This window comes from Anabrus simplex, chromosome X, assembly GCF_040414725.1.
Source record: "Anabrus simplex isolate iqAnaSimp1 chromosome X, ASM4041472v1, whole genome shotgun sequence".
Taxonomy (NCBI): Eukaryota; Metazoa; Arthropoda; class Insecta; order Orthoptera; family Tettigoniidae; genus Anabrus; species Anabrus simplex.
In genome coordinates this window covers 173,965,151-174,037,239 of record NC_090279.1, presented here as the reverse complement: position 1 = coordinate 174,037,239, position 72,089 = coordinate 173,965,151, and the positions used below count along the sequence as shown (strand labels likewise).

The 72,089-nt window shown below is 40.0% G+C and overlaps 1 protein-coding gene across 3 annotated transcripts; it reads right to left on the bottom strand.

Annotated features, from left to right (window-relative positions):
- Positions 1-16,559: 16,559 nt before the first annotated feature.
- On the bottom strand, positions 16,560-67,509 carry LOC137503097 (hemocyanin subunit D-like). 3 transcript variants are annotated; one of them, XR_011019046.1, is made up of 4 exons: positions 67,388-67,509; positions 62,475-62,507; positions 37,723-37,851; positions 16,560-16,773 (listed from the first exon to the last, which is right to left on the bottom strand). XR_011019046.1 is itself a non-coding variant. In XM_068230546.1 (4 exons), exons 1-4 carry the CDS (start codon positions 67,487-67,489, stop codon positions 29,634-29,636), a joined length of 348 nt encoding a protein of 115 aa, XP_068086647.1. In that variant the 5' UTR covers positions 67,490-67,509; the 3' UTR covers positions 29,506-29,633. The 3 variants fall into 3 exon arrangements, 1 of the variants encoding a protein (XP_068086647.1); XR_011019047.1 differs by lacking the exon at positions 67,388-67,509 and adding an exon at positions 67,184-67,373; XM_068230546.1 differs by lacking the exon at positions 16,560-16,773 and adding an exon at positions 29,506-29,717.
- Between the last annotated feature and the right edge of the window lie 4,580 nt (positions 67,510-72,089).

The following is a 72,089-nucleotide window of genomic DNA, read 5'->3' as shown; positions in this document are numbered from 1 at the left end:
GGTTATTTGTAGCTAATTTTACATGCTCGTAAGGGAGACGTGCAGTCTAATGAAAATAGGTCACCTACCTTCGTTGTTCAAAGGTAGTTACCATAACTTTCGAGTCATTTATCTCTCTAGCTGATGAGACTCAATACTCTTCCCTAAAAAGATGGCGGTCTGTCGATGGATCCACATTTACAACCAGTAAGACTCATTGTCGTCCCATGCAAACCGGTGACCACAAATGGAGCCACAATCAATGCAGAGTCCTTGAAGACACGTTGCAGAAGCTGAGGCGCACCATAAAGTGAAAACGTCCGGGGCAACTTATCGAACAACTTGACAATGCCCGCCCTCACACTCTGTGTGATGAATAATCTTAAGACAATTGGGTGGAAAACTCGGTACAGCCTAGATTCCATGAGTTTTTAACGGCTTTATGGAGCTGAAGGGAGATATTTATAGATATCGGTTTGCATCTGATGACAAACGTGTGCGGGTGGACAGAGCTGTGTTTCTACTGACAGCGCTCCACCGACCATCTCGTCACGCTGTGGCACAAACGTCCTAAACTATGAGGTACAAAGTATTCTCCTCTATTATTGGGCGGAGGACTGGCTCTTGTACATTTAACCAAGACCGACTACAATATATCAGACCGTAATATCAAAACCAAGATGGTGGACGTCGTGGGCGCAGTAGCTGCCGACTGATGAAGGTTAGGGTAGCACGCAATAACTTCATTTCGACGATAAACCAACTCACGATTTTCGGAGATGTCGGAATTTAGTCCCAAAGGAGTTCTTTTACCTGCCAGTAAATTTACCGACACGAGGCTGACGTATTTGAGCACCTTCAAATACTACCGGACTGAGCCGGGATCAAACCCGCCAAGTTGGGGTCAGAAGGCCAGAGCTTCACCCACCTGAGCCACTCAGCCCGGCGTCACATAAATCTTTTTTTTGCTAAGGGCTTTACGTCGCGCCGACACAGATAGGACTTATGGCGACGATGAGATAGGAAAGGCCTAGGAGTTGGAAGGAAGCGGCCGTGGCCTTAATTAAGGTACAGCCGCAGCATTTGCCTGATGTGAAAATGGGAAACCACGGAAAACCATTTTCAGGGCTGCCGATAGTGGGATTCGAACCTACTATCTCCCGGATGCAAGCTCACAGCTCACATTAAATTACTTGTGTTGATACCACTGAAAGAGCTACACAATATCTGGTTCAATCCGCCAGAAATTAAGAAAAGATCACGTACATATTTTGAAAACGGTGGTAGGTAATTTAACATGATAAATGTAACATAAGGAAAATCACTGTTGCACCTATGAAAACGCTTCGCGAACAAGTACTCGTCACATATAATCAACTAGAATTACGCATATTCTGCTAGAATATATGGACAGCCTCACAGCAAAAGAGAACAACAAGCTGATTATTTCGAAATTTCACTTAGTCAAATAACGTTTTCTCTTAGATTACACTTCGCTGGATAGATGGAAATACATTATAGAACTGTTAAAATGATATTTATAACATCATTTTGAATGTTTAAAAATAATTTAAGGTGCGAAATTCCTCAATTTATTCACTCTCATAAGAACTATGAAACATAACGTGTTGTCTTAGTTTCGCAGTGAACAATTTCTAATGTTCAGCACTCGATGAAAATGAAGTACACCCGAAATGATTATGCCAGCCCAATGAACAGCCCCGGTGATGTTAAGGCTTCCTTACTGGAAACTCTTACATCATATGTTGACATATGATATAGTAGCACCTCCAACCATGGTGGTAAACTTTGCAATGAAGCGTTCAGACACTAAATATATAATAGGATTTTCGCCATTGAAGAACATGAGTAAAACAACTCTATTGGCTCTAAACAACGATGTCTTTAACCTACATGGACGAGCTACAATTTGGTGTAGAATGCTTGATAACAGATATCCACAGCATGAATCGGAAGGTATTGGTACAATAAGATTCCTGAGTTACAAACAAAGCTAATCCCTGCAAATCCTCCCACTGTATCCCCTGCCTGTCGTAAGAGGCGACTAAAAGGGGCCCCAGGGGCTCTGAACGTTGGAGCGACCACGGGGCCCTCAGCTGAGTCCTGGCATTGCTTCCACCTACTTGTGCCAGGCTCCTCACTTTCATCTATCATATCCGGCCTCCCTTGGCCAACTGTTGTTCTTTTCAGACCCCGATGGTATTACGTAAGGATGCCCAGGGAGTCTTTCATTTTCATGCCCTTCGTGGCCCTTGTCTTCCTTCGGCCGATACCTTCATTTTTCGAAGTGCCGGACCCCTTTCATTATTTCTCTGCGATTAGTGTTATATAGAGGATGCTTGCCTAGTTGTATTTCCTCTTAAAACAATAATCACCATCACCATCATCCCTGCAAGTCACCATTTCTTCTGTGTAACAGTGTTCAGATTGCTCCATCTGTCACACTATAAGTTTTGTCATACACCAAGATCTAGCCAAATGTTCCCGCAGGCAAGCACAGATTCTTTCAAAATACAATTGCATCTAAATCACACGACACTTTGAAGCACATAGACACTGAAGGAACATCACCATATCAATTATCACTATCTAAATGAATTGTTTTTTCGAGGAATACGAATAGGTCAACCATTTAGAATTAGAAAAAATAGTCTTCCCTAATCTCAGACTTACTCTCAGATGACATATGCACACTACTGTTTTGTAGAAATGTATGTATGTATGTATGTTGTATGTATGTATGTTCCTAATCCACTTCTCTCTTAATGTTTTATTCCTTAGAGAACTTAAGAATAGATGTATGAGAGGCATTGCCATAGTTCGATTTAAATCCGGTTCATAACACGATCAAAACTAATATATTCTCACATGACTGCGTATAATTCCAGATCCTAGTGACCAGTGACCGATATACGTACACTCACACACTTATATTCTACATAGAAACTAATACTTATCGTCAACTTATATGAAATTACTCCAACTGAATGAGAAAACTAAAACGAATAGGCTCGCCGTTATCGGTTGGAAAGAGATCTTCCCTAACCACAAATTTTGGTTACACACATAGCCTACGATAGTTTGGTCTTTGATTTCCAAATTTTCCCAGTGAATATTCCTTATCCATTTCTCCTGTAGAGATCTATCTTCAGGGAATTTAAAAGCTTCAGCAACGGTTATAATTAGATCTACAACCACGAACGCAGCAGGAACGACCCATTTTGTGCTATGTTACAGCACGACAATATAAACACTATTATACATCAAAAATACCATCATATAAATTTCTAACAAAACACCATACTGATAAACCGTTATAGATTACTATTTTACCAAACATATACTTTATACTTCAATAACTCGATCAAAATAACACTCTTTAACAGAATGTAAACACAGATGTGAACCAACTACATGTCTCAAACGCTCGCCCACGAAGTCGCCATTTTCCTCCTAATCGATAGTAAGATTAAGGTCTGATATATTGTAGTCGATCTTGATTTAACTTTTACATTATTAAAATGAAGGCCAGGTAGTAACCTCGACATGATTATAGATAGCATATTTATTTGCGTGAAAAGTCTTCTTTTCTGTCGGAGGAAAAATACACGGAAAAAATTAAATGTATATCTTCATTGTTCATAATTTATAAAGTGCTTACGTATTTGTAGAATCTTGTTGAACATAGCGCAGTGGTACGAAAAGGAGGTAATTAATTATTTATTATTTATTTATTTAGCGTATGGTACTTCATTTGACAATCGTTTGAAATGTATTTTACATATAAATGTTATTAGAAAAATATAAATATATTTAAATACACGGATATAGAGCAGGGCTGGCCATAAGGAGGCTCGCGAGCCGCATGCGGCTCTTGACACCAAGCTCGCGGTCGGCGGCAGTCAGTAGCAGCGATGTGCGGCTCAACGTTATTTAATGATTTGAGATCAATTAAACCTTCATTTTCATTCCTGGAAAATCCTTTTGCTGTTGATTTTGTGGGCGATGGCTGACCTGTTTCATCACAAATAAGAAAGGATACAGCAGCTGTAGAGTTGGAGCTACTAGAAATGCAAGAGGACGAAGGAGTAAAAGGACTCAAACAAAGTGACATTTCTACCATAGACTTTTGGAAGAATGCTCCAGAAGAAAAATACCCACTGACAAAAGAGTGTGCTAAGAGACTTATCTCAATCCTTGGGACTACATGTGTGTGTGAATCACTGTACTCAACGCTTAAATTCATTAAATCTAAATATCGATCTTAACTAACTGATGAACATTTAAGTTAACTTGTGCGAACTGGGCTTACCAATTATCAGCCAGATTTCAAAAAACTAACAGCATAAATGAATACTCAAAAACGCACTTCTCGAAAGTAAAATTTCATTCCTTGATGTGTACCTTTAACAATAATGTTCTGTGTAGTGTAGAAAATAAAGGTTCCTTCATTTGTTACAAAACGAAAAACGCCTCTTCATTTTATAAATCATTTTCTAAACATGCTCGCTGTTTTGTCTCCTAAATTTGCTCCTAAATTTGCGGCTCCCAAAATTAAGGTTAGTGGCCACCCCTGATATAGAGTATTTACAGACCAACTAGGAGGTAAATACACACATGCACACATACACATACACACACATACACACACAACTGCAGGTTTTGAGATTTCATCACAAGCTGATGTCAAGTCCTTCCAGCCAAGTGAGTGCCGTAGAGGTTACTTGATGTAGCTCCTCCACAGGTCCAGTGAATGCTCGGAGAGGACATTCTTTCACGATGTGGCTGATGGTTTGCACTTCAGCGCCACAGTTGCAGGAAGGAGACTCCAACCACCCCCATTGGTGTAGTGCAGAAGCAGTTCTTCCAACACCGCAGCGTATCCTGTTTTATCTAGTCCAGATGGTGCTTGGGAGGTTAAACCCAGGAGGTTTTGCTGTTGGGTCATCAATGTTGATTAGAACATGTGGGTGTAATCTGGCCCATTCTTGCTTCCATGCTTCGTCAAGTCTAAAAGGTATGTCAGTTAGTTCCCTGGCCGTCTTCAAGGCAGGTTTCCGGGATTTCAGTCTCGCAACGGCGTTTTCTTTTGCATCCTGGTGGATGGGAAGCGAGCTGTTCATCATCACCTTAGTCCATAATGATTTACAATAAACATACATGATTCTAGAGAATGTGAGGTCGATATTTATTAGCGTGGTTCAGTGTTCTTGCGGGTTAGTGGAATGGTTGTAGCCGCTTTGAGTTTCCATCATTCCCTAATCTTTCTGGAACGTTCCATGGAAGACATTCCGGGCTACTTAGATTAAATTCCATGATTACTGTTAAACTTATGGTATCCAACCTATGGTCACATTATTTAAAAACAAGTGTATATGAAAATGTTAACTCCATTTAATATTGTGCGAAATATTATGAAGTGGTGTCATTATCCAAGGGTGTTGGCTGCTGGCATAGTACACGCAGCTCATCCGAGAATATGTCCTAAATGGATTCAAGCACATGTGAATTATGAAATTCCAGACAAACAAAGCTGGGTAAGATATAATCACAATAATTCAGTAATTCAACTCCCATTGAGTCATATTTTGTTCAAGACGACGGGCCAAATTATTCGAGAATTCGGAGACCACTGTATTTAGTTTTTTAAAATGACCAAACTGTTCGACTATTTAAACATAAATTCAGTGTTAAATCAATAAGAAAACTTAGTACATATCTTTTAAACAATTCAGGAAGTATTAAAACGACGGGATTAGTCTCGATAAAAATCACAAGGACAGTTCTATAGTAGCCTCAAAGTCAACGGTGGACATTTCAGAAATTTTGCCAGAATGATGCGGTATTTATGTGTTGAAAAAATTAATGAAAATTCACAGCCTGCTTCCAGTCATTTGACCTGGTCAGGAATGGAATGAATGAAGCCCCCCATCTACCGCCAAGGATAGGAATTGTGCCTGCTGCCGAAGCCTGTGCACTCCTCTGGGGCAATGATTAATGAATGACAGATGAAATGAAATGATATTGGAGAATGTTGCTGGAATGAAATATGACAGGGAGTATTACCTGATTCGAGAATTGGAAAAAATCCAAAGAAAAGCAGCTCGATTTGTTCTGGGTGATTTCCGACAAAAGAGTAGCGTTACAAAAATGTTGCAAAGTTTGGGTTGGGAAGAACTCAGAGAAATAAGAAGAGCTGCTCGACTAAGTGGTATGTTACGAGCTGTCAGCGGAGAGATGGCGTGGAATGCCATTAGTAGACGAATAAGTTTGAGTGGCGTTTATAAAAGTAGGAAAGATAAAGATGAAGATAAAGTTGGAATTCAAGAGGACAAACTGGGGCAAATATTCATTTATAGGAAGGGAAGTTAAGGATTGGAATAACTTACCAAGGGAGACATTGAATAAATTTCCAATTTCTTTGAAATCATTTAGGAAAAGGCTAGGAAAACAACAGATAGGGAATCTGCCACCTGGGCGACTGCCCTAAATGCAGATCAGTATTGATTGATTGAACCGGAGTACTCGGAGTAAAACTTGTCTTGCCTCCTTTTTATCCAGTACAAATCTCACATGGAGTGACCAGGATTTGAACCACTGAACCCAGTGGTGAGAGGACGGCGCACTGCCGCCTGAGCCACGAAGGCTAATAATATGTCTTGTCTGTGAAATTTATCTAAGATAATATAGACAGGATTCTTTAGAAATTTCAGTTCACTGGGTACCAACATTGTGGTATTCTGAAACTGAAAAACAAAAGAATGAGGATAAACGTCACATTATCCAGCGTGTTGGCTGCATTGATCGAGTTTTGAAACTGTTAGCTTATATTCGGCAGATACTTGGTTCGATCCCCAGTGTAAGCAGCTCTGTAGGTGATTTCCTCCGTTTTCCCATTTTTGTACCTATCATTTCCTACAAAGATCTAGCCCCGTCCTATGTCTACTTCGCCGTAAGAACTATCTGAATAGGCGTGACGTAAACCAGATACTAAAAAGAAACTTACATTACTTTCCACAACTTCAAAAATGTTTCTCGAGCTTATGAATTCTTGTTACAAACAGATAAATCCAAGAGTAAAATCGACAGTTATTTTTCATGGAAACTGTGATAAAACACTTAAACATACTGCATGGCGGAAATAGATGTGACCATACCGACTCATTAGTCGCATGAGACAGGTTCATAAATTGTTTCTAAAGATAATACATTTCAGAATTCATAAAAATATGAACTGGACACAGATTATGAAATATTTGGTTTCCGTAAGTGCTTTGGTACGCGTGAGGCCTTGTTCTGCCTGTTGACACTTTTAACAAATTTGAAAAAACATTCTGAAGATGTACAACCTGTGACAATAAAGTTCGGTGAATGAAGTCAGAACGGTCGATCCGGCAACACTGGCGACACACAACGCTGCACCTGCGTAGCAGCAGATTTTGACCACCTGCTCCCAACGATGTTCGGTTGAGCATCGTGTGTGTGCCGTGTAAGACCTGTTTGACACAGTGCGTGTTTAGTGCGTTGGTCCGGAACTGCGAACAGGAACATGAACGACCAAAAGATCAATGTTCAGTTTTGTTTTAAGCTTGGGAAGACACAGAAAGAAACGCATGCGATGCTGGTACTTGTTTATGAAGATCAAGCACTGTCCTTGAAGTGTGTGTACGAGTGGTTCGCCCGTTGTCGAGGAGGCCGGGAAAGTATTTCTGACAACCCCCGTAGCGGAAGACCGGTGACCGCCGTTAGTGAGGTAAACACTGAGAAGGTGAGGACATTAATCACGAACGATTGGCAATTAACTGTGCGCATGATAGCGGATGAACTGCACATTAACCGTGAATCTGTGCGACAAATTGTTACCCTGAAGTTAGGGAAGAGGAAAACGTGCTTTTGTCTTGTGCCACATCACTTGACTGACGATCGGAAGCAGGCAAGATGCGACACCAAATTTCTTGAACTGTATTGTCACTGAGGATGAAACCTGGTGTCTCAGATACGACCCTGAAACGAAACGGCAAAACATGGAATGGCGTTCTCCGGGAACCCCTCGTCGGAGAAAGGTCAGAGCCGAAATGTCACGAATCAAACTCGCTTTGAAAGTAAAGAGATTTGACGATATTCCTGACATCCAACGAAACGCGACGAGGCTTTTGAACACCATCCCAAAGGAAGCCTTCTTTCAATGTTTCCAGGACATGTATCGTCGATCTCAGCAGTTCATAGTTATGGGAGGGGACTATTTCGAAGGAGAGTAAAGTCACTGTCGTGCATTGTTCATCTATGTTGATAATACAGGACTATTCACCGAACTTTATTGAAACATGTTGTATATATCCACTTCATTGATTACGCCTGAGCATTCGACTGTGTCAGACTTTCCGAAATCCTGCAAATTCTGAACACAATAATAAATGGTGAAGACTTTAAGTTTGTCAAGAAGCTGTATGCCATCAAGAAGCCTCCAGAAGAATTGGAAACTCCGAAACCCGCGCCAATAGGTCAAGAAGAGAGTGTATTATCTCCCCTACTGTGTAATCTGTACTCTGAGCGGATCTTCCGAGCTGCTGTTCGAGTAGCGTAAGATGGAGTAAAAGTTAACGGTAGGCTAATCTGCAATCTGAGCTATGAAGACAACACTGTCATCTTGGCTGAGTGTACTGAATATCGTCAACATCATTCTGGCAGATAGAATCGTAGCAGAAGGTGATAAACTTGGAAGCTGGCGCCGGAGCAAGAGGGCAAGATGGCGGCTATACATAGGCTCTTATGGAGAAAGCTGGTCCAGGGGATACACAGGACTTAAGAAGACGGCCTAGGGGCGAATGTGCAAGATGGTGTCCGCGTATAACCTCCTAGTGCTAGTGCCCTCGAGGCAAGATGGTTGCTAAACATTGGTTACATCAGACTAACTTTAAGGAGATGTACCAGGAGCTAATGGCGATACATTGTTCTAATAGGCCTAACTCTACAGAGCTGCCTCAGGGGCTCACAACTTGAACTCATGACCTATTAGTTTTACCAGCCTAACTTTCGATAACTGAGGCAAGGACTACTATGGAAGATGACTGCTATACTCTATTCGTTTAGACTTAACTAGAGGGCTCCCTCCGGGGCTTACAACTTGTAACTTATAACCTATTAGTTTTATCAGCATGACGTTCGAGAACTGAAGCAAGGGCTACTACGCATGATGGCTGCTATGCTCTATTCGTTTAGACTTAACTAGAGAGCTGCCCATGGGCTCACAATTTGTAACTTATGACCTATTAGTTTTACCAACTGACATTCGAGAACTGAGGCAAGGGCTGCTCTGCAAGATGGCTGCTATACTGTATTTTCATAGACCGAGCTCTAGAGAGCTACATCAGAGGCTTACAGCTTGTAAGTTATTCCCCATTAGTTTTATCGCTTCCTTTTGGGGTTACATGTGATAAATTTCATATTTTAGCTCGTGTTGTCAAAAAGTATCAACTTTTGAAAATTTAAATTTATAATTCCACCTTTACAATACTGTAATCGTCTTTATTAATAAGACTACATTAAACTATATTAGTGATGCATGTTCCGTCCTCTAATGGGACACCTTCAGTCACACATAAAATTATTGTAATATAGTAAGGACATATTAAGTGGCCGTGTTGAAACACCGGATCCCGTAATATCTCCGAAGTTAAGCAACGTTGGGCGTGGTCAAGATTTGGATGGGTTGCCACGCGCTGTTGCGGGGTTAAGGAAATGGAGGAGCGGAAAGGAACTGGCCACCCTACCATACGTAAACTCCGGCTCAGGTACACATCTGCGGAGGTTCGGACCTGACTTCAGGCAAACTACACTCTTACCTTACCCTTACATTAAAATGAGTGAATAAAAAGTCTTGTGACGCAGCGTATTGGCGTTTTGTCTATCTTGAATCCTAAAATAGCTCAACATGAACATGATGTGAATCATTAAGTCCACTCATTGCGCAGGTTAAAATGTCGTTACATGTGTGGAATTGCACCAGTATAATACAACACGAGTGGCTATGCGAATAAAATTAACCATGTAGTTATCCTGACATCATGGAATGACGCAATTTGAACTTGCTTGTGTTGTTGACAATATGAGCCTCTTTGCCCGTCCTGCATCGTCGACTTCACACCGAGTGTTGAAGCTAACTCTTGGGAACTGAGGCAGGGGTTACTAGGCAAGATAGCTGCTGTACACTGGTTATATTAGACTAACTTTAATGATCTGGGCTATCGTTCATCCTTCTAACCAGCTGCCTTTCATTACTTTAGTCTTACAGAAGGATTTTAAACAATTTAGGAATTAAGTAAAAGAAACCGCGTTTTATTATGCTAAGTTTGGTTTTGTTAAACATGCGGCGGTGGTACATATTGAGCATTGAATATTCATATTTAATATTCTCGATTATAATTTTTAAATATTCGTATATTTCATGGGGATACAGCTGCTTGATGTTAAGTATATTTGCTTTACCATATAATTGACGAATTGTGTGTAACATTTCTTTGTGGTACATTATTCGTAATATAAAATTTTGATGAACTTGTATTTTATTGATTACGTCTTCGTAAGCCCCTCCCCATGCCAATATTGCTTAGCTATGGATAGAGTGAACCAAAGCGTAATAGACCTCTCTTAATAATTATTACTGGATATCTATTTTAAACTGTGAAATATATACACAGTTCTGTTAAGTTTATTTCTTAAATCGATAATGTGATCTTTTCATTTCATGTTCGTGTAATTTAATAATTCCAAATACTTAACATAACTTACCTTGTAGCAGTTAAAGTAAAATTTACAATTGATGTTTGTGTACAGTCAATTCATTATAATAATTCCTTGTTTATGTTATTGAAAATTCATATATTTTTCTGGGTAATGTTTAGAAACAATTCATTATTATCTGACCATGCTTCAACTTTAAGCAGTGCATGAATTGCTTTCTGTCAGACGAGACTCCAGCTATCAACCTCAACATAAATTATTGTATCATCTGCATATTTAATAATGTGTGCATGCTCGTCCTTTGCTGCTGTTTTCTCTAGATTATCAATAAGTAGAATAAATAATAATGGACCTAATTTTGTTCCCTGTGGAACCACCCTTTATTATCTTCATCGGTGCGCTTAGAGACTGTGTAATTTTGACATAATATACTCGATCTGTCAAGTAACTCAAAATCAAAGAGAGCACCTTATACCTTATGCCGCATTTTTCCTATTTCTCCAGGGGCAAACGGTGTGACACATTATCGAATGCCTTTCCAAGGACGACAAATATTCCTGTGGAAAGCAGAGAAGAATTGAAATATTCATATATTCTCTTGATTAAGGTAGATATGACAACGGCCGTTCCTAGATTTTTAATGAATTCGGAGTGTCCGGGCGAAAGTATGTAATGTTTTCTAAAAAATGGTCAGTATTGTTCTTTAAGCATTTCTAGAATATTTTTATATTGTTGTAGTTATCGAATCGAATGTCACAAGTACTTCCAGACTTGTGAAGGGGTTTTACTATTGTGTTTTTAAGCTACTTTGAAAAGTAACCTAAGGTGAATGAATCATTGATAAAATTCGGCAACGGTTCCTTCAAAGACTCGATATTTTCTCTAATAATTCGAGCCGAAATATTGTCTATTCCTACTGCTTCTCTTAAATATATCTTCATATAGATTTCTATTACCGGTGCAAAGAAGCGTGTATGAGAGTTGCGAATGATATTTAATGCGGAGTTGGAAATCTGTCTATAAACCTTTACTTTCTTTGTGGTTTCGTTAGTGAAATAATTGTTAGTTTTATTATAAATATTTAAGTCATCTTTAAATATTTCACCTTTATGTCTGATTTCCTTGATCTATTATTTTCTAACTAACATTTGTGTTATTTTATTGACTATGACCCAGACTTAACCAGGTTATTTGTAATCTATTACGATTGATCAGATTCTTATAATACTCAATTTTATTTTTCATAATTAGTTAATTCAGTTTGTTCCTATATATCCTGTACTGTTTTTTAATTTTCAAGTTAACCTAATTTTTAAAATGTTGTTTATAAATTCGGTCTCTTGTGCGAATGGATTTCACCGAATCGAATGAAATCCGTTCTAATCTTTTACCTACCTTTGATTTCCGTTGTAGAGTGTGCACATGCTCATGTAGCTTCTAATTGTGTTCGCGAATTTATGAAGTTTAATATACAATTCATTGATATTTAAGATGTATCCCCAATTTGTTTCACTTAAATGTTTTAACCTCAATATGATACATTTTTAAAGAGTTACGTCGAAAATATCGTACATTACGAGAGACGAACACGTTTGGAATATTGAGGCTTATAGTTTAATAACAATAAATTTTACTTTGAGAGATGATAGAGAGTATGTTTTCATTTCCAATTGTTCACTTAATAGAAAGCATAATCAATACAGGGTTAACATGGCCGGATTAGTCTCTATTTACTGGTATCAGTTACTCTGGTAGGAATTTTTATTTAGGTCTGAAAATTATTTAGTTGCAAAATGTTGAGATATTCGTCACAGCCGGGTGAATTGAAAAGGTCTATCAAATTGTCGCCTGTTATCAGTTCTGTTTGAACATGGCATCCTCCTGGATATAACAATCTAACGCACTGATACAGAGCTGTTTGTTGTATTCTCGTGTGAGATATACTCCTGTAAGAGCTGCTTTCTCCTTGTCGCTAATTACTAAACTGAGAAATTTAAAGTCATCATACTCAACAATCGTTTCATGCTCCAAACCTTTTTTACCATTGTTAATGGTACCATTGTTGGCTACTGTTTTCTCTAGATCATTAATAAATAGAATAAATAATAACGGACCTAATGTTGTTCCTTGTGGAACTACCCTTTATTATCTTCATCGCTGCGCTTAGAGATTTGTTAACTGAACTCTCGTTGTAATAAGATTTGTTCATGGAATGATTACTTATATTTATATTACCTTGTGACCTACTTTCTGTAAAACTATGTCATCGAACCTATGAACATAATATCCTTTGAAAACAAGTGCATACTAAACCGTTTACGCAGTTTATAATTACGTGAAATGCTATGAAGAGGTGACACTATCGAAGGCGCTGTGTGCTGCTGATCTAGTACATGCAGTTCATCCAAGAGTATGTACTAAATGAATTCAAGCACTTTTGAATCCTAAAACTCAAGACATACAAAGCTGTGTAATCATTCAGTAATTCAACTATCACTGAGTTATATTGAGTATTCGAGAATTCTGAGACCACCGTAGTGTTTTTAGAAAAGTATCAAATTCTTCTACTATTTAAAGTGAATATTCAGCGCAAAAGCAATAAGGAAACTTAGCATACATATTTTCAAAACAATTGAAGAAGGATTAAAGTGACCGCATTCGTCTCAAAAAAATTTACAAGGCAGTTTCTATAGTAACTTCAAAGTCAAAGGTAGACATTTCAGAATTTTTGTCAGGATGACGCGGTATTGATGTGTTGTTTGTGAAATTTAACTGAGATTATTTAGACAGGATTCTTTAGTAATATCAGTTAACTGGGTACCAAAATTCTAGTATTTAGAAAGTGAAGCCCAGAAAAATGAGGATAAATGTCACATTACGCAGCGTGTTGGCTACGTGAATCGAGGTTTGAAACTGTCAGTTTGTATTCGAGAGATAGTTGTTTTGAGCCCCCAGTGTTGGCAGCCCTGTAAGTGATTCTCTCTTTTTTCCCATTTTCATCACCATGGTTTCCTACCCAGTCCTGGTCCCGTCGTACGTCAACGTCGCCGTACGAACTGTCTGAATAGGTGTGACATAAACCAGATGTCTGTCTATATCGGTCCCTCAGTCCTGAGGATAGTGACCTCTGAAGATATTTCTTTGTACTTGTTTCCATCCTCCACGGTCTTCTGCTGTACGGGTAGATTGTATGAACGACGTCTTTGTTACATGTTTTATGCCATCTGTCCAGCGTATAGATGCTTTCCCACGCTCCCTCTTTCTAGGCACGTTTCCCAAGATCATGTGCTTTTTAAGGCTTCCTTCCCCACGACGCATAATATGTCCAAAGAATTGGAGAATCCTCTGTTGACATTTTGCCGATAACCTAGTACTGATGTTCAGCTCCTTGAGGATGGATTCGTTGGCTCGAAATGCTGTCCAAGGAATGCGAAGCATTCTTCTCCAGCACCACATCTGGAATGAGTTGATCTTAAACAAATCTGAAGCTCGTAAAGTCCACGTTTCAGCACCATAGAGGAAGATAGAGAATACCAGTGTCTGTACTAATCTCATCTTTAGCTTTAAAGAAATGGAGCGATCCTTCCAAATATGAGATAACTGAGACATGATATTCTTGGCCATGGCAATCCTTCTCCTGATCTCTATTTCACAGCTGTTGTTGCTAGTTATAATGGTACACAGGTACAACATTTCTGAAACCATTTCCATTTCACTGAAGGCACTCAGTTCGTTCAGCTTGCCAGGCCTATCAAATACCATAATTTTTGTCTTTCGCATGTTGATCTGCAAACCCAAACTGATGCTCTCAGTTCCAACACGGTCTAAAAGCTCTGTCATTTCTGCCTCATCCATGGCAATCAGTACAGTGTCAACTGCATATCGGAGATTTGATATCTTTCTGCCACCAATAGGAAATCCACCAATCCATCCAGCCAAAGCAGTTCTCATGATGTACTCGCCATAAATATTAAAAAGCTGGGGTGACAATATGCAGCCTTGGCGAATGCCCCTTTGTGTCTTGAAGATTTCACACATTTTGCCATTTATCCTGACAACTGCTGTGTTAGACTCATATAGATTCTTTAACAACCAGATAAGATGTTTTGAAACTCCCCTTTCCAATAATACTTGCCAAAGTTTCTCCCATTGAACACAGTCAAAGGCTTTCCTATAGTCTAGAAAGCAAATAATCATAGGAAGCTGGAACTTTCAGCTCTTTTCGATTAGTTGTCAGATGTTCAACAGCTGTTCTCTTGTGCCTTTTCCTTTGACGAAACCAGCTTGTTAACGGGAATCTGTGAACTAATATAATTTTGGAGTCTGTCTTTCAAGATATACACCATGATCTTAATAGCATGTGAGATTAACGATAAAGTCCAGTAGTTATTACATTTCATTGTTGAGCCCTTTTTATGCAAGGGGATGAAAATGGATGTAACCCAGTCAGCTGGCCATTTGCCATTTTTCCATACTTTATTGCAAATGTCTGTTATAATTTTAGCACCAATATCGCTCGTATCTTTCAATAGTTCAGCTGTTATGTTGTCAGAAGCCGGTGCTTTGTGCGGTCGCAACGATATAATTGCCCTTTTCGTATCCTGAACTAAGATGTCTGGTTCTTGTTCAACATCTCGCCATTCAATCATCGGCTGTACTGTCTCTTCTTTATACAACTCTCACAGTACTGTTTCCATCTATTCAATATAATTTCAAAATCATGTATCCTATGACCATTAGAATCTTCTATGGACCATACACGAGGTTTGTATTTATTTGACAGCTGTTTTACTCTAAGGTATGTATCTCCTGTCTCATTGTGATTGCCATGAACTTCAATTTCTTCACAGATTCCTGACAGATACTTATGTTTGTCTAAGCGGCAATTACGTTGAATTTCACGACACATTTCAAAGTATCTGTCTTGAACGTGCAATCCTGTTTCTTTCAGTTACTAAAAATAAATTTACATTACTTTCCACAGCTTCGCAAATGTTTCTCGAGCACATGAATTCTAGTCACCGGATAATTTAAAGCGTAAAATGGACAGTCAGTTTTGTTGCGAATTGTGATAAAGCTCGTAATCATATTGCATAGTGGAAGTAGATGAATGTGTAATTGATTATGGAATTTGATTTGTCATCATAAAAGGCCATAGGAAATTTGTAGAGTGCCCTGTGTGTGTGCAGATGTCCTGTACCACTCTAACAACAACGTATTTTCTAATACTATATTCTAGAAACGAATGCGTTGAATTTTTGAACACGCGAATGCTTCTTGTTATCTGTAACTGAAGCTTTCATGAAGCAAGCATAGACAGTGTGAACTGACAAGTGAGTGTTAAGAAACTGTGTTACAACCTCTGGATAACGTCTTCGTGGATTAAACCCAAAAAGGATTAAATAACTACGAGCAGCAGCAGGAAAAGTTCGCTAGAATAATTCATTACTCTAATTATAGCATGTGAAACAATTATACTAACAGCCTACTCTATATTGGGAACTAGGGCCAAAGTAAAGTGCAAGCCTTTCAGTTTCGGGTCTATATGCTGATTGATGTGAGGTGAGGTGCTCATTATATGATTAAAAATATAAGCATTTTCATATTGCGCACCAAAGAGGCAGCGAAAAATATAATCAAACTTGAAATATAACGATGCCTCATTGAAGGTTAGTGCCATTTCAATTAAGCACCGCCGTGGCAGAAAAGGGAACTGGGTGACATTAAACTTACATGTTCGAAACGCTCGCTTTATTAGGTATTCCGCTAAAGACGTGGTATTAGGTAAACAAGGAGAATAGGGTAATTATATGCTCATAGACATTTTTCAAATTCTTGTTCACTCTTTATGAATATATGCACAGAGCTATACAAGCAGTGCATTTTCCCAGTACTCAAATGGTGGAAACATCGCACGTAAATCATTATGTTGACAGACATAGGAAAGCTATTTAGTGGATCATTATTTCGATAATTGTTTCTTGAAAGAATGCTGGAATCCATTCATGTTTATCGTGAGCCATCTTACTCCATCTAGGAAAAAAAGGAAAGAAGAACAACAATGAGAATACGATTAAATAAGTACATAAATTAAATAAATAAATAAATAAATAAATAAATAAATTAATTAAATAAATAAATAAAAGGGACAACTGTCTTCTTTCGAAAAAAAAAGTGGTAGTTAATATAGGTGATTCCTAAATTATGGTTGCGAAATTTTGTAAAAGGAGAAATAATCGTCTATTGCATCACATGATTAGGTACAATAAATGTAATACCTTATTTAATTGATGTAAATTGTAGTAAAACAACAGCGTGCGCCTCTACTGAACAATGAGAGTACAGTACTGTGTTAGGCGTATTAATAACGTATTGGACAATAATCACTGGAATGTTAGTGTAATTTTTGTTGTATTTTCGTATCTCTCTTTAGTATCACAATATTCTGAATATAATGATAGTTTGTTCAGATTCGGTGTTGAATTCTCGTTATACTAGCAATAAAAGAAACAGTAGGAGGCCAACATTTTTTCCAATCATTAATTCACACAGAAACATTTTAAAATGAGTTCGTGTAATATTGTCAGTTGTTTCAACCACGGCACCTCATTTATTGTCCTGGTTAATCTACAACTTTTTTTATTGGTTGGCTATTTCGAAGGCAGGACAAGGACGGGGGAAAGTATTTATAATACCCCAGATATTTATCGTCTAAGAAGCGGTATGATGCTCTGAAACTCACATGGTAATTGATGAACTCTCCTGGAAAAAAGACTCTCCGAATCTCCAACGAATAGTACAATCAGACTATCCAACGAACGACAAAATTAGATTCTGAAAAGATCAAGAAAATTAGACGCTCTCTTGCCTCCTGTCACGTATTTTATTACATACTCAGTTGATTTTCTATTATGTTTAACCATTTTCCGATCCAATCATATTCAGAATTTGGGACGTCGGTTTTACCTCATTGGACTTAATTTTGCGCGTCTTCCTGGCCTCTGTCTGCCCCAATAATAATTAATCCGCGAAGTATGAAACCGTTAGCAGGAGACGATAATATACCCGTCGTCAGCTCCGAGTTTTCGTCTTGCTTCTAAGGTCCTCCCTTCTTACAGAAATGTAATGGCCTAATCCTCTTCGTTCACCTACAATATTTCGCGGCACAATGAAATATGAAATTATGAGGGTCTCGATTTTAAATATTAGAAATTTATCTGTACCTAAAATTCCAGATACAAACCAAAAGTTACACCCAGCTTCACCAGGAAATAGACAAATAAAGAGGAATGGCTGTGAGGTCCCATGGTATAATTTTCCCTGCAAAAGGCATATCTTCGCACTGGTGCAAACGATATATAACTGTGTCTAAGTATTTTAGGAACGTCCTTTGTGATATTCGTTAAAGATATTTCAGGCACACTCTCTGTGCATTAATATTCTTATTACATTCTTTGGGCGCCTACTGAAGGACCGAGTGGATGCCGTTTTGAATGAGAACCCTTGTCAAAATACGCGTCATTTTTCCGCTACAAGCAAAAAAACACCACCGCACTTTTAAATACCCCACTTTTTCTGCGTCGATGGGCAGAAGTGAGAAACGTCATTCGATGATGATCTGATATCGCGCACATGCTGTCCGTTCTATACTGAGAGGAGGATCTGCTTGCCTGGGCTGTGGCAGTGGCGGATCGAATTGTTTCTGAGTTAGGGCCGGTATTACAATAGAGCTTTAAACTGTTGGTTCAGTTTAGTCGCGTATTATAAAACTAAATCTTATGTTTAACTAGAGATTAATTTTACTGCCACTCGTCTACCGTTTACACTGAAGTTTAAGGATACACAACCTTACAACATGGCAGAGCGAATGGATCTCGAAGATATTTTTGAGGTGTTTGAAGAAATACTAAGCGATGATGAAGAAGTTGTTCAAATTATTGAACGACCACGGGCACCACGATTTTTTCGATCTGACTGTATTTCAGCTAGTCGGTGCCAGAACAAAACATGCGACGGAAAGGTAACAATGTAAAAATGACTTAAGAACTGTTTGAATGTCAAAAGTGTAAATTTTAGAAAGTAAAGGAAATTCTATTTCAGAACTAATGCTGTAGAACACCTCAGTCAGCTACTAGTTGCATTGCAGTTTTATGCTTCCGTAGTATGTTTATTACAATGGGAGATTTCGGAGGAATTCATAAGGCCACTGTTTCGCGGACTATATCAATATATCTGTACTAATTGCGCAAGCAATTTTATTTCCTTACAAGTCAAATTAGGACAAGGTTTATTGTTTTTATCCGCCATTTTACCTACAAGAAGTAAACAAAACATTATCGATAGTCATTTTTTCTCGCAAGTCACTGCTACCAAGATCGTATATTTCCTTCTTCACCTCAGCTTAACTTAGGCCGGCCATTATGAGACTCAACATCGGTTTAAACTCAAGTTACAGTTTAACTCAATCTTCAGTTTAAACGTTCATTATAAAACCAGCCCTTAGTATGCCGTAGCATGACACGCAGGTTCATTGTCTGTATAGAAGTGCTTGGTCTCCACGTCAACCCGTTCTTGTAAGTGGATGATCTACTCATGTACGGGGTAAATGCTGAATATTTAAACGCGTTGTGGTGTTTTCCTTGTAACGGGAAGCAGCACGATTCTAGAGATGCGTTCTAATTTTAAAAAATACCAATTAGCTACTGTCCCCTTCACCTCTGCAAGGCCACAAAGTGAGTGACACCGGGCGAGTTAGCCGTGCGGTTAGAGACGCGCAGCTGTGAGCTTGCATCCGGGAGATAGTGGGTTCGAACCCCACTGTGACCGAGCTCGATAGCTGCAGTCGCTTAAGTGCGGCCAGTATCCACTAATTGGGAGATAGTGGGTTCGAACCCCACTGTCGGCAGTCCTGAAGATGGTTTTCCGTGGTTTCGCATTTTCACACCAGGCAAACCATAATTAAGGCCACGGCCGCTTCCTTCCCACTCCTAGCCCTTTCCTATTCCATCTTCGCCATAAGACCTATCTGTGTCGGTGCGACGTAAAACCAATAGCAAAAAAAGATGTGAGTGACAGTAATTTAGATAAATACAGTAGACTGTACATATAAGTTGGTCCGACCTATTGGTGATATTCGACCTCCGTTCTAAGTTTGGTTTCTTGGGTGTCATATCCTAACTTATAAGAATAGCGCTCTGTGTTATGTAAGATTTTTTGTAACTACTTATGGCAGATCCATCATGCCTGCCGGTTTGTTCCTGTAACAATAAAATAAAGAAATATTTCAATGTGTCATTTTTTTCACTCTCGGTGGCTGGTAACTTCTCTTTCAAACCAAGAAGAAGGCGGGTCCTGACTGCAGGGACAGTCAATTAATTCTGAATCCGTACAAACCGCAGAAATCTGAAACTTAAGTGATCAGAATAAAGGAAAGTACCAAAATAAGCAAAAGGCGCAGGACAGACCAGAATGATGTCACCTTACTTATTCAGTGCGTATAGTCGCTTTGATGTATAAGATCCTTGGAGGTAGACTTTTCTCTGGAGTAAAAGCATATATAGATATGTGTTTCGATACACAACCACATATCGGTGCTGAGTTTGCTTTTGAGTTAACATGAGAGACGTACTGATGATACGAATCGGGCCTCCGATTTTTTATGGGTTAGGTCTCGCCTATCCGATTGAGACAATATTTATGAACCGTACCTCGGCACGTTTTCATTTCATTTCAGCTGTTCCTTCTCCTGTATTTCTCGCAGGATACATTCGTTGGTTCTTTTTTCAGTCCACCTGACTTTTAGCATTCACCTCCAGACCCACATCTCAAACGCTTCAAGCCGTTTCCTATCCTCTTCTTGGATTGTCCAACATTCACATCCATATAAGAGTACACTCCACACAAATGACATCGCGAAATTTTTCCTAATCTCAATATCTAGATGTATATTTGTCAGAAGATTTTTGTTGCTGAATGCTTGTTTGGCAAGCACTATTCTTCTTCTCATCTCTTCGCTGCAACAGTTGTCATTTGTGATTAGACTTCCGTAGTAAGGGAAACTGGTGACTTGTTCCACTACTTTGTTAGCAAGCCTGATGTTGGTATGATTTCTCTCAGGATGTTTACTTACAGCTAATATTTTTGCCTTCATCACGTTAATGTTTAGGTACAAATCTACTAAATTTTATGACAGTATATTCAGCATCTTGGATAATTCCTTTTCTGAGTCTGAAATCACTTCTATATCTCCTGCAAATCAAATACAATTGATTTTTTGTCCATTTATTCTAATTCCTTTTGTGTTCGTCTATAACATTTTTTAAATTCATCGAATGTCCTGGTTACGAAATGTATTTGAGTGCATGTAATTGCCCGCCATTAGCTGTGTCTTTAGTAATTGTCTGTTTATCTTTTCCGAGGACTGGTGTCGCACTATCGGCTTACACAAGACCTGAACAAGCACGCTGCAATTATTGCGATACATGCAAAGGAAGGCTATGTTGAAAGTTGCCAGGTCATTTGTGTGCAATTTCTGAAAGGCTTTCGAAACCCTATTAGAGATGTAATGCATGAAACTATGCGCAAAATGATTGCCAGAGGTTGTGAGTAGCGCTGGCCATGTCATGCCACCGGACTTCATCCCACGGAACCTTCGTGCTAAAATCGATGCCCACATTTGGGGTGTGTGGAAGTTGTGGGAAAAGTGCAAGAAACGTGAAATTAAAACACACGGAACGTATCCATAATGAGGTTTGGTACGACTTTTAAGGAATGGCAATGCAATTGCAATTAATGCATCTTTCTGATCTGGATTTTCACGTCCATCGATAGTATTCAACTGTTATAATTCATATGGACGAAATACTGATTTAGTTTTTGGAAGCGGAAATAGCACCTCTGGAACAGGCACTCCTCATTTTAGGTGCTGGGTACAGTTGTGAAACCCTGGATGGATGCAATATAAGACCGTCTGTGTCTCAGTAGGATTCTACTCCTGCACACATAGACTGGATAGGGCACCGTATTTTGCACAGCAGGTGCAAAACATTATCATTGAGAACACTAGAGTGTACATGAGGATCATTGTCAGATATCTCCAAAATGCCTTCGGTTCATAGGATCCCGGGTTCGATTCCCAGCCGGGTTGGGGATTTTAATCTTCATTGGTTAATTCCAATGGGCCGGGGACTGGGTGTTTGTGCTGTCCCCAACATTCCTGCAACTCACATACCACACATTACACTATCCTCCACCACAACAACACGCAGTTACCTACCCATGGCAGATGCCTCCCACCCTCATCGGAGGGTCTGTCTTAGAAGGGCTACACTCAGCTAGAAATAGCCACACGAAAATATAATGAGGATTAGTACCACCATGCGAGAAACACCAAGAGTCTTCGTTACCTGTGATTAATGCTACCACTTTACCAGTGATAAGTATTATTATGAGGGGCCGGTGGTCTGGATTTTGGATCCCTTTGGACAATATGCGTCATTTCAGAAAATAAGACATTCTGAATTGTATCCACTGATTGTTCGGGTTCATGGACATTTTTACTCCATCATTCGTTTTAGACTTTATTCTGTGGATACATTTTGAAGTTTTAATTATAATTATAATTTCAGCTCGTTGCTCCTCGTAGCATTAGGGGCCTATGACGTAGTTCTTCGCTCTTCGTTCAAATTCTTAAAATCCCTATATGGGAATATCGTAGGCTTGTCTTTTGGACACTTCAAAGAGTATGCAGCGTAAATCATGTAATGGCAGGGAAGAGCTGCCACAAGTATCTGTTCATGTGACAATAAGTGGGAGGATTGTGTGCGAGGTTGCAACATGGTCTGTAGGTTCTAAGGGCTCGATTTTCATATCAATGGATTCAAACGTGCATGTCAGTCGCTTATTCATAACAGTTACATTTGTCAGGTCAGTGTTAAAGTCTCCCATTAAAATCACATGTTCATACCTGGATATTAAATCCTGTAGCGTTTCCTCCACATTCGTGTTGTTTCTAGTCTTCCGTGGGCGATACACTACACCGAATAGAGCAAATATTTTGTACCACGAACTTCAGTTGAGGCATTGACATGGGGGAGATGGTAAGTTATAGAAAGTGAATTTTACTGCCAAAAAAAGAAAAGTCTTGCCAGCATTGTGTAGCAGACGATATTGAACAAATATACTGTAAAATCAATGTTTAACCCTTAAATGCACAGCCTTGCGTATGTTCAAAGGTGAAACTTGCTTGTTATATCTGCTTTACAGTTTTGAAGTGAACATTTACTTCCACCTTGCAGACGAACTCTCTAGGGGTCACTAGTGCATTAAAAAAACTATTACTATTCTTGATAATCAGCTGGAGTGAAGCATACACTTTAAACAGTTAGGATAAAACAAATAAAATGTTGTTTACCTCAGAGAATTTATGAGCAAGGACATCTCTGAGATTGAAGTGTTGCAGTAGCTACAGTAATTGTACACTTTTACATGTACCGTCAAACAAAACATTAATAATTTATTTTGACAAATAATAATTAAAAATTTTTCTGACAATAATGTTTCACTTTTGGAATGAAAAACCTTCACATTTAGAAGGAATACTAAATTGCGCATTTAAGGTTTAACACATAAGTTATGCTAATTACATTTCAGGCACAAATTATGCCATGAAACACGTTGTAAAAAAATCACGGCCTAATAAGTTAGTCAGTTGACGTATATGATCTAGCAAAAAGCTCACGGTCAAACGCATGAAATTTTTCATCGACGAAATCCAGCATGGTCAATGACTCATTTTCTTTCGGTTCGCTGAATCTTAGTCTCCTTGCAAATGGTTATAATGATCTTGTGATAGAACCGCCCTCTTTTGAGGATGTTGTGTTCCTTCAACGGTTTGAATTATTGCCTTATCTTGATTGATGGAAGATCAGCTCTGGAATTCCTTGCTAATCTTAAGGCGTTGAGTAAGTTATTTATCTCTTGCTTCGCATGGCGAAGTAACAAACATTTCCATGTGTCATCATGATTATATTAAATGGTTGAAAATGTTTAGCCTCTCTGATCATTTCCGCAACTTCTTCTGGAACCATTGTTGGACACGGGCAATACCTGCTTATGAAAACAAAGAATGAGTGTGTTATGTGAAGATTCTGGCAGTAACGACTTACCATTTGGAATGAAATATGTTTAGAAATCATTCTGACAACTGAAATATAACTGGAACTCATATTCAGTGTATAAAATCCCGTGCTGTGCGTAACCTAGGCATTCTTTACAGACTCACTGAAATTAATGATGTTAACGCCTTAAAATTATACTTTGTCTCGTATGTTCTCCCCATTATTGACTTTTGTTCCCCTATTTGGTCCTCATCTGCTATCACAAACATATCTCAATAGTATTTTAAACTTTTTAACTTTCATTGTTAAGACTCGCAACAAAACTAAATCTGACATTTTGAAGTATCTGGAGGTACTTGACATGAGAAGCCGTTTACAATTGTCCGATCTATCTTGCCATCATCAAATAATAAATGGCTACACCAAATGCAATACTCTTCCGGCGTACTTCCTTATATACGTTCCTCCCCGCCCAATACGCAACCGGCGCACTCATTATGTGTCCCGACCGCACTTAACCTTACAACAACGCTCTATCTTCCACCGTCTCCCTGCTCTAGGTAAATCCCTTCCCGATATCGACATATTCACACCTTTCAAATCCTTCAAACAAAAATATTAAAAGATTCCTTTGAAGTCCTCTCCAGGTTTCCATTTCCTTCCGTCCATCCAACCCTCGGCCTTTCTTCTTCCTAATTTCTGAAACTGACACTTGACAGTTCTTTTTTCCATTGTTGTTACATTGTTATTGTTAATAATTGTTAATTTATTGTTGATACTTAATATTGTTGTTTTTACCTTTGTCACCTTTTATACTTATTTAAACTTATTATTAGTGTAAAATGGCTCTCCATAGGATGTATCTAATAAATAAATAAATAAATAAATAAATAAATAAATAAATAAATAAATAAATAAATAAATAAATAAATAAATAAATAAATAAATAAATAAATAAATAAATAAATAAATAAATAAATAAATAAATAAATAAATAAATAAATAAACTATAATACAGTGAAACCTCGGAATGCGAGTAACTTGGTCTACGAGTGTTTTGAAAGACAAGCGAACATTTTAAATAAACTGCAACTTGATAAGCGAGTGACGTTCCGCAATATGAGCGTCACGTGTACCTAGGTTTTCCCCTACCCTGCTCTTTTGTTGATTAGATGAAGGAGGTCTAAGGTCATGTAGTGAAGAAATACCTTTCAGAAAATAATCTGCCGCTCAAAGACTTGCTGCTTGAGGACAATGCTCCTGCTTTTCCTCCAGGCCTTGAGGTCTTGAGGACGACTTACTGGAGGAATTCAAGTTCGTTAACGTTACGTTCCTTCCTTCCAACACTACTCCAGCCTATGGATCAGCAAGTCATTTCGAAATCAGGAAGTTATACACCAAAGGTCTATTTCAGCGATGCTTCGAAGTGACCGTAGGAACAAACCTTACCCTCCAAGAGTTTGGGAGAAATCATTTCCCCCTTGTGAACTGCCTGAAGATCATCGATAAAGCCTGAGATGGAGTCACCAAGAGAATTCTCACTTCCGCTTGGGGAAAGCTGTTGCCTGACTATGTTCTTGGACGTGATTTTGAGGGGATTGTTGGTGACAATAAGTTGCCGATTGTCGATGAAATTGTGTCCTTTGGGAAGACTATGGGAATGGAGGTGAATGACGTGGACATTCAAGGGCTGGTGGAAGAACATAGCCAGGAAGCTGACCACCAACGAACTGATGGATCTGCATCGCGAACAACAGGAGGAGGTTATGGAGGAGATCTCGTCCGGGGAAGAGGAAAAGTCAATGACACCTCTCACTACAACTGAGATTCGGGAGAAGTGCAAAATGTGGGAAACGGTGCAAAATGCTGTAACAAAACACCACCCGAAGCAGGCTGTAGCAGTGCGAGCGATGAATCAGTTCAATGACAATGCAATGCCACATTTTTCTAAAATCCTCAAAAATAGGCAAAAGACAACAGTCATTGGACAGGTTCCTCGTTGTTAAAATTGCACGAATTTCAGTGAGCCAACAGATAGCAGTGATTCCGTTAGTGAAATTCGTGCTACACAGTAACTCTTCTCATTGTCTCCCTCACATCAACAATGATTCTATTGTAAGGAAAAGTGCACTATAATTTGTTTTACGTTATATTTTTCTTTAGAAATGGTATTCGAATATATATTTTTGTGTTGTGGACGCATTATTCGCGTTTCAATTGTTTCTTATGGGAAAACTTGCTTTGATATACGAGCGCTTTGGATTACAAGCATGTTGCCGGAACGAATTATGCTCGCAATCCAAGGTTCCACTGTAGCTGTAAACAAGGTTTACACGCAGTTCACTGTCAACAAATGGGAACGATTATAAGTAATCCCACCAGAGGCACGAGCTGACTTACTACCTTCTCCACGTCGAACATCGTGGATACAGGTTACATTTTGCTTCAATCGCAGAAGCAAATCTATTATACCAGTTGACTTACTACCTTTTCCATGTCAATGACATGAGCGTTTACTACTTTCGCCATGAAAAATACGAAATTTCGATTCCTTTTTTTACTACTACCTTTCCGATATCAACGCCTCAATTTCTACGAACAAGATCTTCGGTCTGTGAGAGTATTCACTTGGTGATTTAAATATTTTCTTATATTTCAAATCATATGAAAATCCTAACTCCACCTTCCATCTTTCCCTCCCTGCAAAACGAAAACCTACAACGTGTTTTCCTGTCAGTGACCGGGTCAGGGTTGGAACGAATGAAGCCCCCATCTTGCGGCGAGAATAGGAATTGTGCCGGCTGTCCAAACCTGTCGTACACCTCTGGGACAATGATTAATGACTGTCAATTGAAATGAAATTATAGAGGAGAGTGTTACTTGAATGAAAGATGACAGGGAAAACTGGAGTACCCGGAAAAAACCTGCCCTGACTCCGCTTTGTGCAGCACAAATCTCACATGAAGTGACCGGGATTTGAAGCACGTATCCCAGCTGTGAGAGGCCGACGCGCTGCCGCCTGATCCACGGAGGCTTACATGGCTTTCCCTCTCTATCGTTCCTAGTTAAAGAGTACTCACTCATTTTGACTAGTGCTGAATTGATAGATTGTTTTATCCATGACTCTGAAATCACTATAGCATGCAGATTGCAGTTTGAAATTATTTCGGAAATTTCTGCGAAATGTTGAGCAATGCTCTTTGTACTGACATATGTTATTTGTAGAGAAGTAGGGTAGGGAGAAACGATGTCTTTGAGACGATTAGTGGTATTCTGCGAGGGGGCTGGCACGACGGGATAATGACGTGCCTGGGACTGTGGTGAAAAGAGGTTGACATTAGGGCTATTTTTTCCTGGTTACCCAATGTTGCCACTTTAAAATTAAATGATCAAACTACGACTATGTGGGAAGTTATAAAATTAAGTGAACTAAATTGACTTTGGCGGTCCATATATTGCAATTTACGTGCTGTCTTTAAAACCCTTTAACAAGCTGTGGGGAGTACAATTACCACCTAACACCTATATACACTTAAGAAAATGGAAATTGCAACACCATGAAGATTGATTTTCAAGATATGGAACGATGCCATGTTGGTATGTAAACGATCGAAGTTTCAGACCCATTGGATTGTTGCTACAGGTCTCCCTACGTGATTGGTCGCGGAGGAATCAACTCCAGTATACGGACTCTGGTGTAGCGTAATTGACTTGCAGTCTGGGCTGTGAAGTGTTCCCCGTCAAACATGCCTCGACGACAGAGAAGAGTACGCTATCAACAACTGTCGCCGTTTGAGAGGGCTCGGATAATTGGGCTGTGTGAGGCTGAATTATCGCTAAGGACTGTCGCTGCACGTGTTGGCCGACAGGCATCTACGGTACATGGTATGGCAGCAGTGGTCAAATGAAGGTACCCACACTCGTAGACCTGGCACAGGCCCAGCGCGACAAACAACTTTGAAAGAGGATCGCCGCATCATTCGGATGGCCCGTATGAAGCCCCACGAAACAGCAGCGCAAATTCGAGCAGCTGTGGCACCCCACGTTACACAACAAACAGTTGGTAATCGCCGGCGTGCAGCTGGTTTACGAGCCCGTGTCCCTGCAGGTGTTCCATTGACTCCACAACAGCGACGTGTAAGGCTGGCCTGGTGTCGAGAAAGATCGACGTGCGTCGACGAATGGCATAGGGTCGTCTTTAGTGATGAATCGCGCTTCTGTCTTGCCCGCAGTGATCGCCGGAATCGTGTGCGGACGTGCATTATCTTGTTGAAACACTATCCCAAGGTGCTGTGCCATAAGGGGTAGGACGTGCGGACGCAGAATGTCTTTGACGTACCGCTGTGCCGTCAAAGTCTGCCGAAGCACTACTAGAGGTGATCTATTGCTCCCCACACCATGATGCCAGGAATTACGCCACCAAACCCGCACACGATGGTCATCGGAGGTTATATAGAAGCGGGACTCGTCACTGTCAAGAGTGAGTGTTGAAGCCCGCCCTCCGCATGAAGCTGAGAAGCAGAAACAATCCCATAAGACCAATGTATAGTGGCCACCTTGGATATTGGCCCCTGTCACATCTCCCTCAGCCAGTATCGGTTATTCCCAGAAGACCAATGTATAGCGGCCATCTTGTACATTGGCCCCTTTGCCAACTTCCTCGCCCACTATCAGTTATTCGCATAAGACGAATGTATAGCGGCCATCTTGCACATTCGGCCTTTTGCCAGCTCCCAGCCCAGTATAGGATATTCCCATAAGGCCAATGCATAGCTGGTATCTTGCACATTACCCTTTGCCAGATCCATCGCCCAATATCGTTTATTCCCATAAGACCAATGCATAGCGGCCATCTTGCACATTAGTCCCTGCGCGGGCTCCCTCGCCCAGTATTGTCTATTCCCATAAGACCAATGTATAGCGGCCATATTGCACGTTAGTCCTTGTGTGAGCTCCCTCGCGCAGTATCGGTTATTGCCAGAAGACCAATGTATCGCAGGCATGTTGCACAGTGGTCCCTATGGAAGGTTCCTCGCCTAGTATCGGTTATTCCCACAGGGCTACTGTATAGCGACCTTCTAACACATTAGTCCCTTAGCCAGCTCCGCTGTTTTAACACTACAGATGGATGTAAAATGATTGTTATCGATGAGGAGCGAGCCTGTCTATTTGGAGAATGCAGTGTGTGGAAACGTTGAGATTATCCTTGTCCTTTTGTGTTCCCTTGCTATTTTTCCCTCTAACCAATCTGACCTGATTTTGTGTTTATCGTATTCATGCTCTGTGTATAAACTGATTTATCACTTTTTTATTAGTTTCTATTGCGAAGAGATGGTGACGATGCCAGTATGAGAATGGCCCCAATGGCCCTAATTAAGGCACAGTTCATATACCTATAGGTCATTCCATGCTCAGAAAAAAGTTTTGCTCTCACGAAAACAAGGTTGCCACCTCGTACAGCTCTGCTCAATAGCATCATGGGAAAATGGCGGCATGAACCATTGGTGAATATATAATTGCGAGATCAAAGCGGGACGAAACCAGGCGAAAATATACTTTTGTGAACTGAAGAGGACATGGGGATTCCTGATGGGGAATATTTTGGTTTTCACAATAATAAACGGAAGAAAATCTGATGATGATTTTATTTGCTTTACGTACAACTAACTATTTTCACAGTTTTCGAAGACGCCGAGGTGCCGGAATTTAGTTCCACAGTAGTTCTTTTATGTACCAGTAAATATACCGACACGAGGCTGACGTTTTTGAGCACCTTCAAATACCACCGGACTGAGCCAGAACCGAATCTGCTAAGTTGGGGTCAGAAGGCCAGCGCCTCAAACGTCTGAGCCACTCAGCCTGGCATAGGGAGAAAAGAAGCAGAATATTATTTTTAAGAAATCTATCGTTTAGGATTTTACAAGAACGAAGGTAATCAATCAATCAATCAATCAATCAATCAATCAATCAATCAATCAATCAATCAATCAATCAATCAATACTGCTCTGCCTTTAGGGCAGTCGCCCAGGTGGCAGATTCCCCATCTCTTGTTTCCCAGCATTTTCTTACATGATTTCAAAGAAATTGGAAATACATTGAACATCTCCCTTGGTAAGTTATTCCAACCCCTAACTCCCCTTCCTAAAAAGAATATTTACCCCAGTTTGTTCTCTTGAATTCCAACTTTATCTTCATATTGTGATCGTTCCTACTTTTAAAGACACCACTCAAACGTATTCGTCTACTAATGTACTTCCCGGCCATCTCTCCGCTGACAGCTCGGAACATACCACTTCCCAGCCCAAACTTTGCAACATATTCGTAACACTACTCTCTTGTCGGAAATCACCCAGAACAAATCGAGCTGCTTTTCTTTGGATTTTTTCCAGTTCTCGAATCAAGTAATCGTGGTTATGGTCCTGTATACAGGAACCATACTCTAGTTGGGGTCTTACCAGAGACATATATGCCCTCTCCTTTAAATCCTTACTGCAACCCTCATATCCATGTGCAAAGATTAGTACCATTTATTTACAATCCCATTTATGTGATTACCCCAATGAAGGTCTTCCCTTATATTAACACCTGGATACTTAAAGTGATCCCCATAAGGAACTTTCACCCCATCAACGCAGTAATTAAAATTTAGAGTACTTTTCCTGTTTGTGAAACTCACAACCTGACTTTTAACCCCGTTTATCATCATACCATTGCCTGCTGTCCATTTCACAACATTATCGAGGTCACGTTACAGTTGCTCACAATCTTGTAACTTACTTATTACTTAGCCTTGCCTCTGATTCCACTTCTTTACTCATATCATTTATACATATAAGAAAACATAAAGGTCCATTGATACCGGCTTTAGGAGTTCCCCTCTTAATTATTACAGGGTCAGATAAAGCTTCGCCTACTCTAATTCCCTGAGATCTATTTTCTAGAAATATAGCAACCCATTCAGTCACTCTTTTGTCTAGTCCAACTGCAATCATTTTTGCCAGTAGTCTCCCATGATTCACCTTATGAAATGCTTTAGACAGGCCTATCACGATACAGTCCATTTGACCTCCTGAATCCAAGATATCTGCTATATATTGCTGGAATCCTACAAGTTGAGCTCAGTGGAATAACCCTTCCTAAAATCGAACTGCCTTCTATCGAACCAGTTATTAATTTCGCATACATTTCTAATATAATCAGAAAGAATGCCTTCCCAAAGCTTACATACAATGCATGTCAATCTTACTGGCCTGTGATTTTCAGCTTTATGTCTATAACCCTTTCCTTTATACATAGGGGCTACTATAGCAACTCTCATTTCATTTGGTATAGCTCCTTCAACCAAACAATAATCAAATAAGTACTTCAGATATGGTACCCTTTGTACTATATCCCAACCCATTGTCTTTAGTATATCCCCGGAAATCTTATCACTTCCAGCCGCTTGTCTAGTTTTCAACTTTTGTGTCGTATTGTAAATGTCATTGTTATCATATGTAAATTTTAATACTTCTTTAGCGTTAGTCACCTCCTCTATCTGGACATTGTCCTTGTAACCAACAATCTTTACATACTGCTGACCGAATACTTCTGCCTTTTGAAGATCCTCACATACACACTCCCTTTCTCATTTATGATTCCTGCAGTGTCCTTCTTGGAACTTGTTTCTGCCTTAAATTACCTATACATACTCTTCCATTTTTCACTAAAATTTGTATGATTGCCAATTATGCTTGCCATCATGTTATCCTTACTGCCTTTTTTGCTAGATTCAATTTCCTAGTAAGTTCCTTCAATATCTCCTTACTTCCACAGCCATTTCTAACTCTTATTTCTTTCCAATCTGCAACTCTTTCTTAGTCTCTTTATTTCTCTGTTAGAGGGTTTGTAATAAGGTGGGTCTTTACCGTTTTATACCACCTTTATAGGTACAAACCTGTTCTCACATTCCTCAACAATTGCTTTAAATCCACCCCAGAGTCTGTTTACATTTTTATTTTAAGTTTTCCACCGATCATAACAGATAACAACAGATAATGTTATAGATTTTGGGGTGGGGATATATTTGTCCAGGCGCCGGGTAATACTGTACTGTCATGTCGCTCTACTATAAAAATTGTAGAAATTAAATGCGCTTAAGAAACTAAAGCTAAATCACAAAACCAAGCACAGATAAAAAGCATAGCAAATTTATCTATCACTACAAATCATGCCGTGATATATCGCTGCAAACAAAACATCAAAATCTTCAGTAACAACTGCTGTACAGTACGTGAACACTTCCACACACAAATATAAAGTTGACAGTGTCAAACTTCCGGCGATATGCAGTACAACGGATTACGCAGTGTATGTACCAGAGCAACTGTGATCGGAGAAGGAAGGCAAGAAAGGCCATTGTGCTCCCTCCCTGTGGATGTATTTATGAAATAGAGGACGCTAAATATCTATTTTATTAATTCAGGTCCAAAAATGTCTCATCCTGTTTTCTTTTGTTTTCGCAATACATCATTAAGTACATTATACACGGAATGGCCTAAAGTCACGAGAAGTGATCTCCCATTACGAAATATGCCGTGCATGACCCCTGAGCGTTGCGGCGAGCTGAGGAGTGACTGAGCAAACTGCCACAGACACCACTGTCATGAAGGTGACAATAGGTCGTAGGTTAACCGACTTTGAACGTGGGATGATCGTCTAGGTCAACAATGTCGAGGGTTGATCTTCAATACCGTAGAGAGAATGTTACCACCCGCGTAAATCACTGCACTGGAATATCCACGGGTGTTTAACGAACGGACATCATGAACTATACTGGGCGCTCAACGGGCTATTGTGAGTCAAATCACCGCCCAGTTGAATGTTGGGTGTCAGGAACCCATTTTATACCAGGACTGTAAGGAGGCAACTGCACCGCATAGGCTTCACCAGCCGGCGAACAACTCGCGTCCCTTTGTTGACACATCGACACAGAGCTCAACGACGTGCATGGGCCCGCGAACATCGCCAATGGACCATGGAACAGTGGCGGCGGGAGGTATGGTCCGATGAATCCCGGTTCCAGCTGTATCGAGCTGATGGGCGCGTGAGAGTGTGGCGTATGTCCCATGAAGCTATGCATCCTGGGTGTCAACAAGGTTGTGTCCAGATGGAAGGTGGCTCAGTTCTGGTCTGGGCGGGATTTCCATGGTCGCAATTAGGCCCCATTGTCCGGCTGCAAGGAGCGCTGGCAGGTGCATGTTATGTGAACATTCCTTCAGACCATCTGCATTCCTTTCTCGCCCTAGAGTACCCTGATGGAGATGCCATGTTTCAACAGGACATTGCGCCATGCCACCGATCTGTGGGTGGTATACAGTGGTGAGAGGAGCACTTCAGTGAAGTTACGAGCATGGATTGGCCCTCCAGATCCCCCGATCTTAAACCAGTCGCGCATTTATGGGATGCTGTCGATGCTTGTGTACGCTCCATGAACCCCGCACCAACTACACAAGACCAATTGTGGGGAGCAGTGCAAGGTGCGTGGGGCCAGATCCCTCCAGAACCATTCCAACACCTTGTAGAGTCGATGCCTCGTTGTATTGTTTCTGTTTTGAGGGCTAGCGGAGGAGCAACTCGTTATTAACATCACATTCAGTGCCTTCCCATGACTTTCGGCCACTCAGTGTATATTCCTTAAGGCGACACTCCGGAGATAAAAATATATTTTTACCTAATTCATAGATTTTCACGAGACTTCGTGGGAATGTCACCCACATAAAATTAGAGATATCACGAACATTTCTTTCATATACAATCAATAGTTTTCCAAAGTAAAATTATTCTCTTGAAATGTTTAATTCCATTTTTTCATGAAATTTAATTAACATGTTAATGTAAATTCGTAATTAGGTAAGTACTGTAATACTTCTTTTAAAAGCATTACGTATTGAATTTTCTCTAGATAATTTATACAGGGTGAAGCGAAATTCGCGCAAGCGGGCATCGCAGCACGATTCCTCACATGCCAGCAATAAAAAAAAAGTACCGTATCTCACAAAAGTTCGTCCTGCGAGTATATCCGGCTGAAAAAGAACGTTGAAGAGTGGCAATCTGTCAACACTGTAACCACAGGTAGGGTAACTACCTCTGTCAGCACATACTAATCGTGCCGTTCAGTTGGTGCAGGGGATAGAGTTTTGGGTTAGCTTGGAGGAGGTTGAGGGTTCGATCCTAGGTTGAGGCGCACTTTTTTATTTGCTAATTGTTATCGGACATTACATACTGTAATACAGTAAGACACCGTTTCTTAGGCCACATGTATCCCACATTTACAAAATTTAGTAACGCTGAACACGTTGTAACAAGTCTAGTAGATGAAATGGTGCGAATAAATTCACGCCCACGAGGTGGAAAGTGCGTCTTTCAAAGCTGACTAATGAAAACGATTGTTCGTGCATTTCTAGGTTCGTAGTATGTAAGTGCAAATGGTTTCTAGCGGACGCGCTGCAATCGCTGTTGACGATTAAGATGCCAGATACCATACCACCTGGATTACATGTCATCATCATCATCTGTTTACCCTCCAGGTTCAGCTTTTTCCCTCGGACTCAGCGAGGGATCCCACCTCTACCGTCTCAAGGGCAGTGTCCTGGAGCTTCAGACCCTTGGTCGGGGGATACAACTGGGGAATATGACCAGTACCTCGCCCAGGCGGCCTCACCTGCTATGGTGAACAGGGGCCTTGTAGGGGGATGGGAAGATTGGAAGGGATATGCAAGGATAAGGGAAGGAAGCGGCCGTGGCCTTAAGTTAGGTACCATCCCGGCATTCGCCTGGAGGTGAAGTGGGAAACCACGGAAAACCACTTCCAGGATGACTGAGGTGGGAATCGAACCCACCTCTACTCAGTTGCCCTCCCGAGGCTGAGTGGACCCCGTTCCAGCCCTCGTACCACTTTTCAAATTTCGTGGCAGAGCCGGGAATCGAACCCGGACCTCCGTGGGTGGCAGCTAATCACGCTAACCACTACACCACAGAGGCGGACCTGGATTACATGTACGAAATAAAAAACATACGCCTCAAACCAGGATCGACTCCCTCGACCACCTGCATGCTAACACAAAACTCTATCCACTGTACAACTGGACAGCCCGGCTAATAAGTGCTGACAGAGGTAGTTACCCTACATGTGGTTACAGTGTTGCCAGATTGCCACTCTTCAACGTCCTTTTTCTCCCGGATATACTCGCAGAACGAACTTTTGTGAGATACATTTTTTTTATTGCTGGCATGTGAGGAGTCGCGCTGCGACGCCCGAGTGCGCGAATTTCGCTTCACCCTGTATAAGGACATATATATCGTACTAAAGAGAGTGATTAGAACTATTGTGCTGATTGGTGTATGGAGGTTGGTCACTAGGATGATCAAAGTTTGTGAGTTTGGTGTTATAATAAGAGAGTGATGAGAGTTATTGTGGTTGAATGATAAGAGAGATGTGATGGTATAAGTATTATGGAGAATGGAGTGGGGTAAGTGAGTAATTGTAATATGGTGAGGTGGAAGGTCGGAGGATGATGAGGGTGGTAATAAAAAGATTATATAATAAGAGAATGATTAGAGTTATTTTGGTTGATGACAATTATGGGATTGGGTTATGATGAGGTAAATGGTAAAGTGTAATGGCATAGTTATAGTTGTTATAAGTAGAAATAGAAAGATGAGTAATGGTATTTTATTGTATGTATAATGTGTGGAGTGAAGTAGTTCATACAGGAACTGACAAGCGAGGAGATTACGGCACAATAACGCAGCAGATTGTGTAATGCTATGGCTGAATCAGCGAACCGGAGTAGTTCAGCGAGTGTGGAAGGCAGTAGTTATGGAATGTGTGAGGTTCGCGAGTTCAGACAGAAGGGAGGTGGAGGTCATTAAACCTCCATGTGCCGAACTGTCATTCTTATGTTTCACCTTTGTATAGGATATTTTTCAGTTCATGTATTGCCAGGTCTAACGGGTCTCCGTATAGGAGTCGCCATTGGTCCATTTAATTTAATTTATTGTTTTGGTTATACTAGTATTCTTATTTATTATAATGCATATTATTAATTCATTATTATTTTATTTAGGAGAGCAAAAGTTGAAGGTGTTTTCCTAGATTCGGCAATATTATTTTTCTCCATTAAGGATCACTAATGTAGAAAATACTGTAGATCTGGAGGGATATAATAATAATAATAATAATAATAATAATAATAATAATAATAATAATAATAATAATAATAATAATAATAATCTCGCGATCCTTGCAACAAACGAACAACAGGCAATCAGCCAAATCGAAACCCTCAAGAAATGCTCAGAAAAATTCGGCCTGCAAATCTCCTTCCCAAAAACCAAGGTCATGTGCAACCACTGCAGCCTCCAGAATTTCAACACGAAACTTGGCACAATCGAAAAAGTAAGTGAGTTCCGATATCTCGGAGAAATTATAGTACCAACAGGAAAAGAACAGAAGGCCCTCGAGGTCCGCATCCAGAGAATGAAGAGAGCCCCCGGCTGAACGCAAAACATATACAACAAAAAAATGCCTTTCAATCTTCACCAAAATTTGACATTACAGCACTGTGATCAAACCTGAAAACTATACGCGAATGAAACACTGGATCTCCACAGGAAAACAGTACTCGAAGACATCTTGAAAGAGGAACGTAAACTCATCAGAAAAATTCTCGGCCCAAAACTGACTGACTGCAATCTCGTATAAAAACCGAGGAGCTCTCAAACCTTGCGGCCGACATCAGAAAAAAACGCCTAAAATTTTACGGACACATCAAACGCCTTCCTCGTCGCCATAAGACCTATCTGTGTCGGAGCGACGTAAAGCCCCTAGCAAAACAAAAAAACGCCTTCCAGAAAACAGACTGACAAGAATCTTACTTGAGGCAACAGAAAACATCAAAACAAATAGGTGGACAACAGAAATCCGCCAAGACCTGGAAAAATCAGGAATGAAAGTGGCCGACATCGCTAACCGTACCTGCTACAGAACGAAAATCAACAAGTGGGAAGTAAAGTCAGAGAGAAACCACAAGAAGAAGGCAGGAGCTAAGTAGACAGAAGAATGAAGAACCACAATGAGAGAAAAATTGAAGGATGCCTGGCAAAGAAGGAAATGCTCAACTTTTAAGTGAGCTTTGCGTGATCAGTTTTCTGGTCTTTTTCGCATCTAATAATAATAATAATAATAAAGAACATATCGTACTAAAGTTTATGTAATTTCTACGTAATCCCTACTACTTGAAAAAATCTGCAATCAAACTTCCCTAAGCAATTGGCAAACAAAACATTATTACAGTGATAAATTGTTTGAATTCATCGGAATAACTTTGTGACAAGAAAGAAGAAACTCAACCCTTTCAATTTCAGTCATTAAAATATTTTGCACAAAAATGACCAAAATATCGATTTTTATATCCGAAGTGTCGTCTTAATAACGATGAATTACGGGTGTCTGAGAGGAGGGGGTGTTCACTTCCTGTAGGTCTATAACATGAAAATGAGAATTCACGGGAACGATCTTGAAGTCTCCTGATGATGAGGTTCAAACTCCACTATCTCCCAAGTGGAAACTTGTACCTGTACAGCCCACATCGCATAGCCAACTTACACATTTTATTTTATTTTAGCTCCAAGATTTTAATTTGAGATGCAACAAAGGAAGACTGAAAGAAATCTTCCTCAGGATGCTGGATTGCAAAAAGCCAGGATGTTTAAAGAGATCTCCACAAGGAACTTTAAACGTGATGTAGTTACAGGGAACCACAAAATAGGGTACTATCTATCGTAATTCTGGAATTATTTTTATTATGTTTATATAATTACCGTGTGTTCTCTGTATGGCTGCACATTAGCTTTATATTGTTGGAAAATATTGTCGATAAACCTGTGCCATCGGTAGAAAACTGGGTCTCGCACTGGTGTTTGCAAGCCACCAACCACTCCAGATGGTTCCTAGTGAAAGAAATAAACACGAAATTATTTTAATTAATGGTAATTCATTTTAAAACTATTTAAAATAATAATCGTAATGGTATGTTGGTGATTTAAGATGTGTTACAATATATTATTACAAGCTGATGCATTTCAATCTTGCTACCAAAATTATCTTCACCAAGGATCATATAAGAGAAATAGATCCGTCACTCCTGTATAATATAGTTCACTGCGAAAACAGGTCATGGAAGCTATAGTGGCCCCTGTATCTCCGCCAACATAAGGAAATAAATATCATGATAATATCTCGTAATAAACTTGTTAATAACAGTTGTTACTTTGTTAAAATTTTAATTGTGATAGAGATAATGATTGCATTTCGGTAGGAAAGTTGTATCTAAAGCTTCTCTCGTGTCTTTTACTTGAAAAGCAAATTGCAATTACCGTATTTGTATGTTGGCAATGCTGCTATAATGCTAGCTTGTATCGTTGTTTCACCGTTCGCATTTTAATGTACATTTACATCTATTAAATAATAAATGCAACATTGATTACTGAAAATGTTAATGCAATTCATATAAAACCCCAAAACGCCCATATTTGCCTAAATCACGATCTAACGTAACCTCATTCTTTCGCTCGTTCGTTAAACCCTTCCCACGACTTTTACGTATGGGAATGGAAAACAGGAGAAAGAAAGGAAGAAGTAAAACACAGCATAATGCACACAGTTTATATTTTGAATTTTATTCCAAACAGCAGATAAGAAGCACAATCACACACACGTTTACTCGCAACAGCTAGGTAGTTCAATGTGAAATACGTTCATGATCATAATACTATTTCTTCACACTAAGAACGCGTATAATTATAATTTCACTCCATACTCTCAAAAAACTGGATCAAAAATCTCGTTCAATGCGAAAGGATCTCAACAAATTTTCGTCTAACAAGCACTATTACTTACCGTACGACCAAGTTCCTTTCGCGCGCAACGATAACGGTGTTGTGTTTTGAATTTGCTGTACCGCGCAACTGAATGTGTAATGCCAACCGCTGCCTTCGAAATTAACCCTCTAAAAGAGAATTTTAGTTTTCACTCTTTGGCGGAGATTGAGGCGGCCCATCTAGGAACTGCTTCGGACGCTCCCTATGAAGTGTCACCCCCCTGGAAAAAATTATTCACCCTAGTGCGCATGCACAGATGAATCGTTAAACCTGTACAGATGGCTCAGCGAACGAGTCCCATGCTCAACTACACGCGCATTACCTCTACGTGAACATAAGGCTGTAACGATCAGGGAGACAGTGATGTTTCAAGCGGACAGCGCACGTCAACATGGATTTGACAGAGTGGCAAAAGTGGGCAGTCGTGTTTGGCCGTGCCCATGGCCATACTGTGCGTGAAGTTGCTGGATTTATTGGCGTTTCGCAGCGGACTGTTCAACTTGTACACAAGCAGCAGTGTACTGCACGTGGCCATAAAACACGACGTCAGAATTTTGGCCGGAAGAACATGCTGACAGAGAGGGACCGGAGACAGATTTCACGGCTTGTGAAAGCAAACAGGCAGGCAAACCCGACAGGAATTGCAGCACTCAGTGAATGTAGGTCCATCCCAACCTGTTAGCGAGAGAACATTGCAATGGGAACTGCATTCAATGAACATTTAGAGTCCGTCACCTTGCAAGAGGCCACTGCGCACACAGGTACATAATGCTGCGTGCCTTCAATGGGATAGAAATCATCGAACATGGACAGTAGCTGACTGGGGGAACGTAATGTGGACTGCAAATAACGTTTTTGCCCGTATTCCAATGACGCACGTCGTCGAGTGTACCGAAGGCCAAATGAAGCTGATCATTCTGGATGTGTGCTAAGCCAGGTTCAAACCGGAGGTGGGTGTGCAATTTTTTTGAGGGGGGGGAGGCTGTTCATACCATGGATTGGGCCTGCTCACTGATGTGACCATTAATATGAACCAGCATGTTCATTTAAATATTTTCAGTCAACATCTGCATGCTGAGTATGCTATTGATACCTCAAGTTTTCAAGATTACAACAGCAAAGTTCATCGGGATGGACGAATATGTGACTGGTTTTATAAACACTACTCCACTCTATTACATATCGATTGTCCTGAAAAATTACCCGACTTGAATGTTTGAACAGCATGTTAAATGCCGACATCATTATCTCCGCAATTTGATGGAATCCCGCGATCAAATCTTCAGCGAGTGGCTTGACCCGGATGCGACGTATCTGCACTACCTTGGGAACTCACTTCCTAACCGAATACAGGCGGTTATCAAGTTCAGAGGCCGGGTTACTCGGTATTAAATAATGTTTGTAATGATTTCTCTAGGGGTGACTATTTTTTTCTCTGGCAAGCTGCCAATTGTTCCTCCATAGTAAACAGGTTCAAGGAAGAAAGATCCTGTTGGTAGTGTTGTTAATTCCAGGACCTGCAGAGTCAAGGAGAAATGCATCGAATATTGAACTATGGAGGACACTTGTGGTTTACTCAGCATATAGCTGTCTCTTTTGTTAAAATTATTGGCTGGTTTAGCAATTTATATTCCCTTAAAAATTAATCTTCATATAAAATGTCTCTCCTTACCAATGACAGATGGTCCTTATATGTACTATAGTAAACTTTGCCACAGAAGATTCTCTTGATTACATGTTTACAAGAGCCTGTTTACTAAACATCACGAAGTTAGTTTTTGAGCATATGCAGCAAAATTCTGTCATTTTTCAGGTGAAAATTCCAACCCAGCATCGACTTCAAATCGAACATTAGCCTTCTAAGCCACTACATTAATCAGATGACTTTGGGGCTATCTGTTCTTGAGGTAATGCACATATTTCGTTTTCACCTTCGTCATCTGACATGACACATAATAACCACGGTCACTATCTGTATTTTCCAAAAAATAAGTTGCTCTATATCAACATCAACATAAACAGATGCCTTTTACTTCATTAACAGTGCTTAGAACTGTAGGGATAAAAACATGACTAAACAGCACATCGTTCGCAGGTATTCCGGATTCAGGAAGTCAAGTGGACTGCATCGCGATTGATCTATCTAAGGCATTTGATAGGGTAGATCATGGGGGACTACTGGCAAAAATGAATGCAAATGAACTAGACAAAAGAGTGACTGAATGGGTGGCTATATTTCTAGAAAATGGAATTCAGAGAATTAGAGGTAGTGATGCTTTATCTGACCCTGTAATAATTAAGAGAGGAATTCCTCAAGGCATTATTATTGGACCTTTATGTTTTCTTATATACAGTATATCAATGATATGAGTAAGGAAGCGGAATCAGAGATAAAGGCAATTTGTTCTGGGTGATTTCCGACAGAAGAGTAGGGTTACAAAAATGTTGCATAGTTTGGGCTGGGAAGACTGAGGAGAAAGGACACGAGCTGCTCGACTAAGTGGTATGTTCCGAGGTGTCTACAGAGTATTAAAGAAGTTACATGATTGTAAGCAACTGCAGAATGACCTCGATAATGTTGTGAGATAGACAGTAGGCAATGGTATGATGATAAACGGGGTTAAAAGTCAGGTTGTAAGTTTCACAAATAGGAAAAGTCCTGTCATTTTAACTACTGCGTTGATGAGGTGAAAGTTTACTGGGGATCACTGTAAGTATCTGGGTGTTAATATCAGGAAAGATCTTCATTGCGGTAACCGCATAAATATGATTGCAAATAAAGGGTACGGATCTCTGCACGTGGTTATGAGGGTGTTTAGGGGTTGTAGTAAGGATATAAAAGAAAGGGCATTTACGTCTCTAGTAGGACCCCAACTAGTGTATGGGACCCTCACCAGGATTACTTGATTCACGAATTGGAAAAGTGTCCAAAGAAAAGCAGCTCAATTTGTTCTGGGTGATTTCCGACAAAAGAGTAGCATTACAAAAATGTTGCAAAGTTTGGGCTGGGAATACTTGGGAAAAAGGAGACGATCTGCTCGACTAAGTGATATGTTCTGAGGTGTCAGTGGACAAATGGCGTGGATGCCATCAGTAGAAGGATAAGTTTGAATGGTGTCTTTAGGAAATATCACAATATGAAGATAAAGTTGGAATTCAAGAGGACAAATTGGGACAAATATTCATTTATAGGAAGGGGAGTTAGGGATTGGAATAACTTACCAAGGGAGATGTTCAATAAATTTCCAATTTCTTTGCGATCATTTAAGAAAAGGTTAGGAAAACAACAGATAGGGAATCTGCCACCTGGGCGACTGCCCTAAATGAAGATCAGTAGTGATTGATTGATTGATTGATTGATTGATTGATTGATTGATTGATTGATTGATTGATTGATTGATTGATTGATTGATTGATTGATTGATTGATTGATTGATTGATTGATTGATTGATTGATTGATTGATTGATTGATTGATTGATTGATTGATTCACTCATTCATCATTCATCCATCCACACTGGAGTGTTCTCACCTTATCTGCTGGGGCTCCGTATATGCAGACTGAGAGCATTCAATCATCCAATCACTTATTTATTTATTAATGTTCCCTCACAAGTTGGTGGCTATCCGTGACTGAGAGAAAGGAGTGTTTGTTCATTCATGCATGCATGAGCAGTTCATCTAGTCATGCAGTCATGCATCTATTCATTCCTTCGTACAGTCACTCAGTTAAGTCACAATGTCCATTCGAAGCTGAAGGGAAATCTGTACCGACTCGTAACAAAACAAATACACTCACTAATAAGGGTAAGATACATGTTATACTAGTCTATAAAACATATCGTCTGGATCTTCTTTTTCCTCCCCTGGCTTTGATCTTCTGCCGATATATTGTAGCTCCATTACAATATTTATACGGATGAGTCTCGGATTAGCGAAGGAAAAGATGGTTGGTTTGTAGAATGTGCTTTTGTAGTGCTACAGAATAACAGTGAGGTGTATGCTGGGAAATTTAGACTATCTCCCTCATGTTCAGTCTTTCAAGCAGAACTGTGCGCTATACAACAGGCAGTTATGTGGATTAAAAATACACCGTTGTGCTGTGCAAACTTTGAGTGATTCTCAGGCAGCTTTCCAAGCAATCCAAGAAAAATATAACTTTCATCCGGTAGCTTTCAATACAAGATCACACATATTAGGCTACAGTAATCATATCTGCATTGGTCCGAGGGCATGCAGGAGTAAAATAAAATGAGAGAGCTGATGAACTTGCCAAAGCAGCTACTACTTCATCTTCTGACCCTTTGTTGATATATGAAAAGTGCTCTGTGTTTCTTGTAAAAAAAGGAAACTGGGAGAGTATACACAAGATATGTGGAACAACCAATGGATCACCAGCACAAACGGCCGGCTAACAAGGGACTTGTTCTTTCCAAATACAGTATATTCAACACAGCCTACAAAGTAGGTTATTGCGACGTGAACATATTATAACTCAGTTTCTGGCAGGACATGAAAAGTTTGGATCGTACTTCGAGAGGTTTAAAATCAATATTCAGAAGCCCTACAGCTGTACTTGTGAAATTTCACACACTGTTCCTCATCTTTTCTTTGAGTGTCCATTTTTTGACAATTTTAAACATGTGCAATATTGAATAGCACCTCATTTATAACTTTATAAGTCAACTCAATTTTAAATGTAATTTTCATGTCACAACTTAGTCTCACAATCTATAGCCCTAATATAGGTACTGGTAAAATAGGGTTTGTAATTGTATATTCAATAATAATAATAATAATATAGCTTCATTTGTTGGCTCATCTGCTTCCCTCTTTCTTCTGAAAAAAAATCACTTTTGAAGATTTCTTTTCTCCTTCTTCTCGGAAGCCACTGATGTCTGAAACTAATTGTCGAAAGTAGTTCCTGTTTTGGATGTCTTCATGACTAATGCCCATTGTCTCCATATCAGCATGTATCTCCATAAACACCTAGGAACAATCTTTTTCCCTTCGAAATGTGTAACGAGTTTTCGAGTCAGCCTTCCTTGATTCATACCTCGGGATGTCGATAAAATTGTATTATTCTCTTCTTTATCGACTCTATAACAACTAGGACAAAAATAACTATTTTTATTTCAAAGAACTAAAATTTAGAGATAAGGTGTAGTAATAAGAAAAGCATTCGTATATCAAAATAATATGAATTGCAATAAATTATTACTCCCTCCTCAGTTTCCAGATCCCCTTGAGATCTGCGAAGTTAAGCAACATTGGGCGTGGTCAAGATTTGGATGGATTGCCACGGGCTGTTGCTGGGGGGGTAAGAGAATGGGAGGAGCGGAAAGGAACTGGCCACCCTACGGTACGTAAATTCCGGCTCAGGCACACGTCTGTGGAGGTTCGGACTTGCCTTCGGGCTGAATACACCCTTTCCTTACTTCCTCAATTCCAGGCAATCCGGAACTAGGGTATGAGTAGGTACACGTAGAACACTGGGAATCCAGCACGAATGCTGTTTGTGCCGGTCAGCGCTTGTTTCTTGTGCTTGCAAGCGCTAACAGTAGACACGCAGATTGATGGAAACCAGCCCCAGTTTCCTTGGAACTTCTGATGGTAAAATATGTGTTCTTCGAGTAAGGATGAAGTGATCTTGCTAGAAAATAATCGTTTAAACATTTCATGTACAAGGAGAATAGGACTAGTGGTAGGATTCCATGAAATTAGTCGTGGACGGCGGGAATTTGGAGTGTACCATGACCTCTTCCCGCAACTGGAGATGGATCCTAGAATGTTCTCCAGCTACATGTGAATGGAGCTGACGACATTCTCCCTGCAAGTCTGGAATCGTTAAGGTCACAGTGTACGTGGTGTTTGAAAAAGGACTCCCTAGTTCAAATCAATCAATCAATACTGATCTGCATTTAGGGCAGTCGCCCAGGTGGCAGATTCCCTATCTGTTGCTTCAAGAGAATGGGAGGTCAAGATTTGGATTTCATGGCTCTGTTCAGTCCAGGCTTGCGTGCAGTGCAGTGCAGAACAGAGGAAACAAACACCACTGGCGTCGTCTCAAGGTCAAGCAGACCTGCCAACTGCAGGGAGCCAAACTTGGAGAGTTGATGAATCACACACCACAAACTAGAATAGTGTATGTCATTTTGTACGGATTCTAGGACACATTAAAACTAGGGAGTTCTTTCTCAAACACCCTGTAGATCTACCATACTAGAGTATTTTCTCCTGTATACTATTCACAATAACATGACAATCAACAATGAAGTCTACTGAAACAATGAACACATGAGAACGGAGAAATCTCCCTCGCATACTTCTGCTTCGTAAAGATTGATGGCCGGTGTCCAATATATAATTATTAACCAAATATTTTGGCGTTTAAAAACGAGAGAAGCGGATCTCTCGGGAAACATTCCGTTCCACGGAAGGTTCATTAACTTCTACTAAACTGTAATAATAAGCTATTATTAATGCAGAAAGCTATTCCGAAAATAAGCAGACAAAAGAAATCGACATCAAGGCAATTACCTTCAATATTCATTTCAAGGCTGATACAAGATTTTTCGATGTAGTTTCTACTGGGACCCTCACCAGGATTCTTGATTCGAGAACTGGAAAAAATCCAAAGAAACTCTTGCAAGGTTTGGACTGGAAAGACTTGGGAGAAAGGAGACGAGCTAATCGATTGAGTGGTATGTTCCGAACTGTCAGTGGAGAGATGGTGTGGAACGACATTAGTAGACGAACAAGTTTGAGTGGTGTCTTTAAAAGTAGGAGAGGTCACAATATGAAGATAAAGGTTGGAATTCAAGAGGTCCAATTGGGGCAAATATTCGTGTATAGGAAGGGGAGTTAGAGGTTTGAATAACTTACCAAAGGAGATGTTCAATAAATTTCCAATTTCTTTGAAATCATTTAAGAAAAGGCTAGAAAAACAACAGATAGGGAATCTGCCATCTGGGCGACTGCCCTAAATGCAGATTAGTATTGATTGATTGATTGATTGATTGATTGATTGATTGATTGATTGATTGATTGATCGATCGATTGGAATGTTCTTTGACTCTCGTCTCATATAGCAGGTCTTTTATATAAGAGCGCTATTAGTTCCTCGCTGTCAACCGCACTCATGTCTCTGAATTGAAGGAAACGAACTGTCAGAACATGACATAAACACGCACTTCGCCAGGCGACCACCAGCGTGCTGGAAGCTGGCAAATAAATGTTTCATTCTTAAGGCCCGCTTACACCTAGCGGAAGCAAGACGCGGCGCGAAGGCGGAAAATATTCTTTCACTGCGTATTAGATGCAGTGGCTCACACTTGCACAGACTGGATGGGGAAACGCGCCGCGCCGAAGACGAGGAAGTCGCTTGGCGAGAATATTTCTTCCGCTCCTCCCGCTGGAATATAACTTCGGTAACATTCGTAAAGTAGTCGGATGTTTTCATCGAGTCCATGCGGTACACTGGTGGTATACAGCACAGTGCTTGCTTCCTCTACGGATGCTCACATTCCTGAGGGACGCTTAAACTGGGCTGTGCTGAAAATGGATTGCGAGGAACTTATACAATTAGTTGAAAAGTACACGTTTCTATATGATAAGTGTCATAACTTATATAGCAATACCATTGCAAGAGATAATGCGTGGGTGTTACTGCACATATCGCATTAACAATTATATTTAAGTAATTTTATCACTTAGTTGTGTTTAACTTACATTATTGTAGTATTTTATTTATATTTCTTGAAATTGTGAATAGAGGGCAGCACTTGGCTTCCGGGACTGTTTTCTGGCGCAAGTGACTGGCGAGAGAAAGGGATCAGAAGAAGCGCGTCAGACATGCCGCTAGTAACATGTGGAGACGACAGTCTCACAAAATTACTTGCACAACAGTGCTAACGTTTCAGGTGCAGCCAAACCATTGGCACAATAACAATTAGGAACACAAGTGTAAAGAATATTTCTAGTGTTAATTTGTGTCAGTACGTACCGCATGTGTAAATATAATTGTATATGTACAAGAAGTACGTACAGTACTAGTGCGTTTTGTAGTTCACGTACATCTGAATAAATAAGTGACTTGTGTGCTCTTTATGTTTTATATACTGTATTGCCTTAATAACATTTAAGTGGTCCTCCGAAAGTGTACTTTATTGTTTTATGTGTGGTTATCATACGCGACCTCCAGAGGTAAAGTTTTGATCGGAAACAAAACAACATTTTCATCTCGGTCAAACATTTTGGTCCTCCGGGCCGGATCCTTCGAGCTTTCATTTTATGTGACAACAAACATAGTGCATTTACAGTGACTGGATTATGCCGATAATATATTGTGATGTATCGTGGTGCAATTTATGACGCAATTCGCCACATGGCTGATTTACGCGCGAACTCACGCCGCTAAATCAGAGCTACCAACCGCGCCGGTCAAATCTTCCGCGCTGTGGAATACAACCTGTGGACTGTTGGCAGTAGCAACCCTGAGCCATATCAAGATGGCTCCTTGATGACAACAACTACTTCCCACACCTTACAAGGTCAGATCCAATTCATATCTTTATTCCTATCCTTTCATTATGGCAGAGGAGAGTATTAAAATTCTAATACGCAAACGAGGTGTAATAAAGGGCAGCGTAACACGTATTAAAAACTTCGTAGATGGGTTTAACAGTGAGCAGGGAATTGTGGCTATTATCTCTCGTAGGGAAAGTTTAGAGGAATTGAAACAAAGGTATGAGGACATTCAATCCCAGCTAGAAATCAGTGAGGAGGGAGAAACATACGAAGCAGATAGAGAAATATTTGAAGACACATATCATCAGATAAAGGTCGACATAGACAGAATAATCACCCAGCATGAAATGACAGGTCTTTCCAGACACTCCAGTCAAGGGAATATCTCAGTAAGCAATAATTACAATGGGGCGCACATCAAATTACCTACTATTACACTGAAACCATTTGGAGGCGAGTACGAAGACTGGAGAGGATTTCACGATTATTTTGTATCTATGATCCATAACAATCAAGATTTGCATGATATACAGAAATTTCACTACCTAATTAGTAGTCTAAGAAACGAACCTCTTTCAATTGCACAAAGTCTCCCTCTATCTGCTGAAAACTACAGCATAGTTTGGCAAAGGTTAATAGACAGGTTTCAAAACAACAAATTAATTTCGTCAATCCACATTAAACGGATATTAGAGCAAGACTCAATCCAGAAAGAGAATGCCAATTCTCTCAGAGAGGCTATAAACACAAGTCAGGCCAATGTAAAAGCATTACAAGCCCTTGACTTAGATGTTTCAATTGAAGATTTATTATTGTCACAATTGTTAATCAACAAACTAGACCCAGCGACTAGGAAGGCATGGGAAATACACACTTCAGGTTCTGAGTTAGAATCTCTGGAGGTGTTGTGGACATTTTTAGAAAAGAGATGTTTAGCACTTGAGGCAATCAAGCCAGGTACTCAAGTTCAACAGATTAAACAGTCGATTAGATCTACACCCAAACATCAAGTAAGCAATGTGCATGCTAGTGTTAATTACCAATGTGTACTCTGCAAGGGCTCACATTACCTATTTAAGTGCGAGTCCTTCAAAAGGCTCAATGTCCATGAGAGACATAATGTTGTGAGAGATTACAAATTATGCTTTAACTGCTTGGGCAGTAATCATAATGTCAATCAGTGCCAATCAGGCTCGTGCAAGATGTGCGGAAAGTATCACAATTCACTATTGCATGATGACACCAGACGTGACCGCAGCAGGCCAATGCTTAGCTCACGGGAAACAGAGAGAGAACACAGCTCACGCCAAGCAGTAGCTAATCACACAACCCGTTCAACAGATGTTACTCACTGCGCTGTCAAGGAATCCGATCTGTCTACAGTCTTGATATCAACAGCGATAGTCAAGGTTAAAGACATTCACGGTAATATGCATGAGGCTAGATGTCTTTTGGATTCAGGTTCTCAGACAAATTTCGTGAGCGAAGAACTAGCTCAATTATTACGTCTAAGAAAACAAAAACATGTTACACCAGTAACTGGAATTAACGGTGCAGGAGTTCAAACCTCACACTGCATTACAGTTCATTTGCAATCTGCGGTCAGCCCTTTCAATGTAGATGCCACATGCTTAGTGCTACCAAAGATTACAAACAATTTGCCAAGTAGAAAAATCGACATTTCAAGATGGAATCTACCCACCAATATAAAATATGCCGACAGAAATTTCCACATTCCAAGCAAGATCGATTTGCTACTCTGTGCAGACATATTCTTTAAGGTTATATTGGAGGGCAAGAAAACTCGTGATGGGTATCCAACATTGCAGAATACGAAACTGGGTTGGGTAGTAGCTGGCCAGGCACCCATACAACACCAAGGGGAACATGCAACATCACTATTCATCCAGGTAGACCAATTAGACACACACCTTAAAAGATTCTGGGAAATAGAAGAACTGAATATGCCACCAATCACCAAAGAAGAAAGAGATTGCGAAGAACACTTCACTAAGAACACAACGCGAGATGCTACAGGAAGGTTCCGAGTTCGACTGCCACTTAAACAGACTTCATCGCAGTTAGGGAATTCATACCCTCAGGCAGTAGTGAGATTCTACAGTATTGAGAAGAAACTTAATCGTGATCCCAAATTAAGAGAAGAATATTCAGCATTCATGAATGAGTATCTGAAACTTGGCCACATGAAACCGGTACCCACGTGCACTGAAGATGGAGGATACTTCATGCCACATCATGCCGTATTCAAACCAACAAGTACCAGCACTAAAACTCGTGTTGTCTTTGATGCGTCTGCTAAGACTGACAGTGGCGTATCTTTGAATGACAAGTTACTCGTAGGTCCTACCATACAAGACGACCTGCATTCTATTGTACTACGTTTCAGATCACACAAGATTGCTCTTGTCGCAGATATTACAAAAATGTATCGACAAATACAAGTTGACAACAAGGACATGAAACTACAACGAATACTATGGAGAAACACTAGCACCGAACCTCTCCAGTGTTATGAACTCACGACAGTTACTTACGGTACGGCAAGTGCTCCCTTTCTCGCTGTGAGGTGTTTGAAACAGTTAGCCGATGACGAGTCAAAGGAATTTCCACAAGCAGCAGCTGTCCTTAGAAAGGATTTTTATGTTGATGACCTCCTAACCGGAGCCAGTACTGAATCAGAAGCCATTCGCTTACAGCAAGAATTAGAGACATTACTGTTAAGAGGGAGATTTGAACTTAAGAAATGGTGTTCTAACAGCAGTAAGGTCATGTCAAAAATACCAGAAGAAAATAGAGAAACCAAATCACCACTTCAACTCGACAATGCAGACACAGTAAGAACATTGGGAATACTCTGGCACCCTTCTACGGACCAGTTTCAATTCGACATAACTGTTAAAAGGGTTTCCCATGCAACCAAGAGAAGTGTACTCTCAACTATTGCTGCAATTTTTGACCCTCTGGGCTTATTGGGTCCAGTTATTCTCTCATGCAAGGTCTTCATGCAACAACTCTGGACCTTTCAATTAAAATGGGATCAAGACCTGCCGAGTCAGCTTCTTAACACTTGGAATGCTATTTACTCGCAATTACCAGAACTTAACGATATCAAAATTGACAGGTACATTTTAAGTAAGACTAAAGTTGTAAATTGTGAATTACATGGTTTCTGCGACGCCTCTGAACGTGCTTACGGGGCTTGCGTGTACATTCGTACCACAGATGAAGAAGGGCTTATTTCATGCAATTTGATGTGTTCTAAATCAAGAGTCGCCCCACTTAAACAATTGTCAATTCCACGCTTAGAATTGTGCGGCGCTCTCCTGTTAGCAAGATTACTTAAGCGAACGTTCACGAGTCTCAACCTGGATATAAGTTCTATTCATGCGTGGACAGACTCTACAATTGTCTTACAATGAATTGCGTCACCGTCGACGAGGTGGAAAACATTCGTCGCCAACCGGGTCTCTGAAATCCAGGACACGGCAGAAAACTGCACATGGCATCATGTATCTACACAAGAGAATCCAGCTGACATATTGTCACGAGGAAGCGAGCCTCAAGCATTAAAATCACATGACCTCTGGTGGCATGGACCGTCCTAGTTGTGCCAGCCTGAAGAATTATGGCCAATCAGTACTGCAGAATGTACCTCAGAAGCACTTGAAGCCAAACCCACTACATGTGCAATCAACAGCTGCGATAATGAAGACATCACTACACGGTTCTCCTCGTTATCAAGAATGAAACGTGTCTTTGCGTACTGTAAAAGATTCGTCTACAATTTACAGCACTCACATGCGAAGATTACAGGAAATCTAAGCACGGAAGAATGCAACAATGCACTACTTTGCTGTGTACGATATATTCAACACCAGGAATTTCAGAAGGAAATTCAATATCTTCAACTGAAAAAAGAAGTTGACAAGAGAAGTCAGTTAAAATCTCTCGCTCCATTTCTTGATAAAGATGAGTGTCTCAGAGTGGGCGGGCGATTACGTAATGCAGACGCAGCATATGACCAGAAACATCAGATTATATTACCAGCGCATCACCATGTCACGAAATTAATTATTCGTGACGAACACTTAAGATTACTACATGCTAGCACACAGCTACTAGTTGCATCACTTAGAATGAAGTATTGGGTTCCTCACGCCAGGACAACTGTCAAAGGTGTCATTCGCAAATGTGTGACATGTTACAGGTTCAAGGCCGAGAGCTCATCGCAATTGATGGGCCAGCTGCCTGCTGAAAGAGTTAAACCCACTCGTCCTTTCCTATATAGCGGTGTAGACTTTGCGGGACCCTTCTTCATTAAACAAGGTTCCCCACGTAGTAACACGAGAGTAAAATGTTACGTTGCACTTTTTGTCTGCTTAGCCACCAAGGCCATTCACTTGGAACTTGTAAGCAATTTAACCACCGAAGCCTTCATTGCTGCCTTAAGGAGAATGATAGCCCGGAGAGGAAAGGTACTTCAACTTCACAGTGACAATGGTTCATCATTCATCGGAGCCAGAAATCAACTTCGAGAACTTAACAAATTATTCCAATCAGAGCAACACCAACGTGAAATTGATAATGTTGGAATCCAAGAAGGATTTACCTGGAAATTCATTCCTCCACGAGCACCAAATTTCGGAGGTCTTTGGGAAGCTGGGGTGAAATCTATGAAATTTCACCTTACTAGAATTACCAAGCACGCTCACTTGACATTCGAAGAAATGACTACTCTTCTCTGTCAGATTGAATCCATTTTAAATTCACGTCCAATCACTCTCCTGAACAATGACCCAAATGACACCTCTTATCTTTCACCCGGACATTTCCTGATAGGAGAACCCATGATGGCCATACCTGAACCAGACCTAACCTTATCAAATACTTCAAGGCTTTCCAGGTGGAATCATCTTCAAAAAATGAAGGGACATTTTTGGAACAGGTGGTCATCCGACTATCTGGGCAGCTTGCAGCAACGCATGAGATGGAGGTCAGCACAGCCCAGTGTATCTACAGGAACTGTTGTCCTAATTAAGGAGGACAACACTCCACCATTGGACTGGAGACTAGGCATCATTGAGCAAACATTTCCAGGCAAGGACGGGTTGGTGAGAGTCGTTGATGTCCGTACACCCACAGGAGTTTATAGGAGACCTGTGTGCAAATTATGCCCACTCCCAATTGACTAGTGACCTCAGTGTAGTGCGTCGTCCATATTTTCTTGTGTATTTGTGCATATGTATTTATCTTTGCCTTGACAGTTTTTTTTTTTGAGACAGAACTCAATGCATTACTTGTTTTATGTTCAGGGTATTTAATTTCATTGTTATTGCATTTAATTTGTAAAATGTGAGCACATTTTAAGTGGGCCGGTATGTTACTGCACATATCGCATTAACAATTATATTTAAGTAATTTTATCACTTAGTTGTGTTTAACTTACATTATTGTAGTATTTTATTTATATTTCTTGAAATTGTGAATAGAGGGCAGCACTTGGCTTCCGGGACTGTTTTCTGGCGCAAGTGACTGGCGAGAGAAAGGGATCAGAAGAAGCGCGTCAGACATGCCGCTAGTAACATGTGGAGACGACAGTCTCACAAAATTACTTGCACAACAGTGCTAACGTTTCAGGTGCAGCCAAACCATTGGCACAATAACAATTAGGAACACAAGTGTAAAGAATATTTCTAGTGTTAATTTGTGTCAGTACGTACCGCATGTGTAAATATAATTGTATATGTACAAGAAGTACGTACAGTACTAGTGCGTTTTGTAGTTCACGTACATCTGAATAAATAAGTGACTTGTGTGCTCTTTATGTTTTATATACTGTATTGCCTTAATAACATTTAAGTGGTCCTCCGAAAGTGTACTTTATTGTTTTATGTGTGGTTATCATACGCGACCTCCAGAGGTAAAGTTTTGATCGGAAACAAAACAACATTTTCATCTTGGTCAAACAGTGGGATGAGATAAGCAAGAAACTAGGAAATGCAACAGGTAAGGTACTTTTAAAAGTGAAAATTCAATAATAATATTGATATTTTAGCAGCAAAAGTACAGTTGCTCAAGAAGACCTTTGCACACAGGAACTCACTTTTGTTCAATGCCTTACGAGATCCACCTGTGATGAGGTTAAAATCCAGGAATCCACTCTGGACTGATCTACACTCCTATGAAAAATTCAGTGTAACAGCAGAATGGAGACAGCGATGGGAACAATGTCCACCCACTAACGCCTTTCTGATTAAAGACCCAACGAAGAAAGAGCCAGGTTTCGATCTTCCTCGACATGAGTGGTCAAAACTCAACCGTTTCAGAACAGGCCACGGCAGGTGCCGATATATGATGAAAAAGTGGGGATATTGTGAAAGTGCTGCTTGTGAGTGTGGTGCTGAGAAGCAGACATTGCTTCATATTGTTGAGAGCTGTCCACTGTCAGCATTTAAGGACGGTTTACGGACTCTGCATGAATTGACACCAAGTGCAGTGGACTGGTTGTCGAAGCTGGACATTCTAGTTTAATTACCTCTATATTTTAATGTGTATGTTAATTGTATATTTTTACAGATTATGCTTGTAAATGCCATACGATAATAATAATAATAATACAATCTCCATTTAAGATAACAGAATACGATATTTAAATATAGTCACTCGTGTATCCAGCATATTGTATCTTACGTAACTATTTTAGAGAACGTAATAAATATTATTTATAATTATCTGTATTTCAGAATACAGTTCTGTCGTTATCGTAAAATCAGATTATTGTTATGCTTTGTTCTTCAGGAATTTCATTTGTGCAAAACAGTATACTATTATATATTTACTAATATTGCCGTAGAATACATATTACTTGATACACGTTTCGTCATAGCCACATTCTGACTTTAGAGAAATTCAGTCAATTAACTGGTTGACGTCCACGATTTACAATGTTCTTTTGCCATTCAACTGCGCCTATGGCATTTAAATAGTCTTTAAAATTGTTTCTAATTGCCATTGCCTCTACCGAAGCATTTCCCCCGATATTTTCTAGTGGCTGAAAAGTTATACGTCCAGTGGCAGATGTTGGCTCCTCCGGAAGGCTGGTAATATCATCTTTCAAAAAGTTGTGGATAACGCACGTTGCTAACACAGTGTCTGTAGCGTGTGCTTGTGTTAATTGCAACCGTCGCTGGTACACCCTACATTTCTGAGGTATTATACCAAATGTATTTTCTACGACGTTGCGAGCTCGACTTAAACGATACTTGAAAATCTTTTTCTCATAGTTATTTTCTAACTGGGCTTTTGCGTAGGGCCTTAGTAAGTACTTTCGGAGAGGAAATGCTTCATCCCCGATCACAACGTGTGGTATTGCAACTCCAGTCCCTGGCAAAGGGTTCCCATGTGGTACATTAAGACTGTTGTTTTCCAATCCTTTTCCCAGATTAGAATTTTGAAAAACGCCACCGTCACTGTTAGAGCCATATGAACAGACATCCACGCAAATGAATTTGTTGCCAGCATCCACTAATGCAAAGAAAACAATGGAAAAGAAGTGTTTATAATTATAGAATGTAGATCCACTCCCAGCAGGTGCTTGAATTCATACATGTTTGCCGTCTATTGCGCCAATGCAGTATGTAAACTGACATCTGTCTCGAAAGCCTACACCAATCCTTTTCCACACTTCCGATGTCGGTTGAGGCATGACTATTGGCTGAAGAACTTCCCACAAAACCCGGCATGTTTCATGAACAATAGTGATTGCTGTTGAATGGCCAAGCCGGAAGCTGAATGCAATTGTCTTGGAACTGTCACCAGAAGCAATAAATCTGAAGACAAACAAGAGTACAATAGTCTAACCGTCCGATTTTTGAGACTTTATAAATTACACATAGCAGCATGTTTTGTTGTCCATGGTCTTTGTTGTAAACAAGATAAGGTTTACAAGAACACAACTTATTTATTTGCTTCACACAGAATTCTACAGTATGTACAGGAATAAAACATAAAATTGTCTTGAAGCAAAGTAGATGATTAGTCTTGAGAGAGTTTCTGTTTCTATACACTATGTACACTCTGAATGTATTTACACTCACTGATATCTTGAAAAGATAGTTCTTGGGAAAGATATAGTTCGTGATAGTTTAAAAGTATCATTTGCACTAGCATGGATTAGCTAAGAGAGTTCCTTCTAACTTGAAGTGTCTGAGTTCATAAGCTTGTACTAAATGAAAGCTATGTTCACAATTAGAGAATCTAATGTGTGTGTCGGAGCTTGAGTGAGCTTGGGGATGTGTGGCATACAACATCGGGGCTTGACATGGATGAAGGAACGGGAAAGTGGAGTAGTGACCTGAGGTGAAACCTCATACTACCAGAATTCCGTCCACCTGGTCGAGACACATTTTTAAGAGGAATAGCCTCCGTGTTCGACGTTCAGTGTATTCTGGAGCAGGACACTGGGGAGAATCCTCATGAGTGACAGACAGGGAGCTCCTTATATACTGCACACTACGTAACAGTCACGCGCACTGAAGACTGCGCGTCGAGTCTCGAATGATCCACGCTTGCGTGCGTGCGGCTGGCTGGCGCTGAGCGAAGAGAGCGGAGGACATACAACAGTCTTGTTTTATTATAATTAATTCCAAGTACATCTTTCTTTCAGAAAACGAATGCAAGGAAAAATGGAAAAGTATAAGGGGATGCTATAGAAAAGCGATGGCTTCAAGAGAAAAGAGTGGTAGTAAAGGAAGGAAAGTGAGAAAACCCTGGAAATACGAGGATGAATTATCTTTTCTCAAACCCTTCATATGTCAACAAAGTCAGGTATCAAATATTGAGACACTAGACACACAAGAGGAAAGTAATGCCACCGAAGTACAAGCCTTAAATAGTGTGTGTGAGGATTCTCCTCCTTCAGCATCGTCATCCCTAATTAAAATGCCTGCTTATGAAAGTCGTAAGAGGAAGAAAGATCACAGTCTCTCTGTAGCTAAAGTGTTCAAAGAATATTTGGAAAAGACTAATATTAGTTCGGCATTGCAAGATCCCATTTCTAGTTTCTTTCAAAGCATGGCTGAAACCGTGAAATCCTTCTCCCCACCCCCACCCGAAATTCAAGTTGAGGTAAAAAAGAAAGTGCTAGATACTGTTACAGACTGCGAAATGTGGGTAATTAGAATGGCACAGGCCACGGTAACATTGTAATTACCATAATTCAGTTCAGTAGCAAAAGATTAAGTTACTAGTTTTAATAATAAATTATATTGTTATTCGTAATTATTTAAAATTAACAGAACCACTTGAGTACTAGTATATCGCTGATTTTAATATTTAATATATATTGTCATGTAGTTCTAGTTGTGTTTATTATATGTATGCCACTAGAGTTTTGTAATAAATGGAACATTAAGAACTATTAAAATATTCAACATAATTAACTCACCTTAAAAATACAACCAGTCGTAGGGTCGCTGATATAGGTTCATGAAATCTCGTAAAATGCTTATTTAAATGTTCTTCAACAAGCTGAAATAGCTGTTGAAATGTCTCAATGCTCATTCAAAAATACACCTTGAATTTCTCTTCATCGCGCAACAGCGATTGAAACAATGTACAAAATTCACCATTTAAATTCCTGGATAAATTTATGTCCTGAACCCAAAATCTTCGAGTCACGCTTCACACACAACTGTGACAGATGATAACACCAGTGTTGCCAACTTAGCGGATTTTCCGCTAAATTTGGCGAAATTAGAAGACTGTCAGCGGAGAAATTTATCATTTAGCGGACAGCGGATATTTTTGGCGGAATTCTAGATTTATTATAGCGGAATTTAGTGTTTTATCCATTTTACGTTTTTTAAAATCTGTACTCCAATCTGTCCTGAGCTAGTCCGTATTTCTATTCAGGAGCTAGCAGTCACATGAGGAACACATGTTATTTGGATCTGATATTATGAGATCATGGTATCATAAATTTGTAATGCGTGGGGAAAGGTTACTTATCTCTTAGCTGACGAAACTCGCAGATCAGGTGAGTGCAGACATTTAGTTTTATTATTATTATTATTATTATTATTATTATTATTATTATTATTATTATTATTATTATTATTATTATTATTATTAGAGATCGGATTTCTTGGCGGAATTTTAGCGGATTTTTAGTTAGTATTTAGCGGATCTTGAAATTATAAGTTGGCAACACTGGATAACTGCTGTCCAAATGGCAAGGCGCGCTTCCGGTAAGTATGAGTGCATACGAGAGAAATTCTTCTCGGAACTTCTCTCCGCGTCTCCCTTCCGATAAGCATAAGCGGGCCTTACCTCGGAAACGCTTCCTTTGTCTTGGGCTACTTTTGAAAGCGAGGCCATATTTCCTCTCGCTTGTTGCCGCTTGTTGCCGCTTACTAGCGCCGACTCACCTGCGCTGGCAACCAGCGTTCTATGTGTCCCTATCCTATGGCAGTATATTATTCTATTCTACAGGGATTCACGGAGTAATGGATAATGCGTTTCATATAACCGAGAGACAAAGGAGGAAAGTATGTATGTTGGGTATTCAGCCCGAAGGCTGGTTGGATCCTCAACAGGTTCACCATTAGCTGTCATAGATGGCCTAAGTGTCACTGAAGAGGCGTACTAGGGAAATGAGGAGTGAGGTAGTTTCCCGTTGCTTTCCTCAGAGGAAGGCAAAGAAGCAATGGCTATCCCTGAGAACATATTTATGAAATAGAAAATCTTAAGTAGTTATTTTAACAGCGCATGTGCAAAAATTGTCATGTTCTTTTGAATGTTGAAGGCATTTCTTACCAGACAAAGTCGGGGCCGCCATACTACGAAAAACGTAAAATTAAGCAATTTCTTCAATTATACCGATAACTGAAGGTCTAAAGGGCACAGAAAGGTTTCAAGGTGTGAGTCCTGGATAACTCTATGAAATTAAAACAAATTCAAAAATCACTCCAGCCTAAATGCAGTTCAGGATGAACAGCCTAAAATCGCTTCTTTCTTTACTCGTTTCTTTTTTATCCAAATCCTAGCCAAATTAACTTATTTAAATAATTCTTTCTGCAATGTGTTCATTGGTTTAATACCCTCAGGATTTTTTCGATTTGTGAAAAATGTTCACGCCAAATGTAAATATAAGGGCTTAAGTGAAACTCTGCATTGACTCACATTAGCGCTCGTGGTGGTGCTGAAGTGAATCTCTGCATTGACTCACATTAGCGCTCGTGGTGGTGCTTAAGTGAAACAATGCATTGATCCACATTAGCGCTCGAGGTGGTAGAAAAAGACAAACTGCTAATCTAATCGACCGGATAACGATGATTAAGAAAAGGATTGTTAATTTTTAAGAATAAATAAAGGATATAACCACATACTTTATTATGTTTTATTTAACTAAAATTCATAGCGCATATTCCTAGGTTGTTTTCAACATTGAGTCGCTTGCTTGAGTTGCTGTGGATTTTACTCTCTTACATAATACAATAGAAAGTGCATTATGATATTCCTTAACCGCGAGATATTATGTTTGTCTAAGACGGGATGTGTTCGCTCCTTGTAGGTTCATAAGATCAACACTGTTTTCTTAACATGGAATGATCAAATATTGTTCAGATTTGAACGATTCATTACGACTATTTTACGGTTCCCTTGTTTTAAATATATGTCCTTATCTCTAGACCAAACGCTCTGGGCAGAAACTTTTGCGACTGCACCCTGAAGAAGCCGGAGTTATCTCCTCGCAAATAGTTTTATTGAAGCCCTTAAGTTGAAGCCCTTAAGTTATTTTTTTGTTTGTGAACATAGCGTTTCTTTTACGATATGACACAAACTTGGCAATTATAGATCGAGGACACTCATTTTGGTTTCTCTCTACCCTATGAGACCTATTAATATCATCCACAGAAAGACTCACCCCGATTTATTTCGCAGTGTCAAGAACCATGTTGCCGGGCTGAGTGGCTCAGACGGTTAAGGCGCTGGCCTTCTAACCCCAACTTGGCAGGTTCGATCCTGGCTCAGTCCGGTGGTATTTGAAGGTACTCAAATACGACAGCCTCGTTTCGGTAGATTTACAGGCACGTTAAAGAACTCCTGCGGGACTAAATTCCGGCACCTCGGCGTCTCCGAAGACCGTAAAAGTAGTTAGTGGGACGTAAATCAAATAATATTATTTATTATTATTAAAGAACCATGCTTCTGGTATACCGAACACGCGTAGGCACTGCCTTCTTTGATACTGTTCCAAACAGTCGGTTTTATCCTGAAGTTCAATTCTTAAATCACTGATAGTTTTGTTCCGCTCCTCGAGGGTGTTCCTAAGTTCTCCAATTATACTCGTATTACAATTAATGGTACCCTTTAATTGTTTGAAAGCTAACCTATCACCTCGTCCTGAATGAGGTTGGCAAGTGTGTCGAGTGTCTCCTTGCTGCTCAGCGCTTCCTCCATGGCCTGCTTAACAATAGCTTCCATTGGCACTTCCTTCATTTTGCCCGGCATTATATTTTAATTGAATTTTTGTCTTTCGCGTTCACTAATCACTTGTGGCCACTGCATTGGTAAAGACACTGCCAACTGCCACACTACAAAAGATTCACTTGCAACATTCACTTCAGCCACCAGAGTGTGAGGGATTGTTTCAAGGAATATATTGCCCAAAGACTAAATGGAAAGACTAGAGGAAACAAAATAGGGGAAGAATGGACAGTCGTGAAGAATGGGGTCATTTGGGGTGCTGGAGAAAGGTAGGAAGAAAGGTAAAATCAAGTAAGAATTAATGGATAACTGAGGATATACAAGACCTGATTGATGAACGGCAAAAAGGCAAGGATGCAAAAATGATTAATTCGGTAATGAAGACAGGCGATTAAGGAATGAAGTAAATAGAAAGTGCAGGATAGCTAAGGAAGAAAGGTTGAAAGGAAAGTGCAGGGATGTTGAAGGATGTATGGTTGTAGGAAAGGTGGATGTTGCATCCAAGAAAATGAAGAAAACCGTCGGAGAAAGGAAAACTGGGTGAAGGAATATTAAGAGGTTATATGGAAAATCACTTTTAGGGAAGACAGACAAGGCAGAAAGATGGCAGGAACATATCCAAAATTGTGTCAATGGAAAGAAGTATGTTCTGAAACAAGGAGAAATGGGAGACCTAATTTTGAGGTCAGATTTCGGCAAAGTTTTGGGAGACATTCCATAGTAACAAGGCAGCTGGAATTGATGACATACCCTCAGAGTTACTGACTGCCTTAGGAGGAACCAGCATGGCGAGGTTATTCCATTTAGTGTGTAAGATCTATGAGACAGGAGAAGTGCCATCGATTTTATATATATTTATTCCCAAGAAAGCCGGTGCTGACAAGTGAGAAAACTACATCATCATTCGTTTATTATCTCATGCTTGCAACATTTTTACTGTTATTATTTACCGAAAAACGGAAAGACAAGTTGAAGCTGGGTTGAGAGAATATCAATTGGCTTCAGAAGAAATGTAGAAATACGTGAAGCAATCCTGACTTTACGTCCGATCTTAGAGGACTGAATTATGAAAGACAAGCCCACGTACATGGCATTTATAGATCTAGAAGTGGCATTCGATTACGTTGATTGGACCAAGCTATTTGAGACTCTGCAGGTGATCGGGATCAGATAACGAGAGTCTGCAGTGATAGGAATCGGAAGCAATCCAGAAAGGAATGAGGCAAGGCTGCAGTTTGTCCCCTCTCCTTTTCAATGTTTGTATAGAACAGGAAGTAAGGGAAATCAAAGAATAATTTGTAAAAGGAATCAGTCCGAGGAGACAAATCAACACTTTGGAATTTGGCGATGATATTTTTATTTTATCTGAATTTGCAGAAGATCTGGAAAATATGCAGAATGTTATGGACACAGTCTTGGAGAAGGAGTGGGGTGCAGTTGATTGAAGTCTGGTGAAGCAGGAAAAATTAGATTAGCAAATTAAGTTTTAAAGGAAGTAGGTGAATAAATTTACTTGGGTAGTAGAGTAAGTTATGATGCAGACTAGCACAAGAAAGGAAGACCTCACTTAAGAAATCAAATGCGCTCACTTCGAATATTGATATAGAAATTCGAAATACTTTTTTGAAGACCTTCATCTGGAGCATGGCACTGTGTGTAAGTGAAACATCACAGCTCAGAAGGAAATAGAATATAAGCTTTTGAAATGTGGTGTTACAGAAGAATGCTGAAGGTGAGATGGGTATATCGAATTGTAAATTAAGAGATGCTGAATCGAATTGGTGAGAGGAGAACCATTTCGTCAAATTTGACCAGAAAAATATATACAATAATAGGACACCATGCGAAACCGAAAGCTAAAATTCCATGGGCATCTAGAAAGAATGGATAATAACCGGCTAACTAAGAAAATATTCAAGTACATCACTGGACTAAACTCTTCGGCGAAGTGGGTCGAAGAGGTGAAAAGAGATGTAATAGAAAGTGGATTTACAATGGCTATGATTCACAACAGAAATAATTTAGAAGCCGGGTGGACAGCATCAAAACATTCCAGGAGAAACCACCAAAATGTAGACCCAAATTGGTCATATCTGAGAAAGAAAAGATTAGAAGTGAAAGGATGAAGAGGTTCTGGGAGAAGAAGAACAAGAACAACCCTTAGGTTCAATGCTGTCCATAGGCGGCCAAATTCAGAAACAAGAAGAAAGGTAGGACACATACTAAAGTTGCATTACCAGTGAGTCGTAGCATGACACGCACGTAGAATGTATGTATCGAAATAGGAGGTCTTCAGGTCGATCGTTTCTTTTAAGTGGCCGCAGGAGCAATCAATGCAATAACGCTCAACTTATTAATGGAGCAAACGTGGGTAAACCGTACTTTTCTGGACATTGGTTAATATTCAAAAAGTTGTCCTTTTTACTTCCCACCTCCCACTCGCACCCACTCCCCAACTTCAAGGCCTGAAAATGTGGAGTAGAAATTTAGATAAACGCTGTGAGTGAATTTTAATTTATAGACTGTATGCATGAATACAGTAGATCTCATGCCTTTCTAATATTCTTCATCAGTTCTGAACTTAGTTTCTTGGGTAACACATTGTAACATAGCGCTCTATGAATGATTTCTGTAATATGTTAAACTGTACTTACGCCCTCTGCATAGCTCTCCTGAGTGGTCACTGCCTGAAAGAATAAAGCAAAGAAACATTTGAGTTTAAAAAAATGCATTTACTCTGGAAAACACACACAATCACCACTGATCTGTAGGCCTATTTAGGGCAGTAGCCCAGTCCCAATCTGTTATATACCTAGTCTTTTCTTAAATAATTGGCTCGTTGGCTTAATGGTCAGCGTACTGGCCTTCTGTTCAGAGGGTCCCGGGTTCGATTCCCGGCCGGGTCGGGAATTTTAACCTTAATTGGTTAATTCCAGCGGCTCGGGGGCATCCCTGAAACTCACACACCACACATAGCACTATCCTCCACCACAAAAACACGCATTTACCTTCACATGGCAGATGCCGCCTACCCCTCATCGGAGGGTCTGCCTTTCAAGGGCTGCAGTCGGCTAGAAATAGCCATATGAAATAATTATTATTATCTTAAATAATTGCAAAGAATGTCGTAATTTTTTGGAAAATTATTCCAATCCCTGACTCCTTTCTTGCCCAAATTTGTCCTCTTGAATTCCAACTCTATCTTCATATTGTGATCTTTCCTACTTTTAAAAATACTACTCAGACTTATTCGTCTACTAATGTCATTCCACGCCATTTCTCCACTGACAACTCGGAACATATCACTTAATCGAGCAGCTCGTCTCCTCTCTCCCAATTCCTCCCAGCCCAAACTTTGTAACATTTTCATAACACTACACTGAAGTAGGCTGATGTCTGGTGTAGGACTGAGTTTAACTAATAGACAGACATCAACTGTTAGACTGAGGTGGCGCTGTATTTCAGGGGCTTTTTTTAAACCACGACTGGGACTACCTTTATGTGCGATGTAGGTGGGGCTTGACGGAGTCCTTTTTAGCACATAATGGGTTAAATCACTTCACTCGGAGGTGTTCCGGTTTCGAAATATCCCTGTTTACACTTTGATTGACCCTAATTTCATATCCGATCGTACAGCTTCAAGATACCTAGAAGGATTGGGTCGCGTTAATTCACTGCGTGGATATACAGTCGTTGGATGCCATAAATAGACATCTGTTGGTTCTCTCGGTACCATAATAAGACAGTAACTCACTTAGCAAAATTATGTAATCCAGATCACTATTAACTTGGCGGAATGTCTCAAAATTACACTTTATTTTACTGACCTCTTGAGGACTCTAATTCGCGTTTAATTCTCGAATGCGTTCTGAAATAAACTGATTAGTCAAGATATAAGTATTGTAACGTTCGCAAATGAAGATTTCTGTTTGGCTGATGTCTCTACATATACCGCACAAATGGTGATTTACCATTGACAATGAATCACGTAAAACATGTAAACAAATGTCTTTTGAAAACGAAACAGGAATACCAAAACGTAGGAACAAATTAACTAAAAATTTTCTGATACATCTTCGCGAACCGAAGAGTAACCCAATCACCTCCCAGCAACTGGCGGGTATGCGATACCTTTCTTCAAATTATTTAAAACAGGGTTTGTAGTGTCTCTTCTCTTCAGAATCAATTTCTTTGGTCTGTGAAATGCTACTCTCGAAATTTATTGTTGGATGAATAACAACGCCGATGTCTTCGCGTTTACTGGATCCATCGTTAGAGATACAGTGCACTTCTTCAAAGACTTCAGGTCATCCAGATTTTTTGAGAAGTTCTACAATACTGCTCCTGACCCTATGGTGCCTGCTCTTTCTCAATAATTTCCATTTCGGGCAGAAACCAAGGACACAAGGAATGGTTTCTATCTCGTTGCAGAGACTGTAACGGTTTTCTTTTGTTCTACCGGGAATGCTTCAGGTTGCTACCACATTACAGTTCATTTTAATTGCATTATTCCATTAGGAAGTTGACAGTACTTTCTTCGTTGTAACCCAGGTGATTGTGTCCATTTTGAAAAATGCGAGACACATTTTCCACGGTGTGGTAAGTTTTTCTTTTTTCATGTTTCAAACTGCAGATTTCACAGATCTTCCGAAGAACCTGTAACTTAGGTTGTTCATCAGGAACGAAGCCAAGGCTTGTCAGACTTCCCTTCATCTTTGGTTTGTACCAGAAGTGCGTTAACAACAGATTCCAGCCTGTTACAGATGTTAATGTGTTGAATGAAACCTTCCCACGACGCTCATATAATGCCCAATCGACGAATATTTTGAAGCTATAGAGCATACAATCTGGACAATCCGTTGGTAAATCAAAAATTTTCCTTTCCCTCTCATCAGATCTGCGTCGTTTATTGGGGAACTCAACTTTCTCAAGGTCGGCACTCGGTGAAAATTTTCTCTACCGACACACCTTGGGCGAGTTCATGGCTTTATGATGAGAACAAGACTTGACTATAAGCATTTTTGCAGACTTAAGGCTTCCCCAGGGTGGGCTTCCTGTATTCTGAGTTGAAATACACATTCTGAAAACACTGTACTATGTCAGTTCATAAATAATTTTAATAAAGTTAAATTTTCCACCATATCACACTCGGTCTTTATTTACCTTTGCATTTATTTTATTCCAGCTAATTTCTTGTTTTCAACTTTTGTATCTTATTGTCAATGGCTTTGTTATCGTAGGTGAATTTCAGTACTTCGCTAATATTCGTCACCTCCTCCATGTAGACATTATCTTTACACGGTACTGACTGAATACTTCTGCCTTCTGTAGATCCTCACATACACACTCCCCTTGGTCATTAATGGTTCCTCGAATGTCCTTCTTGGAACCCATGTCTGCCTTAAAGTACCTTTATACCGTTTCATTTTTCACTAAAATTTGTACGACTGCCAATTATGCTTGCCATCACCATGTTATCCTTAGCTGATTTCTTTGCTAAATTCAATTTCCTAGTAAGTACCTTCAGTTTCTCCTTATTTCAACGACAAGATCGAAAACTATTTCTTTCCAAACGGAACCTTCTTCTTAGTACTTTCTGTTATAATAGAGCGGGATTTTACCATTCCTTACCACCTTTAATTGTACATACCTTTTATCACATTCCTCAATAAATGCCTTAAACAAATCCCAAAGCATGTTAGCATTTTTTACCGTTTTCCACCAATGATAATTACATTTAAAACAGTCCTTCATGCCTGCCTTATCATCCATATGGCACTGCCATATCTTATTGTAAATGGCTTTGTTATCGTAGGTAAATTTCAGTACTTCGCTAATATTAGTCGCCTCCTCCACGTAGACATTATCCTTGTAACCAACTATCTTTGCATTCTGTACTACACTGAAAACAGCTTCGTGATCATTAATACCATTTATTACTTCAGTTTCTCTATAGAGCTCATTCTGGTTTGACCAGCACCACGTCCAGAATGTTCTCCCCTCTAGTTGGTTCCATCACTTTCTGATTCAGCTGTCCTTCCCAGATTAACTTATTTGTCATTTGCTTGCTATGCTTCCTGTCGTTCGCATTACCTTTCCAAGTGACATTTGGTAAATTTAGATCATCCGCTATAATCGCGTTCCTTTCCGTATCGTTTTCCGCATAGCCTCAGTCTTATCAAATAATTTAGAATCAGCGTCATCACTACCCTTTCAAGGTCTGTGCTATGTATTTAAAACCGTGAAAAATGGCAGGACATGACTGAAATAACAGACGAATAACACTGAATCTGTACAAACCACAGGAAAATGAATGGAAGCAAAGCAACTGCAAATACAATGAAAGGTGCAAGTTAGGGCTGCAGGCTTTCACCTTACTTACTGTATATTTTTAGTCGCTCAAAAAAAGTATGAGCTCTATGCGCATACCAGAAATAGCTCTGTTCACATCCTGACCAATGTCTCATTTTACAGAAACATTGTGTCTTATCAACACAAATCTGACGTCGATGTGATGTCATGGGATGATGCGACACTGAGATACTAAAATCTTCGGGCCCCGTGGCGTCGTAGTTCGTTTCATTCACCTCAGTGTGTTCTACACCGATACGGCAATAAAAAAATCAAATAATGAACATATGAGAAAAATGTGATGCGAACTATTAAGTAAAATTCTTTTTTTCCGTAAAATATCGTGACATGTCCATGGCGACTTTCTAAGTTTCACTTACTGTTTAAATTGAGACACGGGTAATATAAACCTTAAATACACCAGATAATGCTTAAACGGCAATACAGGCTTACCTTATCACCGAGCGAGCTGTGGATCACGCAGTTGTGAGCTTACACTCGGGAGATTGTGGGTTCGAACCACACTGTCGGCAGCCCTAAAGATGACAATTTAATGCAATTTCCTGCTAGGCACGGCTTCGTTATCTACGACACACAACCCTTTAATAGCATATTAAATTCAAAAAAGAATATTTACTTCCAAATTTTGAGATCATTTCTGGTATGTCCTGTTCAGTGCCAGGCTTTGCTGCTGATGTTTCTGTGAGGTTATTAGCCTAGCTGCTGGGAGGAAATTATCAAATAACACTACCTAAGGTTATGCGGGTTTAGTTGAGTCCACAAAAACAGGCGGAGGCGCCAAGTTGTGGTGTACTAAGCACGAAGAGGAGTATTAGAGTTTACCATTGCTTTCCTCACTTGATCAGAAACTGCTATTGCAGCACGAATGTACCACCCTATCTCGAAAACTTTCATACCATCAGAGCTATAATTAGGTCGTAAACAAAATGCACGATTGTATTAATTAAATCATTTTCTAAGCATCAGAAGATGGCATTACAGAGGTACTTACGTTTGAACACTCAAAATCTTCTTGCAATGAAACAGTACTCGTTAACTAACCGCTAGAGGAATTCATACAACAACGAGAATTCTCGACTTCGTCGAATGTCTACCCCATGCTAGTGCTCATGAATACAATGAAAAATTATGAAAAGTGGTCAGAAAAGTGAAAACTCGCGTATTTGAAAACCAAGTACTAAGTTAAAAAGTTTACCAGCACGAGTAGTAGGACACAGAAAGCAACGATGATCTTCATGTTGAAGCAAGGCGTATTCTGACAATGTTTGGTGCTTAGCCGCAAGGTGATTTGAAGCATTAGATATGTTATCGAGTCCTTGCAGTGTTATCCTGTGAATGTTAAAAGGGTACGAGAAAATTAATGTTCCGATAAGGCTGAAAAATAAAGGAAACTAGGAGGGATTCACGTAAATGTGACGTTCAACATTTTCCTTGGCCTAAATGGCTATTGGAGGTTATCAACATGGACATTTTGTGGGCGGGCGGTCTATCTGGAAGTAGCGTCATCATTGTTACCAAGGCAGCTAGTAGGGTCAGGTTCCCAAATACGGCCACCAAAGTACATTCGTATATTTTATTCGAAGGTGAAAAGGTGTACAAAGACAAATTAAAGTGGAAATGAAACTACTAAATGTTTAGTATGCAGGAATTCAAAACAACTGTATTATAGATTAATTTACTTGAACTTATTTAGGATCGTTGCAAAACGGTTGTATTAGAAGACAGTCTTGTAAGATGGCCGTCTATAGAAAATTCTGTTTATGAACACTTTTCACACACAAAATCTTTTACACCATGTGTATTTGCACATTTCTCATGACACCACATAGTGCACTTCACATAACACTCCCGGATTTGCCCGTCATGGTCTTCGCTGAAGAGTCCATCATAATATCCACACTTGCTATCATCAGTGTTTCGTGAGGATTCCTTTTTCGCTTTCGGCTTCATTTTCGCCATTTACTTTGCTCTTCGTTCTCTTAGGTTTTGTAGGGCAGTCAAAATTGTGGCATTTTGACTTCTGCCTGTATTTTTCTTCCTTGGTACAGAAGGCGTAGGGCATAGTTGCTGCAGCTGCCGGGTTGCCGGCCGTGTTACAAGCATACACTTCCAAATAATTCACGACCTATCTCACACATGGCAGCACTAATCTACCGTAACGAACTGCGCTTCTCTTCACCGAGGGCCACGCATTAACACGCAATGTTCACCTTTTATAATTTAAAACTCATACTGCTACAGTGAATTATATTTCAAGAACATGAAAAATAAAAGTGGTTTCGTCAGACTTACATTTAGAATGTGGATTTTAAATATTCACTCGTAGAAAAGCACAAAACAGACATATGACAATAGCAGACAACTGAACGGAAGCCAAACAAGTATGGCAATGATTTTAACACACTCTGTCGGGTTCCTCTCCAGATAGGAAGGCAGTAGATTTGAAAGAACGAAATTTGGCCGTTTTACAAGAGCGGCCGTTTTACAAGACTTGACCCTATTCCTGATCTATGTGTATCAGGTCAATAGGGGCATACATACGTTGCTATAAAATGCAAGCTCTTAATTACATACTAGCAAACGTACCCGGGCTTCGCTACGGTATTCCACATTGTATAGGGATTTCTACGTAAATTGCATGTCTCTTAGCGTTATCCGAGAAACACCACTGGGAGGACCCCGTACGTTGTTTGCGATGTAAGATGCGAGTTGGGAAATTTTGATGATAATGGCAAGCAACGTTTCCTACCGAAATTCACAATTGAATTCGGGAGTTTCTACTATAAAGGCAGGCTCACTTGCCTACCGCCATTCACTATGGATATGTTGAGTTTTCATTATGAAGACAGGCTCCTTTCTCTAATGCTAGTCAGAATCGATTTTGGGAGGGGGGCTGAGTATAAAGCAGAAATGCAGCTCTATCTAAAGCTAAAAACGAAGTGGATATACTGAAAAAAATGAAATGTTCCTCACTATACGGATTTAAGAAAGCGGTAACAGAGGAAATTCTTAGGCCCAGGGATTCTTAGATAAGAAGATGACTTACGGTGTTATTACTTAAGACTAAAGAGGCAAGGCAGAGGCAAGAATTTAAAACAGAAAACGGAAGTAGAATAGAAATATAGTAAGATTTAAAGCAAATAATAGAGAATACCTTACGGTGTGAAATAATGGGCAACATTCCGCATACTGGTGAAATATTAACAACCACACTTAGAGCTATTCGAAGCCGATTGTAATCTCCAACGGTATTCCGCAAACATTCCGCAGAATGGCAGTTTGACGCCTATCTCGGTTTCTACCCAACCACAAATTTACAGATATAATGACGAAAATGGCATTACGTTACTGGGAAGCATCCAAAGAACCGGTAGGTTCGTTGTCGGTCACTCAATGCAGATTATGAAACCTGCAGAAAATAGTAATTTTCTCCCGTCATTTGAAGAGTAAACGAAATTATGTACATTACAAAAGTGGTTCAAAATGACGAGAAGTTTTACATACCGTCATCGGATATTACAGAAAATCAATAGTATAAGGAAAATTTGAAGAAAAACCATGTTCTGGTTTTCGTATACCCCCCCCCAGTCAATTCAGTGATTTTTAAATGATATGCATATCTCAACCTGTTTCTAGATGCAAAAAAGTAAAGCAAAGTCACCCCGTAGAGGGCATGAAGGCCCTTGGAGGAGTGGAAGGTAAAGGCTTCCACCATTGTTAACCTTGGCACGTGATGGGGTAGAGTGGTTAGCTCTACGCCCGGCCGCCTTTGCCCCCAGGAATTAACCTGGTACTCATTTTTGGTGTAGGCTGAGTGAACCTCAGGGCCATATGCACCTCCGGAAGTGGAAATCTCGTTTCCTAAATTATACAACTTCCTGACGGGGATTCGAACCCACGTCCTTCCGGGCGAACCGAGCACGCCTTTACCGCCTCGACTAGGCAGCCCCTTGCCTCTAGATGAGTACACTCTAAATATGAAGTTTGGTTGAGTTCTATCCAGCTGTTTCACCGTGGCAATGGGGTAGGCGGACAGACAGGTCGGCACTAAGTTGACCTAAAACATATAAATATCTGAAAAATTGACAAAATAAATGAAATTAAGACAGATTGTTCATATCTTGATATCAAAACTGAAATTCTCAGTTCGATTCCAGACGTAACGGATTTCTACTCTCCAGTGTGGACAGAGAAAGAGTGTTTAGGTCTCGAACCGGACATGGCACAGGAAAATATCATTTTATTGTAGTAAGAACACGCCGAAGAGTTTTCGTTTCCATATTATCTACCTCGGTGAATGGGGTACATTCAAATTTGAGCACGTCACTTCATTTATGCAGGCTACGAGTGAAATAGGCAGAAGAGACAGACGCGGAGTGAAACACTTGCATATCCACTACATTGTGATGAAGAATATGCTTTCAAAATCATCGAGGATTCACTAAACCTTATTCGCACCGACGTAGAAGATTGTCAGCGAGAGGTGGAAGGAGCTAGTGTCTGTTTCATCTCATCAAGGTGTACCTAGTAATGAATCTAGCCCAATCTAGGTGTACGGTTTTAGACACCGGATGAATGTAAATGATTACCAGCACTGCTAAAATGTATTATTCTTCCCCTCCTTCAAGTGCCACTCTTAGGAGGTCGGCTACCATCATAGAGATTCTTGCTTTAGATGATGCAGCGTGAAACAACTCAATAGTGGAACAGTTAAACCAAGTTTTCAGATTATCAAACCAAGAAATGCGTCTTCTTTTGTCTAGTATCTTCTCTTGGATGACCTGCTGCAGTAGATGATATTCCTCTCCTCACATCACATGATCGAGATAATAGAGCTTTCTGATTTTGACTGTGTTTAATAGGTAGTGAAGTCAATAAGTATCTACAATCATGCTCTCATTGTCTTTAGGTTGCCTCTATGGCGTTGTGTGCTCACCAGCACCAGTCTGTGGTAGGTTTCAGCGTTATCAGATCAGTACAGCTTGCACTGTTGCGACGTGAAGGTGGCCGCGCCACTTTCAGTTTGCACCAAGGAAGACAGCGTTCTGTAATCCGTTTTTAGTGGCCTGAGGGTATACCAGAAGCAAATATTCATAGAATACTTTCACCATTGGCGACAATGGTTTGCCACAGCGAAGCATTTGCCAATGGACTGAATAGTTCAAAATGGGTCGCACGAGCGATGGGATGAAGAAAGATCCGGGCGTCCATTAGCAGCCATAACTGTGCATGATCTGATCCTGAATGACAGATAAGTGACTGTTCTATGAATTTACGCTCCTAGTACACCCTCAGACCACAAAGAACGGATTACGGAACACTGTTCTTTCTTGGTGCAAACAGAGAGTGTCGCGGCCATCTTCACGCCGCAGCAGTGCAAGCTGTACTATTCTGCTAACGCTGAAACCTACCACAGACGTAGACAACGATGCCGTCTGGTGGATGGTGAGCACACTACGTCATAGAGCCAACCTAAAAAAAAAAGTAGAGGAAAATTGTTGATACTTATTGATTTGCCCTCGTATTTCCCTTCTCATTCCCATTCACCTCATTACCTCATCGTTTGTCACCTTATCTGTCCATTTCTCTTTTCTTTATCGTGCAGGTCTCAACTACATAGAACAAGGTGCAGAAGACGTAACATCTCAGAAGTTTAATTTTTAGATGTAAAGTAAGGTCTGTGCTACAGAACATCTCCTCATTTTATTGAATGCATTTCTTGTTTGGCCAATCCTAGACTTTATTCCTCAGTGTAGTCGATGTTGTAGTTAAGAATTGTTCCTAAATACTTGTATTTTGCCACTTGCTGTACTGTCTCTCCATTGATTATTAGTCTGGTTATATTCTTCTAATTGCACCGTACGGGAAGATCTTATAACCTGGTTGTAAGCTATTTT

Coding starts and splice junctions, on each gene's coding strand:
- LOC137503097 (XM_068230546.1), bottom strand. CDS start 67,489: ATGCTTCAAATCACCTTGCGGCTAAGCACCAAACATTGTCAGAATACG. Junction 62,508..67,387: donor GTGTCCTACTACTCGTGCTG/GTAAACTTTTTA, acceptor TTATTCTTTCAG/GCAGTGACCACTCAGGAGAG. Junction 37,852..62,474: donor AGGAGAGCTATGCAGAGGGC/GTAAGTACAGTT, acceptor TTCTTTCACTAG/GAACCATCTGGAGTGGTTGG.